The 72,089-nt window shown below is 46.1% G+C and overlaps 1 protein-coding gene across 1 annotated transcript; it reads right to left on the bottom strand.

Annotated features, from left to right (window-relative positions):
• Positions 1 to 370: 370 nt before the first annotated feature.
• ABHD17C (abhydrolase domain containing 17C, depalmitoylase) lies at positions 371 to 44,522 on the bottom strand. The gene is made up of 3 exons (XM_084773374.1): positions 43,699 to 44,522; positions 5,860 to 6,039; positions 371 to 1,817 (listed from the first exon to the last, which is right to left on the bottom strand). The coding sequence occupies exons 1-3, from the start codon at positions 44,265 to 44,267 to the stop codon at positions 1,598 to 1,600; spliced, it is 969 nt and encodes a 322-aa protein (XP_084629500.1). The 5' UTR covers positions 44,268 to 44,522; the 3' UTR covers positions 371 to 1,597.
• Positions 44,523 to 72,089: the final 27,567 nt, after the last annotated feature.

A 72,089-nucleotide genomic window follows, 5' to 3' on the forward strand; every position in this document is an offset into this window, starting at 1 on the left:
CCTTCATCATCCGCAAGTGCTGGAACTAAAGCATGTGCCACGTCAGGTAACCACCGCATGACCAGAAAAGGCTGCTCTCAGAGCTGAAAGCTGTTATCCCCTCAGTGACCAAGAGGCTGAAAAGACCCTATGGTATCCCCGAGACTCACCCTTCCCAGAGAAACAGGTCGTCCCTTAGCTGAGGCGAGGAAACTGTTCTCAGCTCTGGGCATGTGTAGCAGTGCCCACTGCATGTCCCACTTGGGGGCTGTCTGAGTTTACTGCTGTGTTCTGGCTTCTTATGGAAGTACCTCAAGTCTTTTGCCAACAGTGACACCCCAAGGATCCCCTCTTAAGGAAAGATGAAGGAAGAAGCACACAAGCCCACGCGTTCTGATCCATGCGTCCTTTATTCCATTACCAACCACCGTGCCGCATCCAGGCAACAGCACACAAACCGGCAACCAACGCAATCCAGTTGTACAACGATCTGAGGCTTACAGTACATTTAAGGCTTTTAAATTTGAAAAAAAAAAAAATAGAAAGAAAGAAAAGAACTAAAATAAGACCAAACGACCCGAAACCCAATCCCCCAACTAATACAAGTAGTGTAGCAATTTAAGCATCTCATTTCTGATGTTCACCTGGCACAACTCCAGTGTCAAAACCCAAGTAACTCCTAAACTAAGAGATCAGCTTAGGGTAATTTTAATTACCTAAAATCTTCAAAGCAGAAACTTGGAATTTTTGTTTTGGAAATGTTATAAAAATTTTAATAGCAAAACATAGGAATAAAAACATATTAACAAAATGTATTCAATCATTTACAGTACAAACAAGGAATCTGCAGTCTGTTGTAGCCTGACAAAAAGAATTCTACCCATTAAGAATCTGTGCACAATGTCATTGCAAATATGTACAGGACTTTTAAAAAGCCGACAAGGAGGACTTTACAGAAGGAAAGTCGGCCAGGCTTTATTAGACCAACCAGACAATCAAAATATTAAAACTCTTGGCTAGTAATAAATTTACACTAAAAAAAAACCCCAGTTTCCTGTTGTTTAAGAATATTCCAGTTGTATTTATATGGTTAGAGTTGATGAAGATGTTAGTGATAGTTCCAGTAAATTATTCAATTCATGTTTGTGGGAAAGACTGGCAAGTTTATTAACACAAGTTAATGGAGGATTTCTCACAACAGTTTCCAGTTACACTACCATAGCTTCACAAATGGATCTCACCCATGGCACTGAGGCTGAGAGCGCCACAGGTCAAACACCAGCTCAGGGTGAGAAGGTGACCCTGCACCGGTGGGGCAATCAGAGGTGACAGCGAGGGAGACAGATCTGATCATACTTTAGTCTATGGCCCTGGGAAACAGTCCCCACGGGCAGCTCTCCTTCCCACTCCCGCAAGGCATGCAGCTGAGAATGCAGCTGCTCAGCTTAATGAAGGTGGAGATTAGGTACAAAAGACAGACTTTGCTAGCTCTTTAATGAGAACACCCAAGGGTTGGGCCCTTCTCTGTGGTTATTGGGCATCACTGTTAAATCCAGTCAAAGTGTGTGCAAACAAGGATCCTCGCTTCACAGTAATGAGGTAAGGTCAGCCGCCATCTTCAGGAGTTGGGGAGCTCGTGAGATATGAACTGTTTTAGTCGTTCTAGGTACTGTGCATAGAGCTCTATGTCATTGTGCCCAGCCCCCTCAACCCACAGGGGCTCCACGGCACGGGGACAGCGCTCATACATCGCCAGGCCGTGGGAGAAATCAATGACCTCATCTTCAGTACCGTGAATGACCAACACAGGAGAGGTGACTTTAGATATCTTGTCAATGCTGCAAGACAGAAGTGGGAGGGGGAGAAAGAACTTTAGTCACACACACAGGAGAAGCCCTCCCTGATGAGCAGGTCAACACTGCAGCTGGACATTACAAAGCTTCGCCATGCTCTTACTACTGCGAGTGCGGCCCAGGTACAGGTGATGAACTCACACCAACACACTATGATGGCTCAGCCTTTTTCCTCCAATGTTCTTCTAATAACATTTCTTCCTTAACATATACTTTTAAATTTTGGAATCATTTAGGATATATGGCAAAGAAAGATAGTACTGATTCCCACAACTCCTAACTCAATTTCTATCAGGCTAAGAGCAGCCAATACCATGATTATTTGTCAAAACCAGAACACTAACTTTGGCATGTACTTATTAGTTAAAACCTCCCGCCTTTATTTGGGTTTCAGTTGTTTTTCCACAAATGTCTCTTTCCTATTCCAGGATCCCATCAAGAATACCAAATTGTGCTGGGTGTGGTGGCGCACGCCTTTAATCCTAGCACTCGGGAGGCAGAGGCAGGTGGATCTCACTGAGTTCGAGGCCAGCCTGGACTACAGAGGGAGGTCCAGGAAAGCCTGGGCTATTATACAGAGAAAAAACAATAAACAAATAAATAAAATGATATGTGTGTGTGTGTGTACCAAAAGAAGAATATATAGCTTTTACTGCTTTTTTAAATTTTATTTTTGTTTATGTGTATATGTGTGTGTTACTACATACCGTGAGTGTTTAGAAGGAGTCAGAGCCTCAGATCCCCTGGAGCTGGAGCTATAGGTGGTGGTGACGGCCTGACAAGGGGTGCTAGGAACTGAACCTGGGTCCCGTGGAAGAGTACTAAGTGTTCTTAACCACTGAGCCACCGCTTCAACCACTTACCTACTGCTTTTAAAAAGCAGTTTTATCAAAAACATCAGACTAGGGCTGGAGAGATGGCTCAGTGGTTAAGAGCATTTTCTCTCTTCCAAAGAACCCAGATTCAATTCCCAGCACCCACATGGTAGCTCACAACTGCCTGGACCTCCAGTTTCAGGTGATCTGACACTCTCATACCAATGCACGTAAAATAAAATTTAAAAACAAAACAGAACATAAAAAACAAATAAACAACAAAAAAACCCCATCAGGCTAGCAGAACTGTAACTAATTTTTAAAATATATTCATGTTTTGAGAAGTCTTTGAAACAGAAACAGGCTGCCACTTGATATATCTAAATGAGTATCTCTTCACAGTGAGACTAAAGGCTCCTGAATTCCCAGAACTCTTCTGTAAGAAGCCATCTGGGCTGGAGAGGCGGCTCAGGGGTTTCGAGCACTTGTTGCTCTTGCAGAGGACCCAGGCTCAATTTCCGGAATCCACATTAGTAACTCCACTTCCAAGGGGCCTCACATCCTCTTCTGGCTTCACTGGGTAACAAGCTCACATGGATGTACATACATGCAGGCAAAACATTCATACAGATAAAATGATCTTTAAAACTATATTTTTAAACATGTCCCATTTCATAAAAGCAGAGGTCTAGCGTTTTGACATAAAAACAACAACAAAACTCAGCACCATCAAACTTGATATGGTGCTTAGATTTTACTCCAACAGTTTATAAAAACAAATCCACTCTCACAGGATCAATTCTCATGGACCTTCAAAAGACTGTGCTTTTTTAATACAAATCCCAGGGAGGAGCTGTGTCAGGCTGGGTCCTGGGCAACTGCTCTAATGAGCTGATGGTCCCTTAAGCCACGAATAAACATCTCTTTCCATCGTCCTTCTGCCTGAGACCTTGCTGCTGACGCCTTTTATAGCTGATCCTAGTCAGGCTGGTACAGGACACAAATGGATGCTATCTTGTGGAGTCTTTCTGATAAAAGTAACGGCTAACATCCATCATAGCTGAACACTCTGCACAGTCCACATGACATCTCATTTAATCCTTGTGAAACAGGAACCATGAGGAACTGACTTCTCTGTTTGATCAGGGAGGGAACTGAAGCTCAGAGAGAGTATAAAATAGCAGGCACCAGGCCAGGGAGGTAGATAATACAGAGGGCTAACATCAGTTACACATTCCAAAGGTCTACAAGTGACTGTCAGTCTTTATGAACAACACATGAAGCTGCCAACTGCTTAAAGGCGTCCCAGAAAGACTACACAACCCCAGCAGCCACAGGATCTGTAAAGATCAAGAGCATCTGTGGCCATATACAGTTTTGCAGATTAGGAATCTTACCAGAAACCTACTCCTCTCTGGATTTAATTTTAAAGTGCCTTCCTTTATAACCCTTCAATTATACTCAATTAAAAATATGTATTTAATCAACAGTCACAACAGGCCTGAGACTGTGTCTCATGCTGCTCTTTATGGGAATCTCTTACTGTCTGCAGAGCGCACTTGAAGTTGAAAGCCCTGTCTGAGCCTACTTGCAAAGGTAAAGACCAACACTAAAGCATGAACAGGACTCAGTCTCTATCCTTTAACACTGGCAGGAACTTTGAAAGTGTCTTCCCTTTAGAAAGACAGCGTTCTGCCACCAGTAACAAGGACACTATATAAGGAAATGTTTGCCAAATCCAATTAATGATGAAAGCCAGTGTAGCCATTAATGGCTTGAAATCTGTTCTATCAATAATTAAGGGTGCTGAGTAGGAGGCCCCTTTGTCTCCAACCTGAAAAAGCTTTTGGCCTGATCTGTAAAGAGTACAGTAACCAGATCAACTAGCTGCTGGGAAGGCTAACTGGAGGACTAGCCTACAACGTGGTGAATCAGACAAACAGTATTTGTTACTGGCTTGTTATTAATTAATAAAGTGCAATTACTTACAATGGAATTAGTTTCAATGGCTGCATTTTAAGGTATAGGCTAATCTTATTGTTTTGTTGCCAGGGTAACTCCTGGAACTGCTTTCCACAAACATGCAAAATATCCATCTTTAAACAAACTGCCTCTCATTACCAATTCGACACAAATGAGGCCACATTTGCCAGGCATGTCAACCCTTCTTAGCATGCATAGCCACACCACAGAAACGTACAGTGCCCCACTCCCAGGAAGTGGGGTTTCGGTGAAGCCTGGTACAAGCTACACAGGCTGAAGGTCAGCCAAGATGCTAACAAAGGTTTTTCCCCTGTGAAAGGAGACACTGGACATAAGCTTATGCAGCTAGATGCTGTGTTTCTCCAGCAAGAGCAGAATGATGGCAATTAAAAGGTCAACCAAAATCTTGAGACCCTGCATTGCTCCTGCTGATGCTTTTCCTGGGAAGGGGGATATAAGCTGGCCAGCTTCTGCAAATGTACTGTGGGAAAAGCTGGGGGGCAAATACTTTACAAATACTTCTCACATTATCACTTACAAATCAAAAACCAAAACACTTAGAAGGAACTTGCAAAACAAGCACTTTGCTCATAGCTTTTATATTTACAGTGATTCTTAGGAGGAGCTGGAGAATAGCAGGAGGAGCACTAGGCTAGCCAGGCCTGGGTTTTATGACTCTCTCAGAGCAGGGCATATGCAGGACAGGCTAAATATGTAAGATCAGGAAGAGGCGGTGGCTTTCTCATCCCTTCCCAGGGCTTTCTTTTTTTTTTTTTTTTTTCACAGAGACTACCTGAATATGTCATTTTCCCTTCACTCATATCCTCTGACTAAAAACAAGAGAACTTTCTTGTGTGCCTGGTTTTAGTCTGGTGTCTAGACCGGGGCTAATTGCTTCTTTACATCTCTTGTGTGCAGCTCTTCAGTAAATTGAGCAGTACAAGTCCCTCTGCACACATGAACACTGAGCTGGAAGTTCCTTCAGGACATGCTGCCTGCTACAGCTTAATCGATTAGTCCTGGGTACTGGCACACTCAAGATCCTTATCCATCACCTGGAGACTTCCTGATGTGCAGCTGCCCTGAAGGCTGAAATCTCAGTGTGCTACATTTGCCTCATATCCCCAGTGGGCCTGACATAGGGGGATGCACAATCAATATTTAGAAACTGACAGAGATGTGAACTCTGAACACTGATGGACTTCTCACCTGTTCAGTTGAAAGCTCACCTGGGAAAAGCATCAAAGCAGTATGTTTTCCTGGTATCTGGAAAAGCAACACGCAAACCAGACATCAGCGGGGAATGGAGGATGACCGCTGCACACTCATACCGCGAAGCCAGGTCCACAGTGGGGACGGTGCCAATGCTCTGTCCATAGAGGATAATGTTCTCAGGACTCACGCCGTACCTGAGGAAAGCAGAGGTTACACACCATTAGCTAGCATATGGGGGGCACAACAGTATTTTAAGCCCACAAAGCTCCCACACATATTAGCTTAAAGCTGTAATATCTAACTTGTATTTTAGCTTAAAATGAACATGAATTTTTCTTTTTTTAAGATTTATTTATTCTATGTGTATGAGTGCTCTATCTGTGTGTACACCTGCACTCCAGAAGAGGGCACCAGATCGCATCGCAGATGGTTGTGAGGCACCGTGTGGTTGCTGGGAATTAAACTCAAGACTTTTTGAAAAAACAGACAATGCTCTTAACCACTGAGCCATCTCTCCAGCCCTGAACAGGAATTTTATAAAAGCAAACAAGAGGCCTATTTCAGAACTAAACAACTAAGAATTTGTTCCTGGCTAACCACCCAAACAGATGCATTATAAGCCTCAGTTAAGGTTTCTCTTGGTCTTCACATTTCCTGTCATTCCTTTGTAAGATTTTCTTTACTAATCATGTTTCTGAAGTAAAAACAAAATCAAGGTCTGGCAATCAACTCTTCAAGTGAAGTTTTAATAACATGAAAGGCATTGGCATTTATCATAGACCAGTTCACTAAGAGATAATTAATTTGAAAGCAATCTCATCTTTTTCAGCCTTTTCTCAGGGCTAAATGCTTCCCAAATTTTCAGCTCAGTGAGTACAGCTCAGAACCTGTAAAGGTTCTGGTTGGGTAAATACCGTATTTGAACACTAACTACACTTCCCAGCCTCCCTTGCACCTCCAGCCAAGGGCAGATGGTAGTAAACAAACATCAGGTGTAGTTTTGAAAAGTGTGCTTTCCTTTCTCCCCTTACCCCCCATCCCCTTTCATGTTGCTGGGAAGTGATGTTGGGAGAACAAATCAGGAGGCAGACAGAAAATACCTCCCCTCATTAGCCATAAAAAAAGTCAGCAGACAGAGAGATGGCTCAATGGATAAAAATGCTTATTGCAAAGGCTGAGGACCTGATTTCTATCCCTAGGACTCACATAATATACAGCATAGAGCACCTAGTTTTGTTAGCAAATGAAGATGCATATTAAAGCAGCGGGGCTATTTCACATCCAAAACACTGAGGAAAATCAGAAAAACCAACAACTTCAAGGTAGAATGTGCTGTTTAATCCTCCCTGTCATCTTGGCTGAGGCTGGAATCCTCTAGTAGCCCTAGCATCTCTGAGATGTGAAAGTTGTACAGAGAGGCTCTAGGTGAAGAGTGTGCCATGGGCTGCAGTCTTGGAACAGAGCTCGCCCATCGCTCTGCTCCTTTCTGACTGCAGACCCGTGTGAGCCAGCACCTGCTCTTGCTGCCCTGCCTTTACCCCACTGTACTCAAACTGCAAGCCAACATAATCCTACCCTCCTCGAGCTGCTTTTGCTACCTTTGCCACAGCAACGAGAAAAGTAACACAGATGACATGATTGAATAGCAGAATGTTATCTTGCTGAAGGAGTATAAATTGCTACAGAAACTTGGAGAAACAATCTGGCAATCTGGCGTTTCTGGTAACACTAATGATACCATGCACAAAGCGTGTGAACCCACCAAAATGAAATGTTTTTGCTTATTGCTCACTGACAACAATATTGCTAACAACGCAATTCTTGAATCCTGTTAAGTCAGGGCAGTGGGGATGACGGGACGGGAAAGAGTGTTATCCGGGAAGAAGTAGGCCACTTGCATAGGGTGCAGAGCGGCACTGGTGTGTCTTATGATAGTGTGCATCTTGTTGGTCATTAAGCTAGACAACTGGAGGCTTATGGTCCTCTGAACCTAGAGTTTAGACAGTTGTTAGTAGACACGTGAGTGCTGGGAACTGCATCCAGGTCCTCTGGAAGAGCAGCAAATATTCTGAACCACTCAGCCATCTATCCAGTCTCTAAAAAGGCATGTTTTAAAGAAACATGAGTCCAATAAATAGTTACTATAGAAAAGCTAACATCAGAATGTTGTATAAAAGTAGTATACAAAAATAGGGCTATTATTCTTTAAAATATAAATATAAGGAAAAGGGACCTTGACAGCAGACTGTGAAAGGGAAATTATGGTGTATTTTCAGGTGTGAAATTCATCAGTGTCGCCTTTTCACACCTCACTCAGTCTACAAAATGGAGTCTACGGTGCTTTTTGGGGGACTTTACAAGGAAAGGCTTAGAGCCAATTCTGTCTGAGGACATAGAACTCAAGATGCAGCTCAAGCCCTGCAAGGGGCAACAGCATGCTGCAGGCGGGCAGGGAGACTCCACAGAAGACCTGGGGAAGAGCCCAGGGCAAACTGATGGAGCTGTGACAACTAGTCACACAGGTTCAGTGTGTGTGTGTGTGTGTGTGTGTGTGTGTGTGTGTGTGTGTGTGTGTGTGTGTGTGTGTTGAGGAGAGGACCAGAAACACACACAGGAAACAAACCTAGGCACCTGTAGGTGGTGCACCGGAAGACAGGAGTGTATTCAAAGGTTAGGTTACTTGGCATCTGCTGGGTAATTATCTGGCACCATCAGTTTGAGAATGAGAAGGAAAAAAATGTCTAGTAAACCAAGATGAAAGTTGTGAAAATAACTGGTACAACTTGTACAGCTTGTACAAGTTCACAGAAACTCAAAGAAGCCAACATAGACCAGTTCAAGCCAAGGCAGCCGCAGGGAGCTGCTCTATGGGGGACCCGGGGTGTGCTGCAGCTGTGTGTTCACTGGTCAGGAAGGTTCCCTCCATCTGCAGGGATGGGTGAAATGGAATCTCTTTTGCAGTGGGGAAGGTGCTGAATCACGCTGTTAATACCACACAGCCATGAAAATGTTCCTCTGGTACCAGATTTCATACTAGCCACGTTTCTTTTTCTCACTGGGTGTTCCTTCGGCTTCCTTGCTTGTGCCTCTTTCCTCTCAGGAATCCCACAGCCTCAATTCCCAACCTTTTCTAGAATCTCTTCATAGTTATTTCCATGTAGAACTTTCCAATGCCAGCTTCTAGCAGTAGCAATTGTATTACAGCTGTGCAACAGCTATTTGCTGAAGGGATGAATGGATACACCTGACTTTTCAGCCCCTCTTTGTGCTGCTATTTTCCGAGCTTTCAGCACCTCGCACTCAGCACCTCCCCAGGGTGACTGTTTATACTCATTTCCCCACCTTTCTCTTTCTTTCCAATCCCACACCTTTCGCCCATGGGCCGGCCCGGGAACCAGGAGCAATTTCTTACTCTTCTATCCCCTTCCCACTGCACATCCTCTAGTCACTAAGCCTGACCTATTCCTGTCTTCAAGATGTTTTCCAGAGTGACTGCTTTTGTGACACAGGCTGCTGCTCTGCTGAGGGATATACATGTTGGTGCACTGTAGGCAACCGACCTGGGGCCACCTCATAAGTCAAGTGTACTTCCTAGGGTAGGTGTGATTTCAAAGTAGCAAGAATCTTTGTGGCAAGAATCTGGAGTCTGTTCCCAGAGGCCATCCTGGAGAGCTTACTGGTACTGTGGCCATCCTTCCCCAGGGGGCTTGGATTGCTAACTTCTAATCTGCCCCATTCTCTGTGTCTATGAACCATCTCATGGCTATGGGGAACCAGGTGTCCTAGTTTCTAGAACCCAGCTGTTTCAAATCCTCTGCCTCACTGACTCATGCTAATGACACAACTCTGACAGTCTCTGGCCTCTGCCAGGGCAGAACTTGGCTATCACATCCATCTGACAAATGCCCATGTCAGGCCAGACCTCTGTCGTTCTCAGGGTTGACTTACTCCCCCTGATCTACCTACATGCGCCCTCACACTCCTCATTGCAGCCCATCTATCATATGCTCACTACATTATGTACCTGTTTGGAAATAAAGCAAAGCACCTTTTATGTTAGTTCCTGGTCAACCCTTCAGCAAACCCCTACATTCAAGCCTACATCCCCAAGAGGCACCGCCACCTGGCCCAGGGAACTATTCCAACACTTTTTCTTCAAGTGGCCCTTCTGCCACGAAAGGCTGAACTCCTTGCTGACTCTAACTACCCTCTGCCTGAAAGTCCTCACGGCAAACGACTGGGCCCCGCAGAGCCCTCCCTGCTCTACTACTTCCCTACCGCCTCCCGTCCCCGCGCAGCACTGTTCTGTTCATTCATGCTCACTTCCGTTAGGTGAGGGGTATGTGATGAGCCACTCTGCTGTAAGCCTTACACAGCTTGTGAGGGTGCAAGCCCATGGCCTAGTCACACCTTAAGAAAGGTAAGGACACCCAAGTCCAGGGTCAGCTGGAAGCATCTCCAGCCTTGAACTATATGTGATTCTAGCCAAAAGATACACACACACACACACACACACACACACACACACACACACACACACACACGGGTGAGGGGGTGGGCAATGAGATAAGACTTTATCTGGCCTTGAACTTGCCAAGTAGGCTAGGCTAGCTGGCTACTAAGCCCCAAGAATCTGCCTATCTCTATCTCCACCTCCTCAGCTCTGAGATTACATGCGTGCACCAACATGCCTGTTCTTTTTTTCACATGGGTTCTAAAGATCAAATATAGGGTCTCCTACCACCAGCCATCTCTCCAGCCCCAAAAGCTATTTAAAAAAAAAATTAAAACAAAATTCCACGCATACTTAATACTATATGATGTAAAAGTCACTGAAGTCTGGCATCTTCTTGAAGACAAGAGCAGAATCTGATTTGCAAAATCAACAGCAAAAATGAGATGCATCAAGATCCAGTAAGGATGTGAACTTTGGTCTAAAAGGTATGACCTAAGGTTTTATTGAAACAATGCTCAAAGTCTCAGAGCCAGTGAATGAGGAAGCCATGGCCCTGGGTACCACTCTGCAATCAACAATGTGATATGTAGACACATCCTTGCAAATCTCCAAGTTTTGCTCTCAGCCTCTCCAAATGCCCATCACAGTTTTGTAACCAAAGCTACATGCAGCCCAGGAGTGGCCTGGTGCCAGAGGTACCATGACCTCTCAGAGTTGACAGGTGTTGGGCAGGAAGACCTACTCCAGATGCTAGAGTGTCAAGGAGCCCTGTCCCATGGGAACCATTGCCTATAAGGTTAAAGTCATTTGTTTTTGTTTCGAAGTAAGGCTTTCTTCTCTCTATAGCCAAGCACCCCTGAGACACCCCATCCTGTGTGAGTTAATGGGCCTTGACTTTGTCCTTTGTCAAAAGCTTCCTCATTTATCTTCAGAAGTGTGCTTGGCACAGTTCCGCTGACTTTGAAGTCAACATTTTAAATATTTCAGAGCTAGAATTCCTAGGGGAAATTTCTTAAGTCATAGGATGAAGATAAATACACAAGGTAGCAGGGATGTTAATTGAAGGACAGGGTCTAAGGATGAGGAGAAATCCTTGTCCACTGTAGGTCAAGACTACAGAGCGAAATAACAGAGCAGCTGGAGAGGGAAACAGGTGCACAAACAGGCTAGCCACAGCCAGGCTGGGTCCCCCGCCTCCAGGCAGTTATGGGGAGCTGACTGGGGACTCTCTGGGCACAGAAACCTTAATCAAAGCTTTAGATTTTAAGTATGAGGAAGATGAGAAAAAATATCCACCACATAAAGCATGCTGGTTTCCCCTTCCTCAAGGTACACTTTGTCTGGAGAGCTTTTTCAGGGACAGACTAAGCAAAGCCCTAGGCACTGGCTTCCCCAGGTGTTTATTCTAGTGGCGAGCAGGAAACATTCAGAGAATCTGCTGCATGTGCTGCTTAAGAAAGTAAAAGACTTGCAGGTTACTGGCATGGGCTATTTCTTTTCTTTCTAATTGGTAGTTCATTTAGTTGAAAGGGATATTTACTTCTTGTAAACTGTCCCTTCTGGAAGCTTTAAAGATACGACCACAGCTGGGTGTGGTGGTGCACGCCTTTAATCCCAGAACTTGGGAAGCAGAGGCAGACGGATCTCTGTGAGTTCAAGGCCAGCCTGGTCTACAAAGCAAGTCCAGGACAGCCAAGGCTACACAGAGAAACCCTGTCTAGGAAAAAAAGGGGCGGGGGGAGAGAAGAGGAAGAGGGTAAGCACAACCAGTGTTCCCTCCATACTGGTTATAAAATCAAACAGGCCAAATAAACCATGAAAAGTAGGCGTGTTGGCTCCAAGTTGGGGGACAGGGGTGGGGTGGGGGAGATAAACTATGTGTTCTTGAGCCACATGTCTTTGGGGAAATAAAAAGTAAATAGATTCAAACCAAGAATGGCAGAAAACCAGGTACATATGAAGGCAAAATGAACAATATACAAGTAGATTTGGGTCAAGTACAGAGTGGAGAAGACGGGTATGGGCAGTTGGGAAGAAGGCAGTTAGAAGTCAATCAGATGGGGCAGGGTTAGAACACCCCACAAAGAAAGGCAGGCCCCCATGGAGAAGAAGCTCACACAGGGACCTGGGGGTGCTACTAGAAATTAGTGGAGATGCAGTATGGAAGGACTTGGGGGTACGGCCCAAGATACCTAGAATATGGAGCTTGGTTGTAAGTTGTAGTCTATGGAAGGCCCTGGGTAGAAGACAGCTACTTACTTCAGAGTGCACATGACAGGAAGGCATGGGGAAGGGGAAAATAAAAAGAAGGATTTCAAATAACACTGGAGGGAAGGGCTGAGAAAACTGGCTAAACTGAGGAGCTGCAAAAGAGATCAACCAGAGCTAGTCAGAATTTTGTTTGTTTCAGTAGGAAGCTCAGTTTGGGAATACACTGGGTTTCAGGAACCTGTGGAATACCCTAGGTGGTCAACCTGCTGAATGACATCATCTTCCAAGCCAAACTACCACAATCCCCCTGAGTTCAAGTGGGCCACCTATGCACTGCTCTGTAACTAAGCCTAATAAACTCATTGGTTACTCAAAAGTGAACTCTGGTACAATTGTAGCCTGGTTTGTCACTGGGACCCCAGGAGGAAGAGTAGACATTGCTTAGGTCCACCCCCAGCCCACCCAAGAAATTTTAGCAACATAATTTCTCAGGATTAACTAACTACAAGGAGAAATCCTCTCAAAACTGTCTAATGTGTATGCTAGAAAGACCATTCTTGAGCGCAAAGCCCTCCTAATTTTATCTTCTGTTACAATGCAGAAGAGGGCTGGCTGGAGGAGGCAGCCTGGGGCATGCCTGTGTATGTGAACACAAACTCGGCTCACCCTGGGTATCAGAGGATGTTTATAGAACCCCTGTGGGATGTTCAAGCCTCTTATAAAAAAATAGTACAGGACTTGCATATAACCTATGCATACCTTTACACTTCTGATCATCTCTATACTGTTTATAATATCTAGCTATATTGAATATAGTATAATGACAAGAAAAAAACCTATATATGTTCAGTACACATACAGCTACAGTAGGCCGAACTATAGCCCACAGTGCTCAATGGGTGCTGGGGAAACAGTCCTGAGAGGCAGGAGGCCCATGCATGTATACATACTACTCTGCTTATATGGATTTAGCATGTTACTCAACAAACATCAAATTCAAGTTTTGTTTTTGGGAGCTTTCTAGAGTATAATTCTCCACCCCTCTCCCAGATAGTCCCAATTTGTAGCCATGGTGGAATCCATGGATACAGAATGCTCAGTTCACAGCACTGTTAATGGCAAAGACTGTGGGAAGAAGGGATCAAGTGGCCCAGATCCAGGCCAGGAGTGGTGGCGCACGCCTTTATCCCAGCACTCAGGAGGCAGAGGCAGATGGATCTCTGTGAGTTCGAGGTCAGCCTGGTCTACAAAGTGAGTCCAGGACAGCCAAGGCTACACAGAGAAACCCTGTATTGAAAAACAAAAAATAAAAATATAAAACAAGTGGCCTAGATCCCATTTGCAATGATAAAATGAAATGCATAGAGCACAGAAGCCTCTAGAAAAATACAAGATGCGGTGGTGGTTTACAATGCTTATCAACTCAGCTGTTCAGAAAGCTTATCTAAACACTATTAGGCCGTGCATTTTTCTTTCATAAAGCACTATCTACCTGTTTATAATGAGTCCTTCTAGCCTAGATGTTTACAATTTCCTTCTAAGTAGAGATCAAGAGAAAAGTTCTCTGACAACTCAATTTTTTTCTGACATTCAAATCTGTTCCCTACTCCAACTCTCTGTCAAAGCAAAAATAAATAAAGCCTGATATGACTTAATTTTAATATTTTAAAAACCATCTTTCAGAGAAAAACCACAGTTCTAAAGAATATAGAATTAACTGTCTCTGGATCTGTTACAATTAAAATAGAATCACTTACTTGAATTCATCTAAATGTAATTGAGCATGAAATTATCCCAATGATAATCAGGCTCTTGGCATTCTGTAATTATCTGACATGCTTACAGTCAGAAAATGCCGCCTCCTTGCAGCTGTACAAATACCTTCAAGCAGGTGAGAGCACAGCTGCCCTCAGGTCCTCAGAGGCCTGCAGAGATGGCCTATGCAGAATCCTGGCATGGGTACTCAAACAAGAGACTGGTGGTTAAGTGCTGTCTTTGCCCACAATAACCCCACCTCTTAGAAACCCCAATGAATGCTAAGGTACCTGCCCACGGGAAGACGACAACGTCTGCGCAGCTAACTTCATGGCCCACTTGCCTGCCAAGGCAGACAGTCACGTCTTAGAACTAGAACATCTCAGTACCTGGCCTCACTCATAGCACAGTTCCCAGAGGAGCGGTGGGAGATCTGCAGTGTCTGAACGCTTTCCTGTGTGACACTGCTCTAACAAGACTGCGACATGACAGGTCACATCAGCTCCTGCAGCAAAAAGGGTTCCTATGAAGTCCTTGAACGATGACAGAAAAGAGACAGAAGATACCCATGACCTACTCTCTCTGGGATGGTCAATGAGGTCTGGACCCCTCTGGGGTAACAAGAGTGACTTTTCAGGACTCAACATGGTCTATCCAAGTCTTTCTCAGGCATCTGCACTCTTGTCTGAATCACGTCCCGGACCAAGGCAGGACATCTTTGTCATACACAGCCTTCCTGGCAATTACTACAAAGGAAAGGCAAGCAAGGGGACAAGTGAGGCTGGTTCTTAATGCCATTGCCTGAGGACCCACACCCGGCCTTGTACTTTGACCATGATGGCTCCTGAAGCAGCTGGGTGAACAACATACTCTGGGTAAGCAGTAAGGTACACCTGGTCATGACTATGGTAAAGATGTGCAGAACACGGCAGGAGGAAACACACGTCTGGGAACCAGTGGTCCCAGGTATGCATCCTAGCTCTCCACTGCACTACAACAGGAGGACTCCACTACCCTGATTGTCTGGCCTCCTGGACTTCAGCGATAGGCAATGCAGTGAAATGAGAACAGTGAGCACAGGGCAGGCAGCCTGAATCTTAAGACTAACTTCCACACACCTAGAAGTGAACCAAGTTCAAATTCTCTTCTTTACAGTCCTGTCTCCCTCCCATGTGCCTTCCACACTGGTGTCCTGTTTCTAATCTCAGGCTTAGCCTAGCTAGGATTTACTGTAACCCAGTTACCACACAACACTATGCAGGCTGAGGCTAAAACACTGGCTCACTTGCCTTTATCTGGATGCATCCTGACCACGCTTGAGACATCTGCAACAGCACCTTTGTGCAAATTGAGCTACTGGCTCCTCCTTGGTGGTATTTTCAGCTCCATTTTCCTGAGCCAAATTCCCAAGAGTATCCCTTGTTCTTGTCTCCTTGTGTTCTCTCCACTCCTCCTTCTGCTTCTAGAACCTTCCATCTCCCTCTTTCTTAAAAGCATAAAATATCCACATCATCAATTATGGAAATAAATCAAACCACAAGACAGCTTAGCAAGGTCCTTAGAGACTGTAGATAGACAACTGAATTATACAGATAAGGAAACACAAGTTCTTAGCAAGGGTACTGAATTAACTGAGAGTGCGATTACCAAGACAGCTGCCTAAGTGAATCAGAGCTGGAACAGAGACTAAGCACGGCAACCTCCCCGGCAGGTGTAAGAACTGAGCTGGCATCACCATAGCTTGCATTCCACCTCCACCACTGACATGTGGGAGGCATGCTTTCCAACCCTGCACTGGATTCTAGTTCCCACTATGTACTAGGGTCTTCCCTTCCAGAGGCGGGGTGACTGCTGAACACTATTCATTAGCACGAGTGCATTCATGACTCAAAAGGTGCGGCAGTCTATACCCAGGGCATCCTGCTGGATCCCCATCAGCAGAACGAGTCCACCCACTGGCAGAGTCTTACCTTTTGTGAGGAGGGGTGGCACGAAAGGCCCCAGTGGTGATGCTACCCAACAATGTCAAGGTGCTCACTGCCATGGAATGATCTATTTCAAGTGGTTATAACTGCAATCAGGGATGGTGGTACACGCCTATAATCCCAGCAACAGAGGCAGAGACAAAAAGACCACCTCAAATCTAAGGCCAGCCTAGCGAGTTTCATGTTAACCAGGATAAACCAAGGATACACCATATCTCAAAAACAATCTTTGTTTTGTTGTTCCTTTGTTTTTCCTTGGCTGTCCAGAAACTCACTCTATAGACCAGGCTAACCCTGAACTCAGAGATTGACTTGCCTCTGCCTCCCAAGTGATAGGATTAAAGACCTGTACCCACCTCCTACAAATGTCCTAAAAAAAAACTTTTTAAACAGCGATAACTAAAGTTCCAAGAGCTGGACATGCTGATATACACCTGTAAGCCTAGCATTACATACCTGTAAGCCTAGAAGTAGAGGCAGGAGGATTGCTCTGAGTTCAAGGCCACTCTGGTTTACATAGCCAAGACTCTGTATTTAAAAAAAAAAACAAAAAACAAACAGATCACATTGGTGTGTGTGGGTGTGTGGGTGTGTGAATGACATCTTAAAAAGAAGAAAATAGTGTGATCATTCCTCTCAAATCTAACCAACACATCTTATTTCCTTATTATCCTAAAATCTACAATGGAAAACGAGTTCTTTCAAATTCTATTTTTTTTATTTTTATTTTTATTTTTTTTATTTTTTCTTTCAAATTCTAAATGAGATTTTACTATGAAAATATAGGCAATGGTGGATAAAACAGAAACACACATTTAAAAATGTGTTTTTTATTATAAAAGCCAAGGGTATTAAAGCCGAATGGTACTATATAGAAAAGGGACTCCACAGCCAGGTGTTGTGACTGTCATGATGCAGACCTGTAATCCTCCTGTAGGGAAGATGAAGCAGGAGGATCATGGAGTCCAGCCTGGGCAAAACAGCAAGAGCCTGTCTCAAAACCACGAGAAGAGAAGAAGAGTATAAACTATGGGCCTGCTGTGTTCTTTTACCAATCTGGAAGACTATCGCTCTCCTGGGATACTTAGTGAAAGACGGATAATAGGCTGGACGGTGACAGCAAAGCTGAGATCCTAAATACTGCTGGTGAGCATCACTTTACCTTCTTTGCCAGGAAGGGCATCCTTAGCCTCTCCTCCGTGAGAAGGTGCAAGTCTGCCATACCTCTTCTTGGGAGATGAAAGGACTCCCTTGGGGACCCCAGAAAAGGCAGCTATGCATTAAGTGGTCATGTACAGTAGACAGAAGCATTTCTTTCAATGGTGTATTTCATTTGAGTACAACAGTAAGAGACGTCCAACTTCTATATTTAAACACTCAAGGGCAGCTGCTACAGGGCTGGCTGCATTCTAATGTGCCATCTCCACCCCGTCAAGGACTCTAGAATTATGTGTGCCAGATCCAATCTCTACAGCCTACAAACAGCAGAGGAAACTCTGGGGCCTAACCCATAGAACCTTCCATTTCCCCTTTCTAGTCAACCTCAAATAAAGCCTTAAAGTAACTTCAATTTTCTATCTTAATTAAAATACTATGTCATGTATAAACCTAATGAAGCAAAGCCTACATCCTTATTTATCGTAAACAGGAAGGCTTTCCTGGCCACTAAGAACACTTAGTACCATGATCAATAATTCAAAGTACCGAGCTAACCACATTCCACTCCACACACTTCACCATAACCAGTTACAATGTCCTATATAATGTACTCCTTGGGAGTAAAGGCAAACCAGAGGCGTGGCGGGCTCTGGGCTGCAGTGGCAAGCAAGACAAGCATGCAGGGTTGCATGCTCAAGGGTAAGACATTTATAACCTTTTGTTTGTTTTTAAGACCAAGTCTCACTACGTAGCTCTGGCTGTCCTGAAACTTACTATGTAGACCATGTTGGCCTCCAGCTCACAGAGACCCTCCACCTCCCAAGTGCTGGGAGTAAAGGTGTGCACCACTACGCCAGCTACAGTCACAAACTTTTAGGTAGCAGGCTCACACCTGTGCCTTATGTTGTTCTGTTGTGGTAATGACGTCTCTCCTTTGGCAGAACATAAAATATATCTCTGTTTTTTGGTTGTTTCAGAAATGGTGATGCCCTCTATAAGCTACATGCTAAAAATGTCTCAGATGCAGACCCACTTCCTACTCTGAAATGAAACTGTAAAACCTTCAGACTATAACATCTGAATGCATTTATTATCCACATTCAGGTGCCGTGTGTGTGTGTGTGTGTGTGTGTGTGTGTGTGCGCGCGCGCGCGCGCGGGGCGGGGGGGGGGGGCACCTCACCCTGACAGCCTGTGGGAACAGAGGAGGACAGCATAGGTAGGCAGAAGTGGGTCATGTGAATTATGAGGCCAGGGGACATGCAGGCTAGGACCCTGAACTGAGGGGTTAAGCAAAGGCAGGGGGATGAAGGTGGCATAGTAAGTGGAGTCAGACAGACAGGTATGTGCTCCTGGTCATTCCCTCTGCTTTGCATGCAGAATTTACAGTCTCAGAGCAAGGCTTATCTGTAACCACCATGCATCTGTCCTCAGGAACTCAGGAGCTTCCCCTGCTGGGCTCCTCCTTCTAAATACACCTGACTTCAAAACCTGGTGAAATCCCCTCCAAGATGCCTCTGGGCACTTCAACATATTAAACTTTTAAATCCATCCTCAGCCTAGGATGCCCTCCCATCATTATTTCTAACACGCTGCTCACTTTGCTAGTTTACCAGTGTTTGAGCTCCCCACAAAGCAGTGCATTAGAAAAAGTGTTTATGATGTGGTCTTAAAAAATAATTAAGAAGTGGGAATGTGTACATGATGTCAAATAAATCAAAATGATATAAAATCTACAAAGCAAGAACAAATGTCTTCCATAACATTTACTTATATGTAAGTGTACCTTAAAATAAACATACAATTCCTCAGATTAAAAAAAGAGGAAACATATGGCTAAAATATTTAGGAAAATATGAGGATTTTATTAAGATTTCACATCTTCTATGCTCCAGCACAAAGCAAACCTCATGAGCAAGGTACCACATGAATGGAGGGCAAATGCCTCAGTCGAGCACCCTGGCCCCTCCCCCCAGAACTCTCAGGAACCCTAGAGAAAGGCAGCTCTGACCCTCTATGAGAACTGTGGGGAAAAACAAAAACAAACAAACAAACAAATAAGATAAGGAGAACTGTGACACATGGAGATTGCCCCTAGAGGTCGCTGGACTAGGAAGCCAATGAGCGTTATCTGCACTTAGTACCAGAACTTCTAAGTCAATTTGTCTCCCAGGGCTCCGGCCCAGAGGCCTCAACCCAGGCTGGATGTGCTTTGGGAAATGTGTGCTTTGAGATAATCTCTTTGATCACCTAGGAGATAAGGTTCTATCTTCTAAACACAGCCTCAGTTTTCTTCAGACTTTGGAAAGCTCTGGAACTTGCTTCCCTGGCTTCACTGACATAGATGTACCACCCAAGTGAGGTCCAGGACCTGTGCTCACAAGTCACTAATGTAAATAATGCCCTAGGCACTGGCTGATCTTATGGGGAAGGTCAGCACTGAGGTGAGCTGGGCTGATCTGCCCAGTGAGGGAAATGAACCAGGCCTGGATCTTGCCTACTCCTGCTCCTGTCAGCTAGAATAACTTGTCACTCTCCCACTACAGGCCCAGCCTTACCAGGTCAGAGCAAATGCAACAGGCCAGCGCCCAGGGACTGGTGCTGTGACTCAGGCCTGGTAAGAAAAACAGTCCGACTCTACAGGAATCTGTGCACAGCATGGATCACTAGCATCTGTATGCAAGGAAGACAGGTGCTCATGGCAGGCAAACCATGTTAGAACAGCGGCTTCATCTTGTCGTCATTAGCAAATGCCCAGCACACTGCAGAACCCTTTCTATACACCTCTAGTCTCTGACTGAGCAACAATCTGGCACTGCCAGCTCCATTACACAGACCAGGACACTCAACTCCCACCCGTCAGGTCAACCACTGGGTCCAGGCCTGGTGCCTGTCTCCAAAGCTATGGTGAGGGACGGTGAGGGCAGCCTTGCTACACAGCGCAAAGTAGTATGAAGTCAGGAATGCAAGCGGCCCCAAGTATATAAGGAAGTCACCTGGGCCACTGCCATAATGCCACACTCATGATTCTAAGGATGAACTGCAAATCTCAGGAGGTGGCCCCAGACACACAGCAATTCAAAGTATGGCCTGTGAGAGCAGCAGAGACACTGGCTCCATGGATTGCAGGAGCACTCAGTGATAATTCTGGGCAGCCACTCTCCCTTTCTCTTGCCCAGCATTCCCAGTTACCGCAAAGAAACTATTTATTTTTGGAGTTTGGCCATGCTCTTATTTTAAAAGAACGCAGTGCTATGACAGTGATGGTTAGCTGAAGGATTAAGAGTGGCTCCAAAAAATGTGGACTATTCACAGCACAGATGGCTGGCGGGGCACAAAGAATGCACTTTATCGTGTGTGCAGTAGAGCTCCGAGGTGCCACCTGCCAAACAACCACATAGTTTGAATTTCTCACGTTCAATTTCTCAAGTAGCCAGAGAGCTTCACACACCCTCCCCCGGCTGGCTGCCCCAGTCTCTGTATAAAGGCCCAGCACAGCAGCCCATCAGCGACTCAGAGTTCTGTCATGGAAGGAAGGACTTGATAAAGGCAACGAGGTCAAGGCTCTTCAGAACTCATCGTGCCCACTACGGCGTTTACAAGCTAGCTAATGGATTTTCTTTCTGCACTTCTAGCTTAACACTGCTTTCTTCCTCTGCAAGACTAGAACAGGGCTACCTGTGACCTCACATCGAACTTTCTTCAACTCCTTGCACCAGGACACTGTGAGGACACCAGAACAGACTATCGGAAGGAAAGCACTTAGACATGTGCAAGAGTTTACAAAGTACTGAAAGGGACCGAGCTCAAGATTCAGAGTAAACGAATGACAAGGCCCCCTTTCTCGCTGCAGTGAGAACAATCAGCGCAAAAATAAAGAAGTGCTTAGCCAAGAGCAGGAGCGTTTTAGAAAAACGCAGGAGTGAAACAAAACACTTCTTTGAACAATCCCGAATTAAGAAGAAATCACAGTGATGGCTAATATGCAAAACAAGGAAAGCACCAACTATTGAGGCAATGTAACTTACTAACCATCCACATAATCAAAGGCACATCAACACTGAGCTACAATATGAAACGCAGTGCAGACACATGCTGAGTGCTTGGAACAGAACTCCCAGCCACGCCTGCCTGCCGCAGCTCAGCATCCTCAGGCCATCAGAGGAGGTCATCCTTATTACAAGGGTATGCAACAGCTCAGAAAGTAAAGAGAAAACATTCTGAATTATGAACTACTGGCAACAAGTCTTCATGAGTTCAGTGGCATTCATTTACATATGGCTGCTAGTCTGGAGTTCAAGATTTATCATTCTTGGGTTGTTGTTGTTGTCTTTGTTTGTTTTTCCGCTGCTGTGTTAAGACACTCTAAACCAAACTAGCTTAGGGAGATGATCTGTTTGGCTTATACTTCCAGGTCCATGGTTGAGGGCAGTCAGGCAGAGCAGGAACTCAAGGCAGAAGCCATAGAGGAAAGTAACTTGCTAACTCACTGTCTCACTCAGCTAGCTTCCATACAGCCCAGTTTTACCCGCCCAAGGTGGACTGGGCCTGCCTACATCATTAACTACCAAAAAGTTGAGGACACACACAGACACCTCTAAATGAAACATTCCCCACGCTACCAGGCCTTTTCCTGCAAGTCTTGGACAAACTGACTAGTTATTCTGCAAGGATCCAGAGCAGAAGAACATAAAACGGGAATGGCATAAACTAGTACAGAGAGAAAATACCCCTGGGTACAGGTTGATGAGGGAACTCATAAGAAAGCTCGCAAACTAAAGGGGTGTGACTTACCACAGATAAGGATCCCAAGAAAGAACTGAGAAGAAAATCCTACCTTCAAGACAACTGGGCATAAGAAGGCTGAGGAGGAGGGGAACAGGAAGAGGAATACAGGATTCTACCCAAAGGCACTGTTACGTAGAAATACCCATCACCCCAGCAAACAGGACAACTCTACCTAACAAACTTTGGGTCACCAGAGAAGCACTTCTGGCTCCATTCTGTTCTGGCCATGTTTTCCTCCTGTCATTTATTCCTGTTTATCATAGATTTCACTCCAGACAAGATATTAAGCCAGCTATCAATCAAAAAACTATACAGTAGAATGCCCAGCTTCCTAATGATGATCCAGAGTCATTAATAAATTATCACGCCGTTCATTTTCTGCTTAGAATGGAAAGGAAGCACATAGACATTTTAGACCTATTTTATCACAAATTGCTATTAAGTTTTGAGGCTTAAAAGGACACACACCAGCTCTGAAGATATATAAGCGACAGCCAGGCTGCAGCTCCTCAGAAGGATCTGCCCATCTCTTACCGCTGAGTGTCTGCCCCTAGCACAGTGCTCCGGATCTCTCAAGCAAACAAACTGCTGAGAGTCCTAGACTTTAGGAGCTCCAAAGTCTAGCAGAAAGCCCAATTTACTCAAATGTCTGTCTGGATAGGCAATTAGCATTCTCTAACAGCTGGCAAGATGACTTGGGGCTCTGCCTGGCTGCAGGGAAGGCTTTTCACGCTCCCCTGCCTTTGAACATATGTCTGAATCAAGGCCATGGAGGCCAGTTTATCTGTTGGCTCCTTCCTCCCTGGTCAGCCAGGCTGCTTTGTTTTTAGAATTGTTAGGGAAGAGGTAGCACATACAGGATCCCTGGCTGGTGCTGGCTTAGCTCCTAAGAGTCCGCCCAAGAACCCACATCTGATGTTTAACACTCTCCAAAAGTATCTATTTCACATTTCAAACATACCCTGCCATGGTAGGAAATGAAAAGGCTCCTATCACCCAGGCCACTGAGAGGAAGACCAGTGTGGACCTCATCAGTGCTAGGAATGGCAGCGGCTAACCTGTCTGTGTGTGCTATGCACAAGGGAGCTTGTCTAATCTCAGAAAGTTGTGGTGTGTGGGCTACCATGAGGGGGAGAGAAAGAAAGGGCAATCACAAAGGATGGGAAAAGGACAAAGGAAACAGTATACAGAAAAATGCTTTGAAGATTACACTCAAGACACACACACACCCGTGCTGTTAAGGTCCTATTAAGAGTATACATTATGTATGTATTAATCTAGGAAGATAAGAAAAAGTGACCTCATTGGAGTAGTCCCAAAGCTCAGAAATCTGATCTGTAGAGATAAAGACATAGTCTTTCTCTTCCTTTTTTACAATTACTTGTTTACTGTGTGTGTGAGTGCATATATGCTAAGGTTAAAGGACAAGTTGTAGGAACTTGTTTTCTCCTTCCACCCTGTGGCTTCTAGGCAGCAAGCATCTTTACCCACTGAGCCATGTCATCAAGCCCAAGATGAAGACATTTCCCTACCACATCTCTATGCTAAGGAATGCTATTTGTTGATTTTTATAATGCAAATTCGGAAGACAGAAAGCCAAAAGAAGGCTGGCCAGATGGCTTGCTGCCACACCTGATGACCTGGGTTCAATCCCTGGAAGCCACATGATGAAAGCAGAGAACCTTATCCAGTAAGTTATCCCCTCACCTTCACACACACACACACACACACACACACACACACACACACACACACTTTATATTTCTTAGAAAGAAAGGAAGGAAGGAAGGAAGGAAGAAACCCAAGGGAAGTTACTGGAGAATACCAGAAAGGATTTGAATGTTTATCAACTGGATGTGGTGGTATTAAGAGCTGAACTGAAGCCAAGCAAGCAGGTGCGAGTATAGGAGGGTGACCCTCTCAAATGCACTTGCAACAAGAATTACGTTTAAATCCACTACTTAAAATCACCATCACGGCTTCCCGTGACAGGATAACAATTGAGATATAATCTGAATAAATTAATTAAATAAAAAATTTTTTTAAAAAGAATAGAGCTAATAGAAAAATTAAAATAAAATAAATAACTATCACAGAAAGCACAGACCCAAAAGTAACTGTCAAAAGCTGTGGCGCCTGGCAGGATCTGATACTAACCATCTGTCTACAGCTGCCTGGGGGAGGGGTTAGGAACTAAGGGGAACCATGCTCTCCACTGCACTCTCCTCTGTTGCTGCCATCACACGCACACATTCTCCCTATGAAACTTGGTCACCAAAAAAATAGCTAAGCAGTCCTGTCACTTACTACAAGTGCACTAACTAACTGGCCTAAAGTTGGTACCTAGATATTCTGTAGCTATTGAGACAACCTATGTGAATGACTCCAGTTTAAAATGCTGAGGACAGTGTTACTACTCTGCATTCACTGGTCATCACTATAGGGAAAATGAATGAGGCATCATTTAGACAGATCTCTGAGTGACTATTTCTCTCTCTGCCTTACCTTGTCCTTTACAAATCAGCTGTCTCTTCAGCTGTGACAAAGAGATGCAAGCCATTCACTGCAATGTTGCCATTCAACCTCCAGGTCACCAGATACTAATGCACAATAATTACATTGCAATTTCTCATCAAGAAAACAAAAACAAACAAAAAACAAGATGGAGTATGAACAAGTTCTGTGATGCCGGGCGTGGTGGCGCACACCTGTAATCCCAGCACTCGGGAGGCAGAGACAGGCAGATCGCTGTGAGTTTGAGGCCAGCCTGGGCTATAAAATGAGTCCAGGGCAGCCAAGGCTACACAGAGAAAGCCTGTCTCAAAAAACCAAAAAAGTTTAGTGATGAAGGAATATGGAGGAAGCATGTCACACAAATTACAATAATTTATTCATTTGCCTTTTTTTCTTTGTAGACAAGGTCTCACTGGACACCCTTGGCTGGCCTGGAACCCCTATGTAGACCATGCTGGTTTTGAGCTCACAGTTCCTCCTGTCTCTTCCTCCTCTGTGCCGGGATTAAAGATGTATGCCCCCATGTCTGCCCTTCGTAAGGTATTTAATATCACTGTTTAAAAAATATTCAAAGCTGGATTTTAAAAGTTAAACACTAAGCTACAGACCTGTTCTGGCAAGAGTTCACACAGTGAAAACAACTTGTGGATGGTCTTATCACAGGTGTAAAGTGCTATGACACTGCCAAACACACAGAGTACCCAAGTTCCAAAGCAAGCCTGCCTCCCCAACACCTGAACCTGCAGCAGAACCTGGTGCAGGAGCCCTGTGACTAGTCTACTACCCCAGAACTGGAGCATCTGAGCTCCCAGGAACCCAAGGAAAGAGAGCTTTCGGCTCCCACTAGGTGCAATATCCATTACTTAGAAACATGCCAGGTGCCAAAAAAGGATTTCAGGGTCCATGTGGCCCAGGATGGCCTGGGACTCATGCCCCAGCTAAGGCTGGCCTTGAATTTTTCATCTTCTTGCCTGTCTCCTAAGTGCTGGAATTACACATACGTGCCACAGTGCCCAGCGTATGCAGTACTGTGAATGGAACCTCAGGCTTTGTTTTGTGCGCAGTAGGCAAGCAAGCACTCTGTCATCTGAGCTACAGCCTTAGCCCAAATATGAGCTTTATGAAAATGGATGGGAAATGGTAAAGTGAACGTGCTAAAGTTAATATGCACAAGACACATGTGTTTGGAATGACTACAGTAAGATAAAACAGATTCAGCATAGCAAGCTTTGATTCCCACGCCCCAGCCCAGACACTAAATGATCATGGCCTCTGGATGAGAGAACGTTTAAATATAAAGGGAAAAGGGACACACTTAAGGAACACTTACAAGAAGCTACAAAATCAACTTTAAAAGTCAAGACATAACTAGGAGGATTACCTTTCTCTTCATCTCTCAATGAGCAAAACCTCCCCTGACACTGTCTGCAGCTCTGCTTGACCCACTATTTGCAGAGATGCACAGTGGCTCGGAGGCGGGAGAGCAGAGCAGGCTGGGGACCACACAGAAGGAGATGGATGACCACTTCTCTAGCTTGTGTCCATGGCAAAGCTGGTGCACTTTAAAACAAACACAAAAACTAAGCAGACGTAAACTGATAGATGGGCAATTTAAAGTATCAACAATCGATAATTTGATCAACCTAATTTTGTGTTGGGGGTATGGCTCAGTGCTGGCCCACCTGCTAACACAAGCAAGGCCACAGGTTCTGTCCCCAGCACCATGAGGCAAATAACTCTGCACTTGGCATCAGAGCTTTTTGAGAGAAGTTAAGTCCTAGGTCAAGATGAGTATATCCTAGATGTCTAGATTTCATACTTGACAAACTATCCCTTTCTTCCCCACCAATAAAACAGGGGAGTTGGCAAAAATTAAATAGCAATCAACTGTTGTAATAAAAAGCAGAAAGGCAGTATTTTCTACATTTGGCTTTCCAGGAACTGGCATTGTCTCTGCTTTTTGCTTTCCTACTTAGCTGTTGAATCAAAATGTTTTCTTGAACCATTGGCATTAAGAATCTACTAGATCATTCCCATCCTCACAACCCCACCAAGGATCATGTGACTGTCACAATGGTATTCTTAATAATGGAAAGGCCAAAATTTTTTGTTTTACTTTAATAATTTATTCAGATTATATCCTGATTGTTATCCCCTCACTTGTATCTTCCTGTCCCCCTAACTTGTATCGCCCTATTCCCCTCCCCTAGACCTCTGACAGAAGGGGACCTCCTCCCTCACCATATGGTCACAGTCTATCAGGTCTCATCAGGATAGCCTGCTTCCCCTTCCTCTGAGTGCTGCCGGCCGTCCTCACCAAGGAGAAGTGGTCAAATTGGAGGCACCAGAGTTCATGCCAAAATCTTAAAGCCCACTGACAAGTAGAGAAAACTTGAAAGGACACAGCCTGTTTCACCACAAGCGGCCATGCCTCTGAATCTCTCTGGTTAATTTAAAACTAAACTTGAATGGGATCAGCGGGGGGCTCCATCCTGCCCAGCTGCCTGTAGACTGTCTGGACAGGTCTCCAGAGCCCCTTTGCTTTAGGAGCAAGTTGACACCATCACTGCCTAAACTGCTAATGACCTATGAGTCACACCTTCAACTGGGTCACAGAACTCGTCTTACTTGTCCTTGTGGTCTTAAAACAAGCCTGTTGGGAGGCAAGGCCTCAGGTCAGTAAGTCATTCCAGAACTGCCCAGCGCCAGTCTTCTGAGCAGCTGCAGCTGAAGACGAACGCTCGACACTGTGAGCCTACCTGTCTCCAGGAAGGAAGGGACTTGTAACATTAATTTAAGCTCCGTAAAGGAATCAAACTGATTTTTAAAAATACTTCCAGCCCCCTTCTAAAGAGATGGCCATTTAATAGAAAAGGCTGGTCCTTGTTTAAATGGTTTTGTGCCAGCACTGGCTACACTAGCGTTCTAAAGCTTGAGCTGCATTAGAGCATTTCAAAATAAACAAAGACGCCACCTGAGTTAATCATTAGTCACAATTAATTACAGGAATATCAGTGAGTGAGGCAGAACACTCAACTGCCCTAAATGGAGGAAAGAGCCAAACACAGAAGTAACAACCAACAGTCACTGCAATGTTGATGAACCGATGACAGCTGACACTCACTCCTCAGGCCCTGGCTCGGGCAAACCTCTGCCTGCCTGCCGGCTTCCTCCAGCTAACTCCCCAAGCGGAAGTGAAGCAGCAACTCTCTTGCTGTTCCCAGGATCAAAGGTTCCTGGAGCACTTTGAAGAGCGCAATCCCTTTAGAAGCCACAAGGTTGCTATCCTGCAAATCAAATTGCTGAGGACTATCTATACTCTGAACTGACTCATTTCTCTTCTTTTCAGTTTTTTAAAAACAAAACAAAAACCCTTATCAAACTTTGCAAACACTAGGAAAATCAACTCTTTAAAAACCCTGTTTTACAGAGGAACACAAAGCAGAGTTTGAAAACCACTAGGGAACCCCAGCACCGCTCACCGGAGAAGTTTTTCCTTTTTCTAAGTGATTTCCAGAGCCAAGAAGTACTCTGTGTGCAGAGTACTGTCTGTTACACAACCTACAGCTCCTAAGGGGCACTGGGAGTCTTTATAAAGGCATTCAGCCACCCTTTTATGCAAATTAAATATTGTGTGTGCCAACATAAGCTACCTGGTAGGTAGCCCTGCACCCTTCAGACTCAAAACCTGAAACTGCTGAACATTTTATTGTTGTGCTCCAATCTTACAATTCAGGAAAAGGAATCCAAGAATACATGAAGTAGAAACATAAATCAACTGCACTGTTGTTAGAACTTTAAAGGAGAACAGAAGACATAAGCCTCTGTGTAACTTTAAATAAGCTACACAACTGATGCCCACCCAAAGGCCAAACAAAATGAAATGGACAGTGAAGATAATTGGCACACTTGTCTTTGTGTACTCAGGCTTGAGCGTACCCCACAACACACACACACACACACACACACACACACACACACACACACACAGAACAATGCCTGATCTAAGAACACAGGCTCCAGGCTCAGGGCACCCAGGGGTCAAACCTTGGCTTGCTATTTAACTTGGTGTGATCTAAGTCAAGCCATTTATTTTTCCCTAGTCTTCAATCTCAATACATGTGACATGGATCAACCACAGTATCTACTTCATAGGTGTGATGTGCTGAAAATACATACTAGGTAAAATAAATGTTTTCAGCACAAAACAGCCCCTGAATAAATGTGGCCTCAGCAGAATGGGTACAAAATAGAGGCACTGAGGCCCAAAGACAGAAGTGACAGCTGTGTGTTTTGGTGGTCACCCAGAAGCCAGTGTTCCCTAGGGTTCTGTTACTGATCATCTTTACATGACTAATACCAGGATAATCAACCAATAACCCAGACTTCCGCCTATCTGGTATTGCATGTACTTGCAAGCCCTTCAGTCCACCACGCATGAAGCTGGTCCTCCAGGTGTCAACAGCAGTGTGTCTACTGTTTGGCGAGGGAGGTGGGTGCCATACCTGCTCACCACCAGAGCAGATAAGCAGATCCTGCCAGGAATCAGCCAGCCAGTATGGCTGCATTTCAATGCTTTTCTGTTCTTCCTTTGAAGAACAGCCTACACCAAGTACTAATAACAGCCTGGTGGAGTATGAGTGGAGATGGATGCTGTACGGCAAGATGGTAATAACTGCTGAAAGATGAATTAATACAAAGTTTATTCCCATATTTCCTTACTTGGCTTATATTTTGAGATTTTTCCAAATAAAGAGGCTTTCCATAAATAATATGGTATGGGAAACAGGAGTACCAGGACCTCACAGACCAGAGGGAATGAAGCCATAGTCAAACAGTTAGTGAAACTGCATCCTTGTCATTGTCAGCTGACAGTATTTATAATAACCACAACCATTCTCACAAGTATTATAAAAACAGAATAAGAAGGCTGTACATATACATATTGAGAATGGTAGTTAGTTTCCTGATAATGGCTACACTGGCACCTGGCACACCACACAGAGACACTTGTCCCCTTGGTCAACTTGGTCACCCTTCTTTTTTGAATACACATGGGGGGGTGAGATGTTGATTTTTCTAAGAAAGCTTCATTTCTTATCAGGACTGGTTTGAGGAACTGGATGGCAGGCTATACAGAAGACCTCAATTTTCCCAGGTCTTTATACCTGGATCCCTGGACTGGGCTACACAGCCACACTCGACCCTGAAGAAGGACTTGACGGAGAGCTAAGACTGTGCCATTTACCTGACTGACTCTTCTGTGGCCAGAATTAAGGAGACCAAGACCTACAGTCTTCAATCTGAAACAGAACCCAGTGGTTCACACTCTGTCTAGCTTATCCGCTAATGCCAATGCTACCAGAACAGGTAGGGCAAGCTCTGCAGGAATAATGTACTGGGCAGCTAAGTCTAAGAACTAAGCTATGACTCTGTCTTTCCTCAAGGAGGTCACATTTGAAGGAAGCAGACACACAAGCCACTCAGAGAACTAGGGAGGGGGCAAGACCCAGCAGGGGCAAAAATCAGGGCAATGAGACTGGAAACAGGGAGTCTGCCATACTGGCAAGGCACATGTAAGGGTGGCATGGGACCGGGAGCCAGAGAATTCTAGATAGCACATAACAGCTGGAGATGGGCAGAGAGGAGCCCACGCCTTTGGGAATATTTCAGAAATATACAGGTAGCAGTTTTCATTCTTAAAAAAAAAAAAAAAGCTAAGAGACAACTCCAACTCCTAAGAGATTAAGAATTCCATTGTTTGGGTGTTAACTCTGCAGTTCTTTGTTAAATGTAAAGTTAAGAGGATAATTCAAAAATAAGAATCATCTTGAGAAGAAGTTTGCAATAGTTCCCAAGAAACACTTGTTCCACTTTCAATTCAGAGGGGAAATAGGAGGAGGCAGCCAGGCAGCCAGCACTGTAAAAATGGTTACCCTTCACCATCCTTATCCTGAGAAGTTAATTACAGGTCTCTGGCATTTCACACATCAAAAAGATGAAGAGCATACCAGGTCAGTAGAAGTCAGGAAGCACGCAGTCACAGAGGCTGCTGTCAAAACTGCAGTGCACAGCGCAGGTGAGCACACAGAACCTTCCATGGGCTTTGGGAGAACTCAAAGGTCCAAGAGAAACAAACTAGTGATGGCTCTCCAGACAGACAAGCCAGACAAACAACACACTATCTGACCCCAAGAAGTCCTCTCCCAAAGAAAAGAAACCAGCCAAGGTAATCTGTCCTTCAGCACCGGCTCTTGTAGGCCCACGGCAACACCAATCAGAGAACCTGAAAGGAGAAAATGAGAGAACAGAAGAACTCTTGCGGGGTTGTCCTGGGTGGTACAAGGACAGGCTAATTGCAGGCAAAAGTGGTAACTTTTTGGTTTTAACTTTTTAAATTTACACTCAGACATTTGTGCTGGGGTGGTGGTGGTGGTAATTTTGTAGGAATCATTTCTTTCCTCCTACTATGTGGGTTCCAGTGCTCAAGTTTAAGTTGTCAGGCTTGGTGGAATGCACTTTCACCTAGTGAGTCCTCTTGCTGGCCCAAAGTGACAACTCTTCCACGTCTTGTCTTAGTTTCTATTGCTGCAATACAACATCAAAGCAATCTGGGGAGGAAAGGGTTTATTTGGTTTACACTTCCATATCGCTATTCATCATCAAAGGAAGTCAGGACAGAAATGCAAACAGGGCAGGATCCTGGAGACAGGAGCTGGTGCAGAGGCCGAGAAGGAGTGCTACTTACTGGCTTTCTCTACCTCATGGTTTGCTCATCCTGCTTTCTTACAGAACCCAGGACCATCATGATGCTCAGGGATGGCACCACCCTCAATGGACTGGCCCCTCCCCCATCGATCACTAATTAAGAAAATAATTTACAGCCAATCTTACGGCAGCAGTTTCTCAGCTGTGGTTCCTTCTTTCAGATGACTCCAGTTTGTGTCGAGCTGACATAAGACTAGCCAGCACAGGGTGGTTTTGTTGTGTTTTTTCCTGTTTGTTTTCAGTGAATCCCTCTCCTCAATTCTCAAACTTACCTCTAGTCCAGATGTCTCACTCCTGAACCCCCACACTGTGCTCTACTGCTTCCTCCACATCTCCACTCCAAGGTCTGATGGGCACCTCAAACTCAGAGGCTTAAGAGCACACTGCTTACGTACCCTACCATCCTACCCCTAGCCACTCAGCTCAACACAGGCAAGGCCAGCTTTCCTACCACGCTAGCCACATGCTTGAAGCTGTTTGTACACTCACTGTCTAGTTATTCAAGACAAGATCTTCCATGTAGCCTAGGCTGGCTTGGGCTTGAGATTCTCCTGCCTCTGCCTCCATGTGCCGGCACGGGCTGGGATTACAGGAGTGAATCTTCACCTGGCTCCTGCTGTCATTTATTTCTTTTGTGGGGGGAGCCTGGGGGGGGGTGGAGGGAGGCAGGGGGCATTTTTTCAAGACAGGGTTCCTTTGTGTAGCCTTAGCTATCCTGGAATTCACTCTGTAGACTAGGCCGGCCTCAAACTCACAGAGATCCTCGTGCCTCTGCCTTCCTGAGTGCTGGGAGCTGGGATGAAGCCAGCATCCTGCTGTCATCTGACATTCCCATTCTCCATTCCGATTCAGCAAATATTGTTTTTACCTTTAAAATACATCCACACATTGAGCATACTACTTCATCACCTGTTATCAAACACTCCAGTCAAATTCTCACTGGGCTTTTCCAGTGAGGTCACAGCCTCCCCTCGCCCCTACACCCACAACCTTACCAAGACACACTGCTCAGGTGCTAACACCTAAGTCAGATGACGTAACATCTCTACCTAATCCCGCCCACAACTTCATGTCCCGCATTACTCAGTCCTCATTTACTGTCCTCCTTCTTGGTACCCTTGACTTTCCTGCCCCAACCACTTTGACTTCCTTGATACTCTGCATCTGCCAGGCATACTCCAACCCAGGAATACAACTCTTCCCATGTTGCTCTTGAGATGAAGCAAACCCTAGCCGCCCTTTTATAACTAACTGTAGTCACGGTCTCCACTCTCCAGTCCTCCCAGCAGCGTGCCTAGCTGTTTTCCTGCAACACTTTCTGTGCTCTGCTCCACGATCATCGTTATCATGATCAGTGTTTGTCATCAGCACTTACCAACAAAAACATCACCAGGCCAGGATTTGCTCTGTTTAGTCAGAATGCCAGGCTCACAGAGGGCACTTGACACATCTGTCAGTAAGCAGACCCAACAGGATGTGAGGTGAGCCACAAGGAGGTAGGTGCTTGAGAATTCAAAATCCTTACAGCAGTTCAGTCCAGGAAGACTTCGAGGGGCAAGATGTGACTGCGGACATGGGTCTGCGCAATGGTCTAGTCAGAAAGCACCCAGTCAGGAAAGCAGGCTGTTGAATAGTGCCTGGATAATATACAATATTGAAACTGTACAGGCTGACACAGAAGGCAGGGTGACAAAGAGTAGAATCAAAATGTACTGGCCGCAGCCTGGAGACCAAGACCATAAAGAGCTTAAAAACCAGCAAAACAACATACTCATTGTATAACGGCTGAGTATGGCGGTACACTCAGAGGCTGAGGGATGGCGTGAGTTCTAGGTCGGCTTGGGCCAGTGTGCTCCTGTGTTAAAACAACATAGTGTACATTTACTTCAAACAAAACTTCTAAAGTCTGTTACACCACAATGACGTGCTTCCCAGTGGGGATCTCCACTCCAGGTAAACAACTGCAGCAAATGCCAGGGACAGGGTGACAGCTAAAAACCAGTCACCATGCAGGCAGGAGGCACTGCCTCCTTCACAAGCACACAAGTGCCAATGTTCCTAAGATTTAGACTGCACACCATCATCACACCAGCCTTGTGATCACCAACTCATTTGTTTAACTACTAAAGACACAACCTGCCAGACTGTTCCGTTGCAGCTACGTGAGAAACACCAGCAAGCAAAGAGAACCACGCAGACTCATGCCTGGCACAGGACCAGATAGAGACCTCCAGAGCACAGTGGAGGGAGCGAGACTAGAGACCAGGGCTGTAATGGGAAAGAAGTGGTAGATCAAGGAAATGACTGACTGCTCACATACGTGATGAAGGAGGGAAGGCGCCAAAGGGCTCTCCAGTGCTAACAGAACACTTGGCCTTGGTGCAACATGGAAGGCCAGTAGGTGCCACCTGAGAGAGTGAAACCTCAGAGTGCAGAAACTCATGATGATCTGCTCTACACTCCGATGACAGCCCGAACTCTTACCCTTCTGTAAGCTTATTTTTAGCTCAGTAAGTTCCTAATCTAGTAGAAAAACTAATTTCTTCCATTAACTCTAAAATGGCATGTTCATTTCTCAACATACTTCATCTAGCCTAATTATAATATAAAATGTGCACAGAAGCAAATTTGCATTTGAATAGTCTTTTCCTAACAGGTACATAAAATTAAAATAATAGAGGCTAGGAGAGATCCCACAGCACACAGAGGGCTTGTGGGTCAAACTCTAACACCCAAGTTCAATCCCCAAAACCCACAACAACATGGAACCAAGAACTCACTCCACAATCAGATCTGAAGCGAGCAGGAGGGAAGGACAGAGGGCTGGCAGAGAGAAGAGAAACCATTAGGGGGAGGGGGAGCATCTCTGTGACAAGCTGGAAACCTACAACAGTAAGCTCCTGGGAGGATATAGAGTGACTCTGGCTGAGACTCTTAGTAGCAGGGGTCATGGAGACCAAAGAGGCCACCCTCTTACTAGGGAGGACTCCTAGTGAGGCACCAACCCACGCAAAATTTACCCTTCTTACAAGATGTGCAGGGATAAAAATAGACCAGGGATTGGACCAATTTGTCCAACCAATGCCTGGCCAAACCTGAGACTCACCCATTGGAAGAGAGCCAGCCCCTGACACTACTAAGGATACTCTGCTATTCTTGCAGATGGGAGTCAGCATAGCTATCCTCTGAGAGGCTCCACCCAGCAGTGGATCGAAACAGATGCTGAGACTCACAGCCAAACATTGGAGGAAGTACAGTGAGTTTTGTGTAAGAGTGGGGATAAGGAGAGAAAGACCCAGAGGGGACAGGAGCTCCACAAGACCAACAGTGGGCCATGCATGGACTGGACCTAGGCCCCCTACAAAGGTGTAGCTGATGGGCAGCTCAGTCTTCATATGGGTCCCCTAGTATGGGGAGCAGGGGCTGTCTGACATGGACTCTGTTTTTGTGGCCTGCTTTTCGATCACTTCCCTCTGGCAGGGCTGCCTCACCAAGCCACAGGGTAAGAGGATGACTCAGTTCTGATGCTACGATGTGCTGGGGTTGTGGGGAGGGCTTCTTTTTTCTGAGGACTACAGGAGGGGAGATAGGGAGAAGAGAGAGGGAAGGTGAGACCAGGAGAAGTGGGAGAAGGTTATGATTGGGATGTAAAGTAAATAAATAAATAATTCTTTTTAAAAAGCACTCATTCCACAAAGTCATTCTCTGGCATCCAACCACACACCATGGCACACGTATTTACACATCATCATCATCATCATCATCATCATCACAACAACATTAATGATAATGATAATAAAAAAACTGATCTTGTAGCATCATGGACATTTACAGTCAGTATTGTTATTGACGCACAGAGTGTGGCTGCATCTAGGACAATCACAAAGTCAATTGGGGCTAAGCTGGAACTCTCTTCTGAGTTCCAACCTAACACCACAGTGGCAGCCAGCAGTCACACTTGCCATCTGCAAACACATTCTCTGGTGGATTTATTCTGAATAGCCTGCTTCCCACTCTTCCCCCAAGGCAACTGCCCACATTCACTATAAGTATTTAAAATGTGAGGTGAGGCAGCACGCAGGGGGTCTTTGTGTTGCTCTTCCTTTGAAGATGTAAGCAGTCCTGTGCTGAGCAGCAGGCAGTGGCTCTCCCAGCCCCTCAGTGTGCAACTGATACGCAGCTGTCGCCTGAGCCTTGGACGTGAGCAAGCCAGACTTCCTGGAAACAGGTTTCTAGTTTCAGCATGGTGCCACGGCCCTTTAGCTCTTCAGTGAATCAATATCATGGAACTTATCAATGAGCTCTGTTACATAGCCTTGAAAACACTCCCTGAATAGGAGATGCAAGGCATTATGGGAACATTCATATTTTAAAAGGAAACATGATTCAGGTCCCTTGGCCAACTTCAGGATATGGGCAAGTGACTGCTTATGGCTGTCCCCTTAGCAAACAGCAGCCAGAAGATTCTGAATGGCCAGAGAAGCCAACGGTTCACTCCTGTCCTGACTTCCCCCAGAGCCTCTGACTCCGGCTGCATCTGAGATGGCTCCCTTGTGGCTGCAGCAACACAAAGGACAGCCTGCAAAGTGACTGCAGGTATTAGGTTACAGGTAAGGCTTCTGCTCCTGGAAAGGGCTTCTTTGGGAACAGAAAAACATGACAGGAGCACAACACCACTGCACAATGCTCTCCACAGCAACAAATCCTGAGACTGTCTCTCTTCTCAGTTCTAAGTGCACACCACAGAGTGAGGTTCTACTTGGACATCTCCCTACAGACAGCTGGAGGGCAAGGATAGTAGTGTTGGGATGCTAGCAGCCAGTGGGACTGGTCCCCAATACCATATGCACACTGGTAGAGCAGCACCCGAGTTCCATCAACAATCCCCAGAGATGGCATGTCAGCTTGTGCCTTACTGTGTGGAGGTGCTGTATCAGGACCTGGCATAGGCATATTATCATTTACAACACATCATCAGTTACACATTCAGTGGAGGCAGGAGAAGGCCACTGCATCTGAATGGCATCAAGCAACTTGTAAGTGACAGAGCCCAGACTGAAATCCAAATCTGTTGGACTAAAGTCTGTCCCTTTAATCACAAAACACACAACCTGAAAAGCTCAGGCTGGCAGGAATGCACCTCTCCGAGCTATCCTTCAAACAACCTTGCCTGTGTGATTCTGAATAGCTTGAATCCAGTCCCAGCTGTCAATCTAAATGAAGAGATAAAACACTGGACCATGAGGTGGTCCAACAAGCCCACCTGCGTGCACTGTGCAGCGTCTGCCCTCACCCCTTATCTGCCTTCGCTGCCCTACGGATTGTTCAGAATGGCCTTTTCCAGCAACCCCTCAGTGTTACCTGCTGTCTGTAGGGAAGTGCAGGAAAATAAGATGTGCCCAAAGGGAAGAGCCCCCCTTCCCTTGGCTGCTCACTACCATCACTCCCAGGCTTTCATCAGGTCACAAAAGAACAGTGACATTACTGCTCCACTGACCTGGTTTAAGGAACCAACTGCGGTTCATTCTTCAGGACACCCATACTGAATGGAAAGCAGAGCCTACTAGGAGCAGGACAGTAAATGTGCAGCACTGGATAATGCAGGGCAGACAAAGAGGAGCTATGCAGCTGCCACAGCTCTTCCAAAGACGGATGTTGAAACTTAATTCCCACTGCACCACTATTAAGAGAAGGGACCTTTAGGAGGTGATGGACCAAGATGGCCCCACCCTCCTGAAAGGAAGAATGTCTTCTGTCAGAGTGGGCTCATTATAACAGGACCCTATCTTTGCTGAAGAGGATAGAGAAATTGCAGGGAGTAGAAGGAAGGGTAGGGTGCAGAAGCAAGCCTCGCAGAAAAGGGCACTATAAGTCAGGACAACATAGTGCGACATAAAACAAAGCCTCATCCACCCCCTGTGAGGAGGAGACTTCTGCCCCTCTATAGGTGGCCAGCATTCAAGGAACCCTCTTGGAAGTCAAGGCAGGGCCCTCACCTCACCACAGAACCTCCTAATGCCTTTATCTTACAATTCCAGGCTGCAATAAGAAGGACTAAATTTCTCTTTATAAAAATAACCTATTGCTGCTACAACAGGACAAAGGGACAAAGATAGATAGATAATGAGTTAGTGGCGATGCTAAATTAGGACTGACAGCTAAATCCAAAAGTTTTAGCTTTTTTTTTTTTTTTTTGAGACAGGGTTTCTCTGTGTAGCCTTGGCTGTCCTGGACTTACTTTGTAGACCAGGCTGGCCTCGAACTCACAGAGATCCGCCTGCCTCTGCCTCCTGAGTGCTGGGATTAAAAGTGTGTGCCACCATGCCTGGCAAGTTTTTAGCTCTTATCTATTGTCTACATCCTATCTACTCATCAAAATTAAGGAGTCCATTACTTAGAACACTACTGTCCACCCTCCACCCCCACACCAACCCCGCAAAGTCATCGTTTTCTATCTCCTGTGTGTGTCTGGGTGGGGAGGAGACCTATACCTTCAATATGAGGCTAGCAGAAGCAAGTGCAGAAGAGAAAGCTGTGATCCAACAAACACCACAATTTCTAAAGCCAGACTTAGATAGAGTCCTACCTGGGATTAGGACTGCTGAACAAAGAGAAGTTTTAAAAGATTGGTGGAGGTGAAGAGAGAGCAGAGGGTTGCAAGGGACCTTAGGGTAAAGCAGACACAGGCCAGCCAGCCATAAAGGACTGTGGCGACATTTCTTCCAACCTTAAGACTGAATGTTAGATGATGGGTCTCCAAGAGTATCCTAAGGAAAACACTGAGAGGAGAGCTGGCTCATGAAGAAGTTAAACATTACCAGAGGAAACAACAGATCCTGCAGCTGGATAACAGCAGAAGTACAAGGTCCACCAGACAGACCACAGTCTGCAGGCTCCCACAGACTGAGGCAGGAATTCAGGTTCTGCTCCCTGCAGGGGCGAAGCAGGGAGCCTGGGAGCCAAGCAAGGGGAGAGCGAGCGGGCAGCTACAGAGAGGTCCACAGACTACTGCTTTCAAGCTGCTCTGCCTGGACACAGCTGCTCTGAAGAGGAGCCACCTTCTTCCTCCTGGGAGTCTCCCACTGCTGGAACTGTGGGCTGGCACAGACAGCAGACCCTGACTGCTGGCCCTACATGTCCACAAGTTGCACACCTGCCGATTCACCATCAAAGTATAAAATAAAAATAAAAAATAAAAAATAAAAAAATCCACACTGCATCTCTGCTGAACAAGACCTTTGCCTTGTCATTATTCCCTAAATAGTACAATCCAACAACTATTTACATAGCATTTACATTGCATTAGATATTACAAGTAACCTAGAGATGATTTAAAGGACACATGTGGGTTATATGCAAATTCTGTGCCATTTTCTACTAAGAACTTGAGTTGTGGATTTTTGTATTCATAGGGTCCTGGAAACAACCACCCATGGATACCAGGAGACAAGTATATTTCCTTTCCATAAATACCACTGTTCTTTCTCCTTGTATCAAGCAGTGCTCAATGCAGGTTCAGTCTTCTAGCCACTGATGAAAGTCAGGCAGAAGTCCTAGGCTTTTCCCCTTACCGATACACAGTATCCCTTCTGAGAACAAAGAGGTATGCTACCAACTTCACCATGCTCAGAAAAGGAGAGCTTTGCTACTCTTAAGGACAATTACACCCTTCCAGTGCCAATTTTAAATACTATTCACAACCAGAAGGTACCTTTCAAGCCCCACCACCTGTATCACCATGGCTTTACTGTCTGTCACAGGATTCCTCAAATCACAGAGCCTCTGAGAGGCAGACATTAAAGTTACAAAACAGCATGTGGACACATGTTCAGTTGCTTCTAAAATCACCTGTCAGAGAAACAGACAAGCAGTGGCTAATAAACGGTTTGCTGACTGAATAAAATATTGGGTCCCTTTTAAATTTGTCTTTTGAATCAAGGCATGAAAGCTTCTTTTTCATATTCCCCTTCTGTGTCTCCTTTCTCTGTTACCAAACGCCTTTGTCCTCCACTGTCCTTGCCACCTACATCAAATGGAAGGCTCAGCGATGACTGCTGTGAATGACATCAGTAAACACCTAACAAACCAAATCATGGATGCCCCACTGCCCTACTGTCTGGGCCTCTACATCAAAACACTGGAGCTAAAATACTCTGCCTACGTTACACCTCATGCTTGCGGGTTATTTGCTTATTTAGGCTCATTCCCACTAAGTCACAGTCAAACATTTGCAGTCTACAATTGCTCTTGGCAAGGATATCTGTCTTCTTACAGGGCACGCATGGAGCCTGGATCCACCTCTCCTCACCATCCTGCACTCATCAGCCACCTTACCTCCCCAACTCAAGCAACACCACAGGCTCCAACAAACCTCCGTGATTTACAGGGTCCTCTCTACAGGTGCTTCTAAGCCTGCACCTGCTCGAAATTCATAGCACACTTGTAATGTTCAGCCCAGGATGCAGAGGTGGCGTCCGTCCATCCCTGGTGCTCTCCATCAGGCTCCGATTAGTGGTTATTCCTTACAGTCATATGCCAACTTTCTTCTTCCACACAAGGTCAGACTTTCTAGCTCCTCTAAGCCCTATCTCTCTCCAACACTTTTCTTTCCCCAGAAAATGTTTTAATTCCTTTAAACAATTTCTTATTTCCCAAATAGCAAATTGCCTTTTCTGCCTCTGTACCCTTTTTTAAGGGATTTCCTGTCTGTACTCACATGTGGGGTCTACATGCTAGGAAGAATTCCAGTTCTTTGTTAAAATCACAATAATAATTCATAAGAGCTTCACATACAGGTAACGGATAAAAAACTGAGGACAAATGAGTGAGAATAACCATTCTCTTGTTCAACACAGATGCCACAATGTCATAAGAGCACCAACACGGTGGCTTGAAGGTGGCTGAGACCACAAGCCCATATACCTGAACACCAACTCGTTGTTGGTGAATGGTTGCGCCCACAGATACTACACTCTGCAGGTAAAGTAACTCTTTGCAACTTAGCAGCACTGTCTGCCTACCATTCCTCAACAGGGCACCCACCCACTCATTGGACAGGGAACACTGGAACAAATATGTAACCAGAGTCTGTATTTTAAGGCTCAGTGCTAGTTTCTGGAGTTAGAGAAGACAGAGGTCCTTACACAGGAATTCTCACTTAAACAGCAGCTAAGACAATACCATAACAAGCACAAGCAAAGGGACTGAGTGACAGTACAAAAGTTTGTTAGTTACTTTTCATTGCTGTAACAGATACTGGGGTAGATTTACTTTAGCTCACAGTTTCAAAGCCTTCAATCTATCCACGTTCAGCTGTTAGGATTGTGGCAAGGCAGAATATTAAGAAAGGCAAGAAAGAGGAAAGCTGTCCCCACCCACCCACTACCACTCCATGGCAGCCAGGAAGCAGGGAAAAACGAGGAAGAGGCCAGAGCAAGACATAACTTTCAGAAGCACAATAGTAATCAATTCCTCCAATCAGGTCCCACTTCCAGGTCCCCCACCTTCCTATTTCCATCTGACTAAGAACCATCAACACATTAATCTATTGGCGAGGCCAGGCCTTTACAATCCCATCACTCCTCCCAAAGCTCTACTTCTGAACAGTATACTGGGGGACTGGGCCTTCAACCCAGGCGCCACAAGATGGGGACACAAAGGATCTCTTAACATCACTAGAATCCAATTCGGATCAATACTCTTAATGTGAAGGGTGTACTCAAAACACCAACCACGAGCTCAGGGAGTGCCTGGGACTCTGGGGCTGCCTAAGATTGGCAACTTATTTCTCTGGGAATAATCTGTGGGCCAGGACAGAAACAACTCAGGAGACACAAGCTCTCCAGTCAGTGTCTCTGTAGTACCGCTAACCAGGAACTCAGGAGGAAACCGCTCACAGAAGACCTGGAGTTCGCACACGGGCGGGAGTGGGCTGCTGAACCAGCAAAGAACTGTCACTGGCAGTGAAACAAGTCCCACCACGGCAAGGACCTCAACAGAGCTGGGAAGGGGCCGAGATGACGCTACCCCACATTGGTTTACTTTAGGGCCACACTCAGCAAGACAGGGAAGACAGCAATCTAGGCTGAAAGGAGGAGGAACCTGTTCCATCTCACTATCAGGTAATGTCTAGATTACAGTAAACCAGACTCTCACACCTTTGGAGTAATCCAGCAACTACAAAATACAAGGTGGTGGGAGAGCTCTAAACTTCCAGCCAGGAGATCTGCTGGTTGGCTAGGAGACTACTCTTCTGGCAAAATGGGGTGGGTGGATGAACACAGCACCCACACAGGCGCTGGGAAATACTCTTTAACACTTTACGCCCAGCACTCTTTTTTTTTTTCTCCCAGTCAAATAAAACAGAACACAGAACACATTCTGCTATGCAAAGCACCCACTAGGGGAGGGGGAGGCTTTGTGAACCGTGTGGTTCAGATACGCAGCCTCACATGTGTGTAGCATGCAAGCATGAACAAGATGTAAGATGAGCATCTTACTGTAGTGGGTCTAAGGAGTTGGGAAAGCACCTCAACTATGTGGTAAAACAGATGCATACACACTCAGGGTGAAGAGTCAACCCTACAAAGATTTCATTTCACTAAAGACATGCCCACATAGGAGCAATATTCCGTAGGAATTTTTTTTTTTATAGAAAATCTACTCAAGGTAGGATTTTCATGTTTCACGGTAAAAACATATAATACCAAAGTTTATTTTTAATACCTACACTATGGCAAATTCTAGTAGTACTAGACTGCGCGACATTTGCTTTTTAAAACTAACTGTGTGTGGTAGATGTGTGGAGGCACAATTACTGGGGTGACAGGACAGCCTTGGAGAGCCAGTTACCTCCTTCCACCTTTGGATTCCACCAATGAAAACTCTGGTTACCAGGTTTGGGAGCAAAGCAGCCTCTACCCACTCAGCCATCCCTCTAGGCCAGGAAAGGTCTTACTACAGCCCCTGACCAACCTAGAATACGTAGCTCAGGCTAGCCTGTTAACTTTCAGGCATCCCAGCTTCTGCCTCCGGAATGATGAGACGTATCACACACCACTCCCTGCTCGTGACACATACTTTTGAAACCCTTCCTTGGGAACAGGTGGCGTGTAACTACTTGTGGATTCTCAGCCACTCCATCAGGACAGACTACAGCCTCATCAGCCCACATCATTTTCCAAAAACTATACTCCCAATTTAGGATATCCCCTCCAAGACCTCAGAAGAATTTGATCAAGCAGCACAGAGTAAATACTAAGTACTTCTCTCTTATACAGGCCATCTCCCTGGAAGCACAAGGGATAATTTATGAACATACGTGCAACACATTTGGAAATAGTCATCACTTCTGGTCATGTACTTGAGCCCATCAAATAGACTTTTCATAAAAACTACACAAGGTCTCTAACAACAACAACGTCTATTGTCCTCCCTGTTCCTTTAAAGAAATCCACGCTGATCACAGGCAGGACCTCAGGTACAGTTGCCACCTGTGCTGTGGGGATTACGTGGGAAGCAGGGTCATGAGCACCAAAACAGAACAGGTCACATGACTTTCCCACAATTCGGAGTAAAACTCAAGCTGTTTCTCCCCGCCCCACCCCCAAACCTGGTCTGTCCTCAGACCATGACAATTTGTGCCTGGTATGTAAAGACCCTCAATAAATACTTTCCAGTTCTGTGAACCCTAACTCAAGGTCAACAGATTCCCACACGCCTGTAAGACATCCTGTGCTACTGGTGAGGCTTTGGGAAGGTGCCCAGTATCAGCTAACTTCCTGGTCTCCCGGTGCCAGCTACTCTGCCTGACTTAGGAGGCAAAGTCCTCGACACACCCGACCCTCCCGGCCTTAATGGTTGTTCAGGCATCGCCCCAGGGACACTTTCTACTTGGAAAGTCTTTTAGAGGTCGTCGTCACGGCCACAGAAAAAACCCCAAGGTCACTTCCACCAGACCTTTGGGGTCTGCGAGTAGCTCAACACACAACTCAACCCAAACCAAGTTGGTTTTGCCCGTACGTTAGCACACCCCCCCCAACCCCCAGCGGCCACGTGCGTTTAACCGGAGCCACAAAGACTCCAGGCCGCGCGGGCCAGTGAAAAGCACGCAGGATCCTTGAAGTCTGAGCTCTCCACCCGACAAGGGCTGGCGATCCCGAGCGAATGCAACAACCCGGGAGCACAAGCTCCGCACCCCACCCGTGGCTCGGGGCTCACCGGGTGCGCAGCGCCTGCCACGCGGCGTCGATGTCGGCGTAGAGGTTCTTCTCGGAGGGCTTGCCGGAGCTCACACCGTAGCCCGAGTAGTCGTAGGAGAAGATGTTGCAGTTGATGCGCGAGCCCAGGCCGATGTAGAAGCTACACATCTGGCCCAAGTCCACGGCGTTGCCATGAGAGAAGAGCAGCGTGTAGCGGCTGGAGGGCGCGCAGCGCACGAACATGCAGCCCAGCCGGTTGTCGCGGGCAGTGCGTGAGAAGAAGACCTCGACGGCGTCCAGTTCGCGCTGCGAGTACTGCCAGTCGGCGCGCTCGCTCAGGTGCAGGCTGCACGCACCGGGGCCCGTACCCTCCTCGGCCGGAGCTGGCTGCGCCGCTGGGGCGGGCGCGGGGGTCGCAGCGGGAGCGGGCGCGGGCGCGCGCTGCTCGGGCGCCAGCACCGTGTAGGTGGGTTCGGGCGGCAGGAAGGCCAGCTTGGCGGCGATGCGGCTCGGACAAGGTGGGCAGCAGAAGAGCCAGCACAGCTCGCCCAGCGAGAAGCCGTTCATCCTGGGGCCGGGCTCGGGCATCGGGGCGGCCTGGCGCCCGCCGCGGGCGGGAGGGAAGCGCAGGGAGCGCAGAGGGAGCCCGCCGGGAACTGGAGAGCGGCCGAGAAGGCGGAGAGGCCAGGGGCGGGGCCAGGCGGGCGCGGCGCGGCGAGCGGGGCGGGTCAGCGGGGGCCCCGCAGCCCCGGCGAGGCGCGGACGGCCGGGGCTCGCGCGCGGCACACAAAGCCGGCGGCGGCGGCCATGGCCCGCTCGAGCGCGCCGCCCCGCCCCCGCACGCCGCCGCCACTTCCGGGTTACCGCGCCGTGCGCCCCCCACAGGTGGGCGGGGCTACCCATCGAAACGGACGCCTGAAGCAAGGCTCCCACGCCTGGGCGGGGCTCCGGCCTCTTGGGAGGGGACTAGCGCGTCTGGGCGGGGCTACCCTAGAACTAACTCCGGAGTCTGAAGCGAGGTTCCAGTGTCTGGGCGGGGCTCCGAGTCTGGGGCGGGGCTTTGAAGAGATGGGGGCGTTTAGGACTTAATCCTGGAATGAAAGGAGGTAGGAGGGAGCGCGGTTCTCCAAAACCAACTTTCTGTCCTTGTTGGGTTATTGGGACTTTATGGAAAAGATAATTATTGGGAAAGAAAATTGAATAAATTAAAAATGCCTTGCTTTTATCAACTTAACACTACTATTTTTCTCTTTTGGTTAAGACGATTTACTCTAGGATGGCTTAGAACTCATGTTTTTTGCCTCCACCACCAAGTGCTGAAATGTCAGATTTTTTGAACAGCCTCTACCATAAATGTACTGGACCCGTGTTGCAGGCAACTGCTGTATGTGTGTGTTTAGCTATGGTGGTCTGGTAGTTTTACAACAAACGTTGTGGATGTTTTCCTTTCTCACCTCCACCCCTTACTTCACCCCCTGTGGTGCCAACTGGACCCTCCATGACTGTCCTTTATGATGTTAGTTTCTCTGGAATTGTTTTGGCGCCAGACTTTTAATCACGAGAGACATGTTACAAGCATTTGAATCCACTGTGGTCTTGGCAATCAACTTTAAATGATTTTCCAAATATAGCTCTGAAAGCTTTTGAAACCATATGAGCCTTAGTGTGCACTTGGCAGAGCCTCTGCCCTGGGCTTTGGCACCAAGCTTCCTTTTCAGGGACAGAGAGGAGGGCATCCCAGGCTACCAGCAATGAATGCAACCAGAGCTCCAGTGGACAGTCAGTCGCCACTCTAGACCCGTGTCCTGCATAGATTTCCCAAGAAGGATTTCAACTTTTTTTTAACAGAAGAGTTTTGATTACCCTAATCTAAATCAACTTAGCAATATCAACTTCAGCAGTAACCTTGTGGGCTGAGTTTCAAAAGGCCGTATCCTAAGTTGGCAAAAGCCTGCCCACAAAGCTTCTTCAAGTCTGTTTTAAAGTTAGTTGGATGGACAAAACTGTTCTCGCCTAGCCAGGCTTTAGCTTCTGCTCTTGAGTTTCCTTTTTCCCAAAAATTTTATGAGTTGTTACATGTTGTTATATTCTGCCTGCTTGTTTTTTGTATCCAGTAGGGGTGTGTGTGTGTGTGTGTGGTGTTTTTCATGCTAGTACCCGCTGGGTAAGTTGCCAGAACTGCAAAAGATAAGACACTCACTGTCATAGTCAAGAGACTTGGAGAAAACTAAAAACAGCTTTGGGTATGAATTAAACAAACCATCAACTCAAAAATGGTATCTGGTGATCAGGAGTTCAAGGTCATCCTCACTACCTAGTGAGCTGTGGCCAGACTGGGCCATGAAACCCTGTCTCAAACACACACACAAACAAATAAGCAAACAAACCAACCAGTTCTTTGTGGAAGTTTAGGTGACAGTCTTAATTATTACTACATTCATTTTGGGGGTGTTCACAGGTGTAGAGATGAGAGGACGGTTTATAGAAGTTGGTTTTCTCTCTTTCTGTCATGTGGTTTTAGGGAATCAAACTCAGGTCATCATGCTTGGTGCAGTCCAGCTTTACTCATGGAGCCATCTTGTAGCCCTAGGCAGTGGCCTTTGGTCTCAACTTGGTGGTGGTATTTCTGTGAGGACCAGGTGCCCAGGACACTTCACCCTAATCTAATGCAGAGTGAGACAGAAGTCTTTGAGAAATGAAGTGAAAAACATCCACTCTCCCTTCGGTCAGTCTTTCTCCAGCGCCACTCCTCCTCCCTGATAGAATGGACTCGCTCACAGCTCATGAAAAGGTAGCTAATGATTCTTAGTCCACGTCTTTGTACCGCCAATAGGAAGGATAACAATCATAGTCCAGATGTTCGGGTGGCAGTTCTTAGACTGTTGGGAAACTTGGAGTTGTTTATTTAGTTTAGTCTCCTCCGCAGGGGATTTGTGCAATATGTTTTGCCACGTCATCGGTAACTAAATAGAAGGACTAAATTTTTTTGATCATTTTAAGAGACTGTACAGAAGGAACTTTCTGGAAAAGTAAGCTCATTCATGTTTATGTGAATATTAAACTCATGTGCCATAGAGAGCAAGCCTTGCTCACTCATGCTACGTAGAGCTGAGGTTAGAGTTTGTGTGGCCCTCCAAGAAGAGTCATGCTGCCCAGACCTGACAAGCTAAGTATGTCAGCACAGAGAGAATGTAAAAGTCCCTCAGCAAATGTTTTCTGGTTATTGGATGCTAACCACTCTGAACCACCATCTTCAAGTATGAACACCGCAGGTGAGACAGTGCGCCTCGGCATATTGACTGAGGGAGTTTAACATCCACCCTGAGAACATCTGTGCCCTGTTGGAGTTATCTTTACATAACTGTGTTCATTTCTCTTAGTTTTTCTCTCAACCCGGCTATCACTCAAATAATTGAGACGTAACGTTTGTTATAAAGCTTTACAACACAATCTTGAGCAGTTTTAGTCTGTTCTTAACCCTATGTGCTATCCTGACTCCATCTTTACCAAAATCTCCAAGTTACTTGCTTTTTTAGTTCTTTTTTTGCTCCAGCCAAATCTTCTTCATCCCTCCTGCACCTCTGTCTGTGACTGAATCCCCTACTTCCTAACTCCTTTTCCCCTGGCTGGCAGGAAGTCCATCCCTATGCTCTCCCCTGCTCAGTAATTGGCTGTAAGCTGTTTTATCGGGGGACAGGTGAGCAGACTTTGTACAACACTGAGACAAGAGAGTCTCAGAACAAGTCTTGAAACCAGAGATGGAGAGGGGTACAGAAATCAGCATTTGAATTGCACAGTAACCTTATGCCAACAGTGCCCAACAGGGTCAGGTTAACAGCTGTCCAGTTTGACCTTAAAGAACTCCCACGTGCTTCTTACCATTCTACTAGTGGGTGGCGCAACTTTGAATCCAGATCAACAGATGTATTTGTTTGGACCTTAGCCTAAGTCTAGTCAGTGAATTGACCTGGCCTGTATGAAGGGACAGGTTCATGTCACAGCCAAGGATGCCATTCCTGTTGAAATAACTCTTTCCCCACTCACCAGCGAGGGCTAATGGGCTAAGAAACACACCATGCAATGGAAGGTTATTGGCTTCTACTCTTTAATATTGTCCATTTACATGTTCGACATTGTATTTCGTATTAGTGTTCTAGGAGCTGAGTTCCTGAAGATTGACTTGATTTATAAAAAGCAAAACCATATTAATACAGAAAAGACCATTCATGTCTTATGACCAGAAGAGATGGGTGGATACACACGATTAAAAACTGCCCTGGGGGCTAAAGAGATGGCTCAGAATTGAGAGCATATACTGCTCTTACAGAGGACCTGAATCCAGTTTCCAGCACCACCTGCACTCATGTATGCAATTTTTTAAAAAAGATTATTCTTTAAAAAAAAAAAAAAGCAAACCAGTCTCATCTGTCAAGGTGGAATCAGACACATGGTCCTGTTTTTCTTCTTTCTTTTATTCATTTTGACAACAGATACTGTGTGCAGGCAGAAGCCATGTCCATTTTCTTCGTGTCTCTTCGTAACAAGCAAAGACAAGGGTTTGAAAATATTATAAGTCGCTAGAGAGTGATTTGGTGAATACCTCTATAGACCAAGTGTAATGTGACCTTAAGGAAGACGAAAGCTGCTAGCATCCCTGCTAGCATCACACTCGATGGGCAGTGTCTATGTGCTCTGCCGCTTAGCTGTGCAGGCACCTCACCTCTCTTAAAGGCAAAGCCCAGATCTTGTCCTCAGTAACAAGGCTTACAATGAAGACAGTCACCCAGCCTTCCTTAATACAAGGAAGACCACGTAACATGATTCTGCCCAGGAATAGAAAACATTCTGGGGAATCTTCTAGAAATGCATTCTTTCTTTTTCAGGACTGGTGAGAGACTAGGAGACAGATTCCCTGGTAGACAGAGAAACAGAGGAGCCATAACTAGGTAATTAAGATGTGAGCTCTCAGGGCAGCTGGCTTCTTCCTCATCCTCCTCACCTGGGACAAACACCTGGCAGCTTAAAGGTCTTCTAGGCCTTTCTCTTGCCAGCAGGCCCTCTGCTGATGGACTGGCCCAACAAGTTCCAGGCTAGATCAGGATGTGTTACACAACAGCTGTGAGCTAATCAACCATCCTCTCTTCCTTTAAACTGTCCAGCCCTAAATCGGGGCAAGAAAACCCTTCAGAGACTTAAACCCAGCCCTCTAGACAGACTACATTTTCCAACTTTCCAAGTTCTGTAGAGGGTCTTTTCTCTGAGTGCCTGCTGCATGGGTCTGCTTCCTCGCCCCCGACAAACACCTTTTTTTTTTCAGTTGTTGGTTCTGTCAGCTCCTGTTTGCTGTGTTTGAGATTTCTCCACTGCTTCCTGTCTTAACTGAGATGTTTTCCTACCTTTAGTTCTTTAATTGGCAGAGAAAGTGAACTCCATCAAAACCTCTCGGCCCTATCACTGGAGTTTGAACCCAGGACCTCCCATACCCTAAGCTCAGGGGCAAACCCACTAAGCCACATTCCCAGCCCACAGACTCAACACCCCTTTCTTGTTTTATGTGGCAGCGGGCTTTGTTGCTAGAACTACAGGAGCCAAGAGATTGAACTTCACACTGAAAGATGGTGCCCACCAGAAATGACCACTTAAACAGAGTTCATAGCCAATTGAAAGTCTTTATTCCACCTGGTTGGGACTACACTCAGGTATTGGGGGACCCAAGTGTAGCTTCAACCATTTAGAGTAAAAGGCTTTTAAAGGCAAAAATCACATCCTTGTACCTCACTTTGTGGCTGCAGGGGGTGATATTTTTGCACAAGCAAGCAGCTTAACTGAACTAAGCTGAGACATCTTAATCTCGGGTTCCTAGAACAGAGTTGAGAAATTTGCCATGGGATTCTCTATCAAGGAGATCAAATTCTAGTTAAACCTACACTGGCCTCAGCAATAATACAAGGTGGAGGAACCCCTGCACTCTCTTGTCCAGTCACGGTCTCCACATGTACTATGGACACAAGCCGAGTTGTTGACTTGTCCCATTCTAGGCGGGCATAGTTGGTCCTGAGGACCAGTAGCTTAACGGAGTTCATTGTCTGTTTTACATCATTGTCCATGCAGTTGAGGATGCAGGGATCCACCATTAGGCAGATCAGAGTAAGAATCAATGGTTCGGCTGACCCTGACAGCAAGGTGGTCAGCCATGGGGTCAGGTGAACAGAGACTGATACCGAGGATCAGATCTGTGTCTCTTTTCTTGCCCTTGAGGTTTTCTCTGTCCATGACAATGTTTTCCCTAATTACCACTGATTGGTTGTCATAGATACAGCAAGTTTCCCCTAAGGCCATATAAAGTTCTCCCTGTTTCAAAAGCAAGAGTCCAGCCTCCTTCAGTTCTGTAGGACTATCTCTGAGAGGGAACCAACTTGGCTCTCCAGCCTGGAAATAGAATTCCCCAAATGGCATGGGCCCAAGTCTATCTGACTTTCCTAAAGTTTTAGTTCCCAACAATCAAGGCTAAGGTGCCTGGGGCAGTTACTCTGGCAATCCCTGCCCCTCCTAGGATCAAGACAAGAATTGGGAGCTGTTTGATCTTCACGACAAATACAAACTCTCCCTAATTCTCCATTATGAACACATATGTGGGGGATAACATAAACCAGTATACCTATGGGGGCTGTGTGGCTTTCTAGTTAAGTTGGAGGTGGCACATTTTAGTCAAACTGTTAGCACAACCAAGCCAAGAAATTTGAGGACATGATGCAGGTACCTTGTCCTGCATAAAACTGTTATCCCCAAAGGCCTTTCTCTAGCCAGTCTTCTCCACAGCCTGACTTACTGACCCTTGTTTCTCCCCGAGACCCATAGTGTTCTACCCCTGGAAGGAGGCATAAGAAGAGGTCCACCTGAAAGGTAGTTTTCCATCCTCGCTTTTTCTGAATTCCCGTGTCCAGGTGGAGCTGATGGGGGAGTGTGTATCTCAGGTTAGTAAACTCTGGCCAGACTGTGTCCAAGTGATGGTCCATCTGTCATCATCCTCAGTGGCCTTCTTTCAAGGGATGACACCAGCTATGAAGCAGTTGGGGTGGGATCCCTTCTAGTCTGGTTCTAGGGTCCAGGAAGGGTCCTCTTTATCTAAACCAAGTCTCCTGGCTGGAACTGGTGGGCGGGTTCAGAGGTGGGAGGTGGCAAGGAGTCCCTTCATAGTCTGATCAATCAATGGCCTGGAGGGCTTCCTGCAAAGTCTACAATGACTTGAGGAAGAAGGGGTTAGACATTTTTGCCTGGGGAATATATCAGAGTTTGGGCAGGATGGGAGGTTCTGGTGGTTTGAATAAGAAGGACCCACATAGGCTCATATATTTGAATGCTTAGTCACCAGGGAGTGGCACTATTTAGAAGCATTAGAAAGTATGTATGGCCTTGTTGGCGTAAGCGTGGCCTTGTTGGAGGAAGCATGCCACTTGGGGTGGGCTTTGAGGCTTCAGAATCTCAAGAGAAGCCCAGTCCCTCAATGTCTTCCCACTGCCTGTGGATCCAGATATAGAACTCTGAAATTCTCCGGCACTATATCTGCCTGAGAGCCACCGCCATGCTTCCCACCATGATGACCATGGACTAAACCTCTGAAAACATAAGCAAGCTCCAATTAAATGCTTTCTTTTATAAGAGTTGCTGTGGTCATGGTGTCTCTTCACAGTGACAGAACACCGATGAAGACAGAGGTGGTGTCCCAAACTCAAAAGGATTAAGTCCCTCCTTGGAAGGAGTACACTGGGCACAGGAAGGAGGTTGACCCCTTTTTTTTTTTAACCAGTTTCCAGGACCAATTTGGTCATAATTTCCTTAAGAGTTCTATTATCCATTCTACCTGATCGAGCTCTGTGGCCTATATACACAATATTATTTCTAATCAATATTTAATACCTTTGTCTGGTTTTGACACACTTTGGCTATGACGGCCAGGCCATTATTGTACCACAAAGCTAGGGACAGTCCAAACCTAGGAATTATTTCCTCAAGAAGTTTCTTAGCAACTATTGGAGCAGTCTCTTTTCAGGTGGGGTGGGCCTCCACCCATCCTAAGGAGGTGTCTACAAACACCAGCCAAATATTTATACCCAAGGACACTAGGCCAGATTTTGGTAAAATCTAACTCCCAATGCTTCTCAAGCCCAGATCTTTTTGGGATCTTCCTTCCCCATTTGGGGTTTACGTGAGCACACGTGGCACATGTAAAAGTGGTGTCTTTAATCAGACCTTCCAAATTTGGAATGTAATACCTGTGTCCGAGGAGTTCAACAGTTTTTGTGGCTCCTCAGTAAGTGGCTTGGTGGACCTCCATAACCAGTTGCCTTCCCAGGCCTGCAGGAAGAATGAGTCTGCCATCTGCCAGAATCCACCATCCTTGTCTATCCTGTTTGGCCAGTTCTTGTTTCTCCTTGTCAATCTAATACCATCGCCACTACCCCCTCCCCAGCTCGATACACTCCAGGTGGTCCAGTAAACTAGGCTCTATCAGGGCTACTAAAACTTGTAGAAGAACCACATGTTCTAGGGCCACTTCCCAGGTGGCCAGGTCAGCTTCTCTTTTGCTCTGGCTTCTGAAGAATCCCCATTTGGTGTCCTTTGCAATGGCCAATGGCCACCCTCTTAGGTAACTGGAAAGTGTCTAAGAGATTTCTTCTCTATTTTTGATTTCTTTTTCTGCTGAGGTTAGCAAATCCTCTTTCCCTAGAGAGAGCCCCATGGACATGGGCCACGGTAGAAGCGTATCAGCTGTCAGTGTGATAGCCTTGTCTTTCCCCCAGTGGAGTCCCTAACACAAGGCTAAAAGCTCAGGAGCTGAGGTTTCCCTGCTGACAGATTGTGCCCAGGTCGTCTTTCCTTGGGTCACCACTTCTGCCCCTGCATATCTGATTCCAACTTGGATGAAACTGTTGCCATCTGTAAACAATACCTCATCTGGTGTCACCGGTGGGATGCCGGCAGAGCAGGTCTGATAGACTGAATCAGGTGGGTCACCTCAAAACAGTCACGCAGGGAACCTCAGAATCATCGTCCAGCAGGGCTGATGTAGGGTTGATCCAGAAACAGGGCTTGGTATCCAGTCACCCCAGCATTAGACATCCAACTCTCGAGTGCTTCTTTCAAGAGAACCTCAACAGAGTGTGGGGCTGTCAGGAACAGTTCATGCCCTAAAGATAATTTGTCAGCTTCTTATAACACAGGGTAGCTGTGGCACTTATACATGCTGGCCTTCTAGCCCCAACCAGGTTAAGTCTCTGGAACAGATTGCTACTGGTCTTTTCCAGGGTCCCAGGGTATGATTAAAGAACCCCTAGGCAATGCCTCTGGCCTCATCCAGTAATGTCTGAGAGTAGACACCAGGTGCTTTTTCAAGGCTTGGAAGGCTCTCTGCTCAGTCTCAGTCCATCCCAAAGGCTGCGCATCCCTGGTGCTTGCACAGAGGAGCCTGGCCATCTCAGCATTCCCACCACCCAGAGCTGGCAGCTCCTAAGTGCCTCCAGGAGTTTCCGCACTTGTTTTGTGGGGGGAGGGGAGGGAGGGTTTGCAGAATAACTGAAACGTGGTGGTGGGAAGCATCCACTTTCCTTCCTCTAGGTACTACCCTAGGCATGTGATCCAAGGGGCACACAGCTGGGCCTTCTTGGTTGTGACTACCTCAGGGATTGGAGGGCTCTAAAAGGCCTTCTGCTGCCTGTCCACATTCTTCCTCAGAGCTATAATGAGGCCAGCTACCCACTGGGACAGGGTGCTTTGCGGATATTTTTGTCTAAACTCGTCACATCCATACTCAGGACCTATCAAACAATGCTGTTGAGCCCCCTTTTTCCCGGCCTATTTCCCCATTTCTTCACTTGTCTCCACAAGGGCAGCTATCGCCTCACAGAATCTCTTTCCCTATCTGTCCTTGGCTGAATCTCAGCTGTTGTAAATGTTCTGAGCAAACTTCCAATAGTTGAGACATGTTCATCCCTTCTAATCCAGGGTTTCTACTGGAGCCGTTTCCTTATGACTGGAGCCAACTACATGGCAAAAGCGATGTTAGTAGCCTGCTGGCTTTGGAGGGCTTCTAATACTTGATATGTCACACAGAGCTTCTCCAGAAACACAGCAGGCGACCCATCAGGTCCTTGAGTGACCTGACCTACCACTTTTAATCCTCAAAATGGAGGGGTTTGGGTCTTCCAATTATGCAAGTCACTGGTAGAGGAGACATAAACTGTGAACAGGAAAGAAGGTTAACTTCCGTTACATTTGCGTAGCTTGGTGTTCTTGCAGGACTCCTGAAAGTGGATGTGGATAGTGTCTCTGGTTCTTTGGTCTGCTCTTGGTACCCTTGTCCTCCTCCTATTGGGTTCCCTCATCCAGCCTTGACATAAGGGTTTGTGCCTAGTCTTATTGTAACTTGAAATGTAGTGTTGTGTTGAAGTCCCTAGGAGTTCTGCTCTTTTCTGAAAGGGGCTGTAGGAGGAGGAGGTCTCAGGGAGAGGGGGGGCTGGGGAGAGAACTCGAAGGAGTGGAGAGGAGGCCAACTGTGGTCGGAATATAATGAATAAAAGAATAATTAAAAAAAAAAAAGTTAAACTTCCATTCCCCTGCCCCGCCACAGCACTGCTGGGGAATTACTTCGGCTTTCTCGGGTCCAACCCAGATGCTTAGAGAAAGGGAGGAAGGAGCAGAGAGTGTTCTGGAGGGGCCTATATCTCTTTCCTGCATGCACTCTGAGGCTGTCACCACTTCCTCACAGGGAGCAGGACCAGGACCCCAGGACCACAAGTGGGAATCAAGTGAATAAACAAGCTAAAAGGGGAGGGAGAAGGGTCAATTTCCCCCTGTGGAGCTGAGAGAACAGACAGCGCTTTTGGTTTTCTGTGAGGGACCAAGGTGGGCTAAAAGGTTTCAGGTCCCCAAGAAGGGGGCACAGGTCTTCAGCCAAGGGGTGTGTGGGTGTGGCTGGGGAGCCACCAGCATTGCCATAGCAACAGGAGCGTCGGGCTACCAAGGTGCATCCTCAGTTGCCACCTGAAGAAGGGGTTTTATGGGAGAGTGGACAGTTCTGCGTGTCCATGAGCGAGCCTTTGGAAAATCCGGAAGTCATGCGTTGCCACAGGGGCACTGATGGCTGGCGGTGGTCCAGGACCACGGCTCCCTCCTCTTGCATTTTAAATCTGTCTCTCTAAACAACAGAATTGACAGAGACACACACAGGGAGACAACAGTCATACAGAGAGACATGTCATAAAGACAACCAGGGGTGGCCACCACACATTCATACACCTGACCAGACCAGGGGAGTCCACTGACATCTCACACTGATCCTGGAAACAGAATCTACAACCACATCAGACCTCCCCTCAGTGTCCTAATCAGATGCTGCATCTTACAGACCAAACTTAGCCACAAGGTGTTCAGAAAGATCAGATGACTTTTGATAGATCTTTTGGGGGGCTATGTTAGAGTGCCTCTGCAACACTCAGCAGTGATTGGTCGGAGATGTTTTTCAGTTCCCTGGAACTTCTCAGAGTGCTCACCCTATAGGGGTCCTCTCCGGTTGCTGTACTTCTCCCCACTCTTTGTGGTGCCCAAGGCCCCTAATATCAGAGCCTAGTCTCTGAGGATCTCATTGGAGCTTCCAAAATGTTGCAAGGAAACCACCAGAGATGGACACTCAGACACAATTCATAGCCAACTAAAAGTCTTTTTTCCCCCCCAGCTGGCTAGGACTATATTTAGTTATTCAGGAACCCAGTATCGCCCCAAACATTTAGACCAAGAAGCTTTTAAAGGCAAAAGCCACGTCCTGGTATCTTCTTGCTCTGCAGCTGCAGGGGAAGGTGTTTGCACAAGCAGACAGTTTAACAGAAGCTAAGATAAGGTAGCTAGCACATCTTGACCTTGGGTTCCTAAAAGAAAATTGGGTACATTTTCATGGGAGATCAAATTCCAGTTAAAGCTAAAATGGGCTCCATAAGAATACAAGATGGAGGAACCTCTGCACTCTCTTGCCCTGTCACACAGTGGTTCAGAGAGGTAAACTATAGCTTCTCCCTCCACCCCCACCACTTACTTACTCTGTGTGCATGTCTGCAAGTGTGTGTTCACTTCTGGACTTCAGGAGTTGGTTCTCTTCTTGAACCATGTACGTCCAGAATGAAAGTCAGATCATCAGGCTTCGTGGCAAGTGCCTTTCCCTGATGAGCCATGTTTTTTTTTTGTTTTGTTTTTGTTTTTCTTGAGACAGTGCTTCTCTGTGTAGCCTTGACTATCCTGGACTCAATTTGTAGACCAGGCCGGCCTCAAACTCACAGAGATCCGCCTGCCTCTGCCTCCCTGAGTGCTGGCTGCTAAGCTATCTTGCTGGCCCCAAAGTTTATGTTCTTATGGTACTGTTGAATTAACTTCCAGCTTTGGCCTTTCTTTCACAACAAAACCGGAAATCTTTGCATTTCATCATTGATTTTGTGTTTGCTTTTGTTACCTGTGACTTAACGCAGCATTAACTGATGCAAGAATCAGTAGCAACAGACTTTATACTGCTCTCAAGTGTCTTTTCATTACAGACAAAGTGAGCATTGTATTGATCAGTTGTGGAACAGTTATGCCCAAATCCTACTTGTTCCTGAACTGAAAAAGTGCATAAGTGTGACTAATGATGGAGGAGACTTTTAAGGCTGCATCTGTTTAAACAACACATTTAAATGGGAAGAAATGAAAAGTTCACCATTTCTAAAATAGAGCATAGGATACTTTGAGATGCCTGCCAAGGAAGACCCTTTTCATTCTGTGTTGTAAATGAGGGGGAGGGGTGTGTGTGTGTGTGTGTGTGTGTGTGTGTGTGTAGAAAGCACCTTGGAGATAAGAACTGAAAGAAATAAAGCACAGGTGCCCAAATCTTCCCATGAGTGAGGTCTGCTGAGCTTTCAAATGTAACTTCAGTCTTAAGGTCTTCCCTCCACCCTGAATTTTGGGTAGTAAGTAGCACATTAAAATAGCTGTATGAATGACTGGTGAGTAGTGTTGTTCCACAGAATTTACAATAATAAATATTAAATGAATACTTTTAGAAGGCAAAATAGCATGCCAGATGGTGATGGCGGCATACTCCTGTTATCCCAGCACTAGGAAGGCAGAGGCCAGTCTGGTCTATGAAGTGAGTTACAGCCAGCCAGGACTACACAGAGAAACTCTGCCTTGGAAAAGGTAGAGTGAGGGAGACAAGGGAGGGAGGCGGGGAAGGAGGGAGGGAGGGATAGCGCAGTAATGGTAGAGAGAAAAAACATATTGCCATAGTAGTGGAAAAGCTTTTCTCCGAGGAGGAAGTTGGTGTTTCAAACCTGTAAGAATACGGTAACTTATTCAGCTAATTACATATTTGAAAAAAGACTAATAACATATTTGAAATTTTTCAGTACTGATGGATCCAAAGCTCAAAGCAGTGTGTGTGTGTGTGTGTGTGTGTGTGTGTGTGTGTGTGTGTGTGTCCATGTGCTCTTGCATAGTGTGAGTTTAGACGTATGTGCTTCAGGAGACAAGAGGTCAATGTTCAAGTGTCTTCTCCTGTTGCTCCCCACCTTAATTTTTTGAGGCAGGGGGAGGGTCTCTCGCTGCATCTATGGCTTACTGGTTGGTTATACTGGTTGGTGAGTTCCACTTTTACGTGAGCGCTAGGAATCCAAAATCAGGTTCTCATTTTTGAGCATCAAGCCTTGTATCAATTGCATCACCAGCCCCGATTAAAGAATTTTTATTTATGCCATCTGGAATATGTAGATTAAAAATAATTCATACTTTTTAATGTCTCTTTTTAATTATGTCTATGGAGATGCATGCCTTTGGGGCCTTGGCGCTGAAGAAAGGTTGATTAAGCAAACTGTACACAGTTGTCTCTGATCTCCCAGCAGATCTTCTACCTCCTAAGAGAGAGGCCTCCTTGTGCCAACTCCATATTCTCGCCCTAGCCCTCCCAGCATGCAGTGTAACCGGTTCCAGGGAAAAGTAGCAACCTCCTTAGCACCAGGGAATTTGTGGAAGTAGAGGACAATCTGTTTCCTCTATCTTCCACCTGAAGGAGAGAGAGTGAGAAACCTCCTGGCCCTGGGGGTTCTGTCTCCCCTCTATCTTCCACCCAAAGGAGAGGGGATGAGGGACCGCCTTGCCCTGGTGTCTGTCCAATCTGTCTGGCAATTGTGAAGGTCACACCCTGTTTGCCCAGGCTTCTGGACTAGGACCATGTACTAAGGCACATGCTCCTACCTGAGTCTCCTTTGCTGTGAGTAGATAACATCCATCTGCCCACCCCAACACTGTTAGAATGCCCTACTTATTCTCAGGGACCAGCCCTTGTCTGGAATCCACTAGGTGTTCATTTCCTGGTTCTCTCAGGTAACTTGTAGAATCAGAGAGCAGCCAGGCGCTCCTCTCTATCTTCCACCCAGAAAAAAGGAGAGACAGAGGGGTTCTAGGCAGGCATTAATTGTAACGTGAATTATTAGTTCTTTTGGTTGGACTTCGTTTGTTTGTTTGTTTTGAGACAGGGTCCCTCTACATAGCCCTCACTGTCCTAGAACTCACTGTGTAGACTAGGCTGGCCTTGAACTCATAAGAGATCCACTTGCCTCTGCCTCCCAAGTGCTAGGATTAAAGGTGTGTGCGGCCACACCCAGCAATAAACTAGTCTTATGCCATTAAAACAACAACAAAACTATGTGTATGGGGGCCATATATGCACTTGAGTGAAAGATTCCCTTAAAGGCCGGAAGCATTAGATTGCCTGGCGTTGGAGTTATAAGCGACTGTGAGCCACCTGACATGAGTAGCAGTTGACATGGGTGCTGAGAACCAAACTCAGGCCCTCTACAAGAGCAGCATGGCTTCCTAACTGCTGCGCCATGTCTCCCGCCCTTGATGTTCCTCTGTGCGTAACACTAAGAGCAGAAACCACAAAGGGAAAAGTGGATGACTTGATGGCACTCCTCTTCAATTGTCTGATACTGAAATGTTTGCAGGTGAAATGATAAGATGTTGAAGATTAACTGCCAAAAAGAAGTCACAGAAGGAAGATGATGGGTGTGAAACAAGACTGATTATCTGTGAGCCAATAATTGTTGAATCTGGGTAATGAGTTCATTCGCACAGGGGGATTTTATACATACCTACTCTGTTTCGGTAAGTGTTTGAAGGTATTTTTATAATAAAATGTATGTTATTTTAGTCAATAATTTTCACAAACTGGACAAATCTTTTGTCACAAGCTTATTATTAAAAAGTCAGGGTGAGGAGGTTAGGCAGACTGTTGAGTATATTGCTGTGAAAGCATGAGGGTCTGAGCTTGGATCTCCAGCAGCCGTAAAGAAGAATTAGGTGTGGGAGTGTGTCCTGTGATCTCAGCGTGGGGAGGGCAGAGACAGGCAGGTGGGGGGGATGGGGAGGGGAGAGACAGGCAGGTGGGGGGGATGGGAAGGGCAGAGAGAGGCAGGTAGGGGGGATGGGGAGGGCAGAGACAGGCAGGTGGGGGGGATGGGGAGGGGAGAGACAGGCAGGTGGGGGGGATGGGGAGGGGAGAGACAGGCAGGTGGGGGGGATGGGGAGGGGAGAGACAGGCAGGTGGGGGGGATGGGGAGGGGAGAGACAGGCAGGTGGGGGGGATGGGGAGGGGAGAGACAGGCAGGTAGGGGGGATGGGGAGGGGAGAGACAGGCAGGTGGGGGGGATGGGGAGGGGAGAGACAGGCAGGTGGGGGGGATGGGGAGGGGAGAGACAGGCAGGTGGGGGGGATGGGGAGGGGAGAGACAGGCAGGTAGGGGGGATGGGGAGGGGAGAGACAGGCAGGTAGGGGGGATGGGGAGGGGAGAGACAGGCAGGTGGGGGGGATGGGGAGGGGAGAGACAGGCAGGTAGGGGGGATGGGGAGGGGAGAGACAGGCAGGTGGGGGGGTGGGGAGGGCAGAGACAGGCAGGTAGGGGGGATGGGGAGGGCAGAGAGAGGCAGGGGGCATGAGGAGGGCAGAGACTGGCAGGTGGGGGGGGATGGGGAGGGCAGAGACAGGCAGGTGGGGGCGGGGTGTTGGTAGTCAGCCAGTCTAGAAGAAACAGTGAGCTCCAGGTTCAGAAAGAGACCTTGTCTCTGAAAAAAAAGTGGAGGGAGATAGGAGAAAACACTCCATATCAATCTTTGGCACCTACACACAGATACACCTACACACAGACACACGTAGACACACACACACACACACACACACACACACACACCTTTTTATTCAATGGGAAGAAAATAGGCTGATTACAGGCATTTTATTTTAAAAAATATCAAAAACTCCTGCCACTCAGGAAACTACAGCAGAGTATTCAAGGGATTGCCCCAAGTTTGAGAACAACCTGGGCTGCATAGTGAGTTTTAGGCCCACTTGGGCTCCACAGTGAAGTCATGTTGGGAGAGAGAGGGAGAGGGAGAGGGAGAGACAGACAGACAGACAGACAGACAGACTTAGTGAGAGTTAGTATTAATTTCAGGACGAGGGCCACACAGAGAAACCCTGTCTCAAAAAACCAAAACAAACAAAAATATATAAATGACCAATATCCATATGGGAAAAATCTAGAGTGATGGGTTTCAAGAAGAAAACTTAAAAATGCATCTGGGGGCTGGCGAGGTGGTTCATTGGATAAAGAGGTTTGCTGCCGACTGCTGACAATGTCCAGTGTTCAAACTCCAGGAGCGGTGAGGTAGAAGGAGAGGACTCATGAGTCATGCAAATAATTATGACTGCCACATGCATGTGCAGCACGGCATACTCACGCCTCCCCTTCCCCCACACAACGTAAATGTGTGTTATCCAAGATTGACTCAAATGCTGCCAATAAGATGAAGAACGCTCTGCTGGGCATGGTGAGAGACATGTGATCACCTCATGGGTTTTGGCCAAAATGTGTTAATTAGAATTAGTTTCTGAACAGAAACAATATATACAAAGATGCTTTTTAACAAAAAACAAACAAACAAACAAACAAACAGATCTGTAATCCAGTCACTCAGCTCCCAGGGATTTTCAACACTTGGCGCCTATGGCAACACACTTTGAATGAATGGAGGGCTTCAAAAATCCAAAGGAACAAGAAATCATTCCCTTATTAATGGGTTAATAATGACCACTAAAGTTGGAATAGAGCTGTAAACCACAGGAAGATGTGCTGCATGGTAAGTAAATATACTTTAAATCCAGTTGGGAAAATACTGTTATATCAAAGTGTAACAGGACCAGACTTCATGGCACAGGCCTACAAGCTCAGCTTTTTGTGTGGCCAAGGCAGGAAGAGCTCAAGTTCAAAGCCTGCCTGGGTTACAGAGTGATACCTTGTCTCAAGAAAATGAGCAGACAGGCTGGGCATGGATGTAGTTCAGCCATAGGGGGCTTGCTAAGCATGCAGGAATCCAGTGCCTCGTACTGAAGAAACAAAATAAAAATGCCAATGGAATTGTGGGAGGTTTGGTTTGGTTTAATTGTGGCAGTTTCTGATGTATATATGTATTCTATATGTTTTAATATTTTCTTAGTTTTATAATTAAAAAAATAAAGTTTACTTTATGTCAAACATTCCCATATGGAGAAAATATTTCAAAATAAAGTTATTTTCCAGTCATTAACTATATTTAATATGGTTTAAAAATTGATACCCTAAAGGTATGAGGAGACTAAAGATAGGAAGATCACAAGTTCAAAGCCAGTGTGGGCTATGTAGCAAGGCTCTGTCTTACAAACCAATCAGTAATGTTCACCTGAGGGGGAGATAGCAAGGTAAAGAAGGTTGCTTTCTACCTACTGCAGTCTGGTGAGCTGATACTGTGATCTCCTCACATACAGAAAACCCCACCGTAGTGGGGGCTTCATTCATGTTCTCCTCTGTAAAGAAAAAAAAAACAGAAACAAACAAAAATACTAAAAAGTAATTTCCTATTAGCTCAGGAACAACATAATGCCATTACCAAGACCTATATAGTAATTCTGCAGAACCTACAGCACAATGGCCAAGAGGGCAGTCAAGATGACTCAGTGGGTAAAGGTGATTGCCTTGCGGCCAAGCCTGACAATCTGCATTTGATCCCTCAGTTCCATATGGTGAAATGGAAAGAGAAAACCAACTCTCCAAAGTTGTTCTCTGACCTCCACCTGTGCACCATGTCACATGCATACTCACATACCTAAAAGAAATAAAATGTAATTAAAACAAAAATTTTTTGAGACAGGGTTTTTCTTGTTGTTTTGGCTGTCCTGGACTCTCTTTATAGACCAGGCTGGCCTCAAACTTATAGAGATCCACCTGCCTCTGCCTCCCAAGTGCTGTGATTACAGGCGTGTGCCACCACTGCCTAGCTTAAAATTTAATCTTTTTTAAAAAATCCTTTTCAATATGAACGAGACAGCCCATGGGCCTCCCTTAAAGCCCCCCCTCTCATGTGTGTGTGGTGTGTGTGTGTGTGTGTGTGTGTGTGTGTGTGTGTGTGTGTGTGTTTCAATCACCATTAGTAAAGAAGATATGGGCAGGACAGAATCATTCAACCCTTTGAAGACCTGAATATAACAAAAAGGTAGAAGGACTAAGTCCCTCCCACAGGCAAACTCTCCCCACAAACCTCTCCTAGCCCCAGACTTTGGCCTCAGACTGGATTCAGACCTCTGGACTGAATGACATCACTGGCTAGAAGCCAGCCAGTCATGGGATGCGTCAGCTGAGCCCACAGTCCATCTCCGCTCAACTACCTCACGTCACATGGTCTGATGCTTTGAGGAACCCAAGCATGTGCCTTGGTGTTCTGGGAGGGACAGCTTTGCAACTGGTCTGTTCCCTACCCCCGCCCCCCCCCCCCATTCTCTGTGACATCCTTAATTAAAGTCCTGACCTCAGAGTTCAGAGTCCCCCTCATTTCTCCAGTGTTTGTACTTCTGCTCTCCTGAACTACCCACAAACATCTTCCCTGTGCCTTGCAGCTACATGACACTGTGTGGTCCTGAGGAGGGGCACGCTCTTCCCTGACCACAGCATCCTAATGTGCCACAGACACGCTTCCACAGCTCTTTGTGTAGTGTACCCTTACTGACCTTGGTCTTCAGTAAATAGTGGTATAGATGCTGTCATTGGACCCTTGAAATTCAACCTGTTCCCCTTCATCCTTGTGATCTCTCTGCTGTGTGCATCTTCCTAATTTCTGGCACTCTATCTCATCAACATTACAAGCACCATTCTCATGGGTAAGCTTCTCAGACAGGCTTGCTTCAATAGAGTAACTAGCACGGAGAGTAGGGTAGACCTAGAATTGAATCCTCATTCGTAGGGCAGAAAAACCACTTCTCTGAAGCCAGGCTTTCTGTCTGTATAAAGGTCTAGCAACGCCTCCTGGAAGAAAATACCTTGTTGACTGGTAAGAATCCAAGGATGGATGATGCCCAAACTCTTCAGCATTATGTGACCAACCTCCAGTACATAGTAAAATGTTCACAAAGAATTCCTTTAAGGCTAGGAGTCATGCTTAGCATGCATAAAGCTCTGAGTTCTGTCCCCCAACCATACAAGGTGATTGCCTTGTGGCAAAGCCTGTCAGTCTGCATTCGATCACTGGGTTCCGTGTGGTAAAATGGAAGGAGAAAAGCAACCCAAAGTTGTTGTGTGACCTCCACATGTGTGCGTATACTGTTCATACAATTGTAATCTAGCGTTGGGGAGTTAGAGGCAGGAGAGTCAAGTTCAAGGTCACTGATGGTCACATAGCAAGTTTGAGGACAACTTGCATTATATGACACCCTGTCTCACAAAGAAAGAGAACATGGTAGGAACAAAAGAAAACAAATACTGCCTTTTAATCCTTGGTAGGCCAGTTAGTGATGGAGAACTTGGGGTTGAGCACTAGCTTTGCCAGTTGCAAGCTGGGAGAACCTGGGCATAGAGCTGCTCTGCCTGCTGTACTGAGGCCTGTAAGGCTGGGGATCAAGAACATACGTCCTGGATAACGCACCTGGCGCTGGAAGATGGCTTGCCGTGGGTCCACTGCTGTCCTCTTTTCAAACTTCTGAGGTCACACCAGACCGACACAGACCCACAGTGGGCTTATTTGTTCTAAGAAAATTCTTTACATACATACTTTGTGCTCTGTTTGTGAATCATCGTGCCTCACATATAATGATTACAGTGGGCTAGTAATGATTACAGAAATGAACACTTTGGAGTCGTTACTGTGCTCCTGTATGATATATTGATACACGCTCTTCATGTGTATTGACTTAAGTTTGTTTGTCCAACTATCTTTATGAAGTATGCACCATGGTTTTCTTCAATTGCAGATAAAGAAACTGTCCTTGTGATGTCAACTAATTTCTGAGGTTAGAACACCAGTAAGTAGAAAGGTCTACATCCACCCTTGCTCTGGCTACCTCCAAACTCTACCGTTTCTTTCAGTGTATACTCAATAACTATGTGTCAACTGAAAGTGAATATTTGTGAATGAATTGTTGTCAAAGACTATTCGGAGAAAAGAGAGAAGACACAAGGTTGCAGAAGATGCCCAGATAGCCTGTCGTTCCCTCTGACCCTGCACAACTTGTCCGTCACTGGGAGATTTACTCTAGTCCTTCTCCCACTTGAAACTCAGTTTGCCTGTGGCTGCCTTCCTATGTATAGCCCCAGGCAAGCACAGAACTCACTATTTAACTGAGCCTAGCTTCTGATTTACAATCCTCTTGCCTTAGTTTCCTGAGTACCAGGATTACAGACCTGTTTTCCAGTGCTGAGGATTGAACCCAAGGTCTCATGCATGCTAGGCAAGCCCTCCACCACTGACCTACAGTTCCACATCTGCCTCTGGCTACTCTGGTTATTGGAACATGGAACAAGTGATTCAGGGAAACCTCGAAGCTCAGGTCTTAGGGTAACTTCCAAGCTCCTCAGGACTCTTTTGTTATGTTTCCTGTGGGAAAAGCCAGCTGCTATAAGGTCAAGAAACTCCGTCTATTCAAATAAGGAGTGTATGTGCAGAGAGATAGTGTGTAATACCCACACCCTCCAACTGTCCCAGCTCAGACACCACACTTTCGAGGGAAAACACCTTCTGACATCATTGCCGTCTTCCACAGCATTTCAGGGGACTCCACAGAGAGACCTCCAGCCAAGCCCTTCCTCACAACCACTGGGAACAGAAAGACATTGTTTTCACTGCCAAGCTTTGCTGCAGTTTCTTGACTAGCAGTAAAAAAAAAAAACCGGTTTCATCCTGCCATACAAAATCCTCTGTACCAGAAGTACTGGGGAGAAATCTTCCATTCCAAGAAAGGCTGGGTAATTAAGTATCCTATCCCCTTGCACCCAAGTCCAGCGTGGACAGTGAATTGCGGCTTCCAGAAGAGACCCTCTCACTTTGACTGATCCAAGGCTCACTGCCAAATGCTTTCCCTCCCAAAGACCAGTGGTAGCTGCCATTTGCAATTACAATTGACTTTTCATTTTCCCTTTGTTGCCTGTTTTCTTTCTTTTAATACACCTATCTAGGTCCTTATCCGCCCTCCCTCTTCTTCCCACCTCCCTCTGTCCCCCCTCTTCCACCCTTCCTTCCTCTCTTCTCCTCCTCCTTTTCTCTCTCTTCTTTTCCTTTTTATTTATTTTTTGAGACATGGTTTTTCTGTGTAGCCTCAGATGTCCTGGACTGGCTTTGTAGACCACGCTAGCCCTTGAACTCACAACTCTGCCTCCTGAGTGCTGGGATTAAAGGCATGCACCACTATGCTTGGCTCTTTGTTTGTGTGTTTGTTTCTTCCTTTCTTTCACCTTTTTAAATTTTTTTGAGACAGTCCTTTTGTTGCTCAGGCTGCTCACAGACTCACTGTGTAGCTAAGGATGACCTTGACTCCCTGATCCTCCTGCCTCCACCTTCCAAATGCTAGAGTGACAGGTATACACCACTATGCCTAGCTTCTTTGTACACTTTCTTAAATAATTTATGGCACAAGATAGAACATAATTCACTAATTATATGTGTAGGTATAATATTTTCTACGGAGGATTGCGTGGAGTTTACTAAAAAGTTACTAGGTTGGGATAAACCATGGTCTCGTCCTCGGGGAGCGGGACCTTCTGTCTTGTGGTTATTGTGTCCTTTGCACGGTGGCAGTAATAGGACAGAATGGGTCAGTATTGAGGGACCTTGGTCGATCCCTTTCAAGCTAGATCTTGGGCAAACAATCTTGAGGACAAACAATAGCCAATACCATGAGGGAGAGCCAGCAGGTGATGTATCTTGTACTGTGTTTAAGGCCACATGTTGGCTGGACGTGAAATTAAATAAAAGATTGTAGCTAAATTATAAAGGCCTTGTGGGGCTCACCTCCTCCAAAAAGGGGGTCCACTTTCAACACTGAAGCGCAGATTCCAACTCCACTCTCCACAGGGCCCCTGCCCTCTTCCCCTGGAGAAGTGCTATTGTTGTTTCCTCGGGGACACTTGCCTGGTTCCTTAAGCAAGGCTAGTGGCACAATCCCAGACACACAGAGGGAAAAATGGAACCACATTGGCTACAGTGATGTTTGGTGCTAAGACTATGAGGAATGTTTACTTTTCACTTTTCTTCCCTTATGCTTTCCAGATTTTCTATAATGAGCATTGTTACTTGAAGAATGTTGAATTTTTTTTAAAAAAACGAGCTTTATTTTTGTAATGCCTTCTGTGCCGTACTAAAAGGGCTTTGGTTTATTTTGTAGGCAGCAAAGAGATATTGGACTCTTTAGGAAAGAAATAATCCCATCTGGCTTGGGAGGGGTGCCCAGCACAGTGCGGAGGTGTCTCTCTAGAGCATCTGCTGGTACCATGTCCCAGATGCCCCAAGAACCACAGGATTCTACAAACATTACAGACAGGCTCCAGTGCGAGGCCCACTCAGAACCTCTCTGCTTCTGAGTCTGCTGTTGCTTGGCAACCCTTTCAGTCTCACCCTTTCTTTTCTGCCAACAGCTCTTCCAAATCTGCCATTTCGTTCCCAGCTCTGCCTGTGCTCTCTCTACAGGTACAGGTAGGGTGCTGTGGTAGGATCCCTCTTGCCTTCTTTCAGCTGCCTCTGAGGCATGGTGACTCAGTAGCTAGGTTCCAAGAAATATTTGATGTCCTTTCAAATCGAAGGGGAAAAATGAACTTTCATGTTGCAAGTAATATTTTAATAAAATAATAGTTTAATGCATGACAGTTGCCCTTGTTAGGGGCCAGATCTGAGTTTGGAGGGCACCTGATGAAAATTTCAGATTTTTATATTCCTGAACAATGAATCTCACCAGGAGCAAATGTTAGAAATAAAAGCAGAGACCATTGATAAAGGAAGGGAAAGGCACTGCCAAGACTGGGAACAGGCCTGTGAGCTCATGGGCAGCAATTTCCTCTCAGACAAAACCTTTCAACTTGGGGGAAGCTCTTAAAACATAGGATATTCTAAAAGGACCCAGAATGTTCCATCCTGCAGAGGTTGTATGTTAAGCTTCTTGTTAAGCTCAATAAGGAAAAATACAAAAACAACAACAACAACAAAAACCTCGAAGGCTTCAGGAAGTTCCTAAAACTGACCAGATTTACTAGGCCCCTCCTTTCCTTAGCATGTATAAGCTATAAGGACTGCTGATGGACATTGTCAGACAAACCAAGATGTTGTAGAACAGGCTTAGAGCAGCTGATCTGCCTGGAAGAGGCAGAGACCAACCAAGTTGCCCTTCAAGCTGTCAAGCAGTGAGCTCCAGTTTTCTGGAAGCCACCACCATCACGTCAGGGTGGGCTGTTAGTAATGTAGCTGACTTTGGGTAATTTCTGCTCCTGTAAGTAACCTGTCCCTCATATTCCTATAAGTAACCTAGTACGACTCATCAAGTAGGTCTTTAGCAGTTTCTTTGCTTTATTCTTTCATTGGTTCACTCTCTGGGGTGAGTAGAGATTTGTTCATATCTTCCAAGGAACAGTGTTTGTCACACAGCAGCTGAGAAAAATAAACATTAAAAAAAAAAAAGGCCATGAGGCTCATGATCTTCTATAGACACCCATATTCTTTCTTTCTTTCTTCCTTTTTTTTTGTTTTTTTGTTTTTTTGTTTTTTGTTTTTTGTTTTTTGTTTTTTGAGACAGGGTTTCTTTGTGTAACCTTGGCCTTCCTGGACTCACTTTGTAGACCAGGCTGGCCTCGAACTCACAACGATCCACCTGCCTCTGCCTCCCGAGTGCTGGGATTAAAGGCGTGCACCACCACTATCCAGCGGCACCCATTTTCTTATGCTTGTATATCAAGGGCTTTTCTCAGGCATGCTCTGTTGGTTACCTGCAGCCCAGGCAGGGAATGGGTCCCAAGTCTTCTGCCAACTGCTTCTTCCATGTGTGAATCTTGCTGCCTCTTATCTCTTTCCCACCACCACAGCTTCAAATCCTATAGCCATAGAATGTTTTTTTTAATGAAAGAAGGAGACCACAAGGCTAAAGTGCCCAGAATCCATGATGCTGAAACACATCAAAGTGTCTCTGTCTTACAGAGTGTAACCTTTCTCCTACAGCAAACCTTTCTGCTGGAGACAGTTATTCCTGTCCAAGATTACAGGCTGTACTCTCGATTGACTCTAATCTCTACAACACTTCCTGGAACCTCCCTTTCATCTTGTGTGGCCTCATCCTGTAAGCAAATGGAACTACCTTGCCTTTCTGCCGCCCTCCAGCACAAGCCCATTTGCACACTGGTCTCTCCATGGCTACTTAGAAGGGAAGGGTGGTCCCCGCTCATTAGCTCCACTGTCTCAGGATCCAAGAGTCCCCAAGCTAGTGGCTCCTGAAGCTGTCTGTGTATCATCTCCTCCAAGGTCACTCTCTGGAGGAGGGACACACGACTTATTGAGTTCCCTAAGCAACTCAATGCCACGAAGCCCTTGCAGGCTACTCCCTGAGAGTCACCAAGTGCTTCCTTGCTGCTAAGTCAGTTTCCAACTCTGTGCTCCATAGGAATAATTGCTTATCTCCAGGTATTAGACATAGTAGCCCCAAGTTCAAATGCTCACTGTTCACAGCCTTTGATAACGAGTCTTTGACAAGCTGAAGAAGTTGTGCTACTCGGCAGCTAGGCTCCGTGGTCTATCATAAACACAACCGGGAAGAGCCTGGAATGTGGAAACAAAGGTATTCTGACTCCTGATGCACAAGTGGGCCGGCAGCCACTCATGCCTGCTCCATGCCAGCACAGACAGGTCGCAGCTAACAGGGGCCACATAGTGCCGAGAAGCTTCCACCTCACATCTGGAAAAGGTAGGCACTCAGCAGTGACACCCCAGAGCAGAGAAAAACATCCAGAGTGCCTAACAACAAGAGGTCCATGCGCTTCCCCTTCATGGGGCCTGCCTCTGTGCCAGATCGGGCAGAGCATTGCCACAACGTGCTCTTTAGGAGGCTGGCACACAGAGAGTTCTCCAGGGAGTGCTGTTGGCAGCAACATCTGTGACATAGAAGGAGGAAAATGCCCTGGCTAAGGAAGAGGATGGTGAGGAGGCTTCAATAAAGATCTCAGCTGGCTAAACAGGACCTCTAGAGATCAGGGAGGTTGAGTAATTCTCCATGGTCATACAGGTGGGAGTAACCTGGCACCTCATAGCAACTGACTTTGGGGAAGCAAGAGAAATTTGCAAGCTACAGGGTTTATGGCTTTTCAAAAATGCTGGAACATAAGCGCAGTTCCAGCGTAGGCTCTTATCATTCACAGGGAGGACCAACTATAGGAAAAGTCCTGGAAAAGCTGGAGGGGGAACAATAAAGGCAAGGCATCGAGGGCCTATTCTAGAGAAGGCTTAGCGGAAGGTATTGCGTGAGCATAGGCAAGGCCTCAGGCACTTAGTCACAGATGCAGGAGGAAGCAGCAGGTGGGTTGCTCCAGGGCACTCGCAGCCACCTGGCTGTCTCCTTCAGGAAGAAATGGCTTCTTCAGAGACAAGGCCATAGCAATAATATGAAGGGTGGATTACGAAGCGAGACAGCCACAGATAAGAGGCCACTGTAAAAGCCAGTCCCGCATACCGTATGATCATATAGAGGGGGAGGAGGTCCCCCTCAGTCACAGACATAGGGGAGGGGAATAGGGTGAAAGCAGGAGGGAGGGAGGAATGGGAGGAAAACAAGGGATGGGATAACAACTGAGATGTAATATGAATAAATTAATAAAAAATGATTTAAAATATCATTAAATATCAGCACTATTAAAGAGAATATCTCACAGCTCTTTAACATATTTTGTGAATGTAAAATGTAAACTAGTTACTTTTTAATACCACAGTGCTATAAATAAAGATTTTTCTAAAGGAAAAAAAAAAAAAAGAGGGCACTGTAGGAAACTACATAGCAGGATGGACAAACGGACAGAGGTTTATCAGAGATTGTGACAAGTAGATGAGTGAGGTTCAGAAGCTGACTTGGGAGAAAGGGGAGGGGAGTCAAATGCAACCTTGAGCCTTGGTGCTATTGGTTCCTGGGAAGAGATGGTCCCACGGGCCGAGCAAACCTAAAATACATTTTAGAGTTAATAATGTGTGTGAGGTCACTGCAGGAGACTCTGTGTGTGTGGGGGGGTGCTCATCGAGAAGAGGACGAGGCTGGTTTGAAGCCCACACACAGTGCATGCGGTATGGGCAAATTGGGAAAGAAGCGGTGGTTGAAATCATGGGAGTAAAGGAAGCGCTGGGGACTGGAGCGGAGGTCAAGAAAAGCGAAGTAGAGGGGACGGCGATGAAGGAAGGAAAAGAAGCTTGGAGAAGAGAGTTAGCTCGGGAGGAGGGATGCTCGCCAGCACCGTGGCCCACATTTGTTACCCAGGCACTCATGAGGCTGAGGCAGCAGGACCAAGAGTTCCAGGCAAGCCTGAGCTACATTGTGAAAGCCTGCCCTAAAACAAACAAACAGAAAGGATTCCCAAGTTGGAGAGGATCAACATATCGGACACGAAAAGTTGGAACATTAGCGTCATTATTTTTGAGTCAGGATGTCATATATCCCAGAGTGCCTTCAACTTGCTTTGTAGCTGAGGATGACCTTGAACTTCTGAGCCTCCTACCTCTGCCTCCTAAATTTTGGGATTGCAGGTATAGGCTACCGTTCATGGTTTATGCAGTGATGAGAACTGAACCTGGGCCTAATGCATATAGGCAAGCATTCTATTGCCTAAACCACATACCCAGCCCAACACCCTTGATTTAAGTGTTAAAGATGCACCTCCATCTTAGAATGAATATGCTCAACAGAATGAAAGCCATACCACCAGACACTGGAGAGCCCAGCAAAGAGTTTGGACCTTGGGATCTGGTAGGTTCACCTGGCCCATAAGCCTCAGTGAGTACTCTGTGCTTTGTTAACTCATCTGTACACATTTGGATGGTGAGCCAGCTTCAGGACAGGAGACTAAAAGTAGTGGTATATGTTTGAAGAACAAAGCATGTATTTATTGCTCAATGAAAACCCTGGTGTGTGTGTGTGTGTGTGTGTGTGTGTGTGTGTGTGTGTGTGTGTGTGTGTGTGTGTGTGTTGCTAAGGATCACACCCAGGGCTCATGCATGCTGGACAAGCACTATCTACTGAGTGCCACTCCAACCCTTGGTTAATGTATTTATTTGAGCTTTTTATGAGGAATGGGGGTCATTGGCGTATGGCATTCTGTTCACACTCCACTGTAAGACTCTGCTTATAGTTTGCTGAGAAACTGTGAGACAAGCCAGTGAGGATTAGTCTGGGGGCAGTTATGATGGAAAGATGGCTGCAGTCGTGTCAACCTGAATTTGTACACATTGGTAGATCACAAATCTACAGTGATTTTTTGTCTATGTGTTCTGAATTAAATCTTCAAAGACTCCTTCCAGGTTATGATATGTTCTGAATTTAGAGGGATATTAGTCTGGATCAAACATTCTTCCACCACATGAGAACACGGCCTGGTTTAGAGGCATCGATAGTATTCGCATTGAGGAGGAAAGAAACACTGCTACGTTTCACTGCTTTAGAAACTACATTTCTCTTCTGTGATGAGAGACACAAATTTGGATGAGAAGAGGGATTCAGTGAGGGGCAGTTGAGGGATTGAGAAGGGCTGCCTATGAGAATGGGAAGAGAAGGAGAGCAGTAGAGGTGCAGATTGTATATGCAGCGAGGAACGAGGGGCAGCTTTAACATAAGCGGCATAGTGCCTGTACAGTCAGGTGTAAGCAAGAAGAAAGGTCACTATAGCAAACACTCAAGACTATCAATTGCAAAAGAGGAAAGGCCGTTCCTGGCTCATAGCTTTGGAGATTCAGGCTATGATCAGTTGGCCTCTGTGATGCAGCAAATTGTGGCAGTAGTGATGGGAGAAAATTACTCCATTTACAGCCAGGA

Source organism: Acomys minous (genome assembly GCF_964271855.1).
Source record: "Acomys minous genome assembly, chromosome: 2".
Lineage (NCBI taxonomy): Eukaryota > Metazoa > Chordata > Mammalia > Rodentia > Muridae > Acomys > Acomys minous.

What these genes read in the sequence shown, in the direction of transcription:
- ABHD17C (XM_084773374.1), bottom strand. Translation starts at nt 44,267, where the DNA reads ATGCCCGAGCCCGGCCCCAGGATGAACGGCTTCTCGCTGGGCGAGCTG. An exon ending in TGGCAGGCGCTGCGCACCCG is followed by an intron (nt 6,040 to 43,698) that starts GTGAGCCCCGAG and finishes TGCTTTCCTCAG; the next exon opens with GTACGGCGTGAGTCCTGAGA. An exon ending in TGCTTTGATGCTTTTCCCAG is followed by an intron (nt 1,818 to 5,859) that starts GTGAGCTTTCAA and finishes TCTGTCTTGCAG; the next exon opens with CATTGACAAGATATCTAAAG.